The sequence below is a fragment of the Triticum urartu genome, chromosome 5 (genome assembly GCF_003073215.2).
Source record: "Triticum urartu cultivar G1812 chromosome 5, Tu2.1, whole genome shotgun sequence".
NCBI classification, from domain to species: Eukaryota; Viridiplantae; Streptophyta; class Magnoliopsida; order Poales; family Poaceae; genus Triticum; species Triticum urartu.
The window spans coordinates 598050759-598122847 of NC_053026.1; the positions used below are offsets into that span (position 1 = coordinate 598050759).

The window sequence follows — 72089 nt, forward strand, 5'->3', positions numbered from 1 at the left end:
CAACTAGTTCTAATTTTTTTTTCTGCGTTGAAAAGTCCACACTCTCCCATGGCATGCGATGCGAGTGTCAAGCAGTGCCCCGTCACGCACTGGCGGAGCTACATGTAATGAAAATGGGCTATGGCCCGCCCATTCCAAAGCTAATACAGTGTAGGATTAAAGTAAACTGAGCCACGAGAAAAAAAATAGTGATCTTTCTTCATATTGGCCCGCCCAGCTTTGGTTGGGTAGCTCCGCCACGGCCGTCACGTCACCTTATTACTTGCCCCGTATTTCTTCCTGCATGCCTCCTTGATCGTGACAACAACCTTCAATGGTTTCCTCTTTTCCAACCCCACCCCGCCAACAACCACAACCGCACGCACGAATATCTCATCTCATCTCACCCGAATGAAAAATACTACGTAACAGATTTTTCTTTTATTAGTACTATTGGAATTAGAATTAGAAAGCGAAAAATGCAGATATGATTTTCTCGCCAACAAAACTGGAATAAGGTAACATACCGGGCGAATATTCCCCTCGAGAGTTGAACAAAAACAACTGCCAGCCGGTTCGAGTCGCCAGTAAAATCGTAACTGCACGAGGTTTATTCCCAGCGATCCCACGAAAATACCTTTGATCCCAGCGTTCCCTCACGGCAGTCAACAACCGAGCCCAAGAGTCCCGGGGGGAAGCCCTTCAAAAAAAAAAAAAAAGAGTCCCGGGGAAGCAGGAGCCGCGCTATTTATCTCCCCCCACCCGACCCCCTTCCCCCACCCCACCCTAAAATCTCCAATCTTCTCATCTTTGATCGATCTTCTCTCCACAGAGGAAACGGCAGCGATCCCCGGCGAGAGACCGAGGGAGGAGGGCTCGCGGCCATGGCGCGCGAGCAGCTGGAGGTGCTCACGGCGCTGGACGCCGCCAAGACGCAGTGGTACCACTTCACGGCCATCGTCATCGCCGGCATGGGCTTCTTCACCGACGCCTACGACCTCTTCTGCATCTCCCTCGTCACCAAGCTGCTCGGCCGCATCTACTACTACCGGGAAGGGGCGGACGCGCCCGGCTCGCTGCCGCCCAACGTCGCCGCCGCCGTCAACGGCGTCGCCTTCTGCGGCACGCTCTCCGGCCAGCTCTTCTTCGGCTGGCTCGGCGACCGCATGGGCCGCAAGCGCGTCTACGGCATGACGCTCATGTGCATGGTGCTCTGCTCCATCGCCTCGGGCCTCTCCTTCGGGTCCACCCCCGGCTCCGTCATGGCCACGCTGTGCTTCTTCCGCTTCTGGCTTGGATTCGGCATCGGCGGCGACTACCCGCTCTCCGCCACCATCATGTCCGAGTACGCCAACAAGAAGACGAGGGGCGCCTTCATCGCCGCCGTGTTTGCGATGCAGGGCTTCGGCATCCTCACCGGCGGCGTCGTCACGCTCATCGTCTCCGCCGCCTTCCGCGCCGCCTTCCCCACCCAGGCCTACCAGGACGCCCCCCTCGCCTCCACGCCGGCGCAGGCCGACTTCGTGTGGCGCTTCATCCTCATGTTCGGCGCCGTCCCGGCCCTCATGACCTACTACTGGCGGATGAAGATGCCCGAGACGGCGCGCTACACGGCGCTCGTCGCCAAGAACGCCAAGCAGGCGGCCGCGGACATGTCCAAGGTGCTCCAGGTGGACATCGGCGCCGAGGAAGAGGACCCCAAGGCGAACGACGGCGTTGGAGCCGCCGACGACCGCAACTCGTTCGGGCTCTTCTCCGGCGAGTTCCTGCGCCGGCACGGGCTGCACCTCCTCGGCACGGCCACCTGCTGGTTCCTCCTCGACATCGCCTTCTACTCGCAGAACCTGTTCCAGAAGGACATCTTCACGGCGATCAACTGGATCCCCAAGGCCAAGACGATGAGCGCCCTCGAGGAGGTGCACCGCATCGCGCGCGCGCAGACGCTCATCGCGCTCTGCGGCACGGTGCCGGGCTACTGGTTCACGGTGGCGCTGATCGACCGGATCGGGCGGTTCTGGATCCAGCTCGGCGGCTTCTTCTTCATGGCCGTGTTCATGCTGGGGCTCGCCTTCCCGTATCACCACTGGACGACGCCGGGGAACCACATCGGGTTCGTGGTGCTGTACGCGCTCACCTTCTTCTTCGCCAACTTCGGGCCCAACTCCACCACCTTCATCGTGCCAGCGGAGATCTTCCCGGCGAGGCTCCGGTCGACGTGCCACGGCATCTCGGCGGCGGCGGGGAAGCTGGGGGCCATCGTGGGGTCGTTCGGGTTCCTGTACCTGGCGCAGAACAAGGACCCGGCCAAGGTGGACCACGGGTACAAGGCCGGCATCGGGGTGCGGAACTCGCTCTTCATCCTCGCCGCCTGCAACTTCCTCGGCATGGGCTTCACCTTCTGCGCGCCCGAGTCCAACGGCATCTCGCTCGAGGAGCTCTCCGGCGAGAACGACGACGGCGAGGCGGCCGCGCCGGCGCACGCCAGGACGGTGCCCGTGTGAGACGGACGTCGTCGGACACTAGTGGTGGTATACTATGCAGGTGTTGGACGGACGGGTGTGTGGATGCTTTTCATGGTTTGGACCGTGAAACGCGGCGACGAGTGCAACAAATAATCGTGTGTTCGTGTGATGGGTCGAGTTGTCCAGGTTAATTCATCAGAGTTGCTGGTCGAGTTAGCAGTAGTAAAATAGGGAGTGATACAAGTCGGGTCGAGTGGTAGTGCATCAAAGAGGCACGCATATGTACGCGATATGATGGAAAACTTTCATGCATTTTGGCGTGTGTGGACTGGACAATATATTATACAGTACGTACTAAATTCTAGTATTGCTAGTTCCGTACCTACCTTGAAAATTCATTCTCTATTTATTTATTTATTTATTTTTCACACAATAGTATATGAGTTGACTGAATTTGCAATTATGCCGCATTCGCTAAATACAAGGCCACTGAAAAAAGATTTGGATCGGTCGAATTCAGAGAGCAGAGGAGAAGAACACTGAAACTTAATTTGTTTTTCAGATGATTAGCGGTGTCAGGTTTGCCTTTCTTGGGCTGGAAAAGGTAGCGGCACATGTTAACGGATCACAAGTTTCCGATGATCTCCCTCCCAAAAAAGGAAAACAAGTTTCAGAAGATGACGATCGATCACGCACGCACGGCGCACGGGCACGGGATGCCCGAGAGGTGCTGCAAACAAGAATCTGGATGGATCGGAGCAGCTTTCCTTGCTTGCTTCATGTCCACACTTGGATCGACTTGTGACGGCGATGTTAGGCTGTTTGATGACAAGTACTGGTTGGCCATGCGGAGACTTGAGGGTCGTACGTAGTACCATGTGAGACTACGAGAGGAGAGGCGAGAGCGACGTGCATGTGATGTGCCGCTGGGTTCCGGCTGATCCGTCACCTTCTTCTGCAGTTCTTCTCGGTTTCTCACAGGGGCCAGGCCAGACGGGCCTACCAAGGTTGAACGGCTTGATCGCTCCGCCGCGCTAGGCACCAAGGTACATCGGCGATCGTCTGATCTGATCGATGTGGATGCGGCCGGTCAGACTCGTTGCCTGTACCGATACCGTGCGTTGCTTTCATTACCCTTGTCATTTGTCAAGCTGAGCTGGGTTGATGGATGCATGCGTACATGGCTGACTGACTGACCGTAGTATAGTTCACTCGCTGGTTGCTGCAGCTGCAGCTCGGCTACAAGTTCACTCTTCCATGTCCATCAACAGGTGTGAACTAGTGTGAGCTGCAACATCGAAAGAAAAACAAGTGTGAGCTGCACGGAGCAACTAGCACTAGCACTGCTGCTACTGTAGTACACGCATAGAATAGGGAGTGCACAAGAGAACCAGCTGCGGTCGACTTGCCAGACCTGTACCGTACAGGTCAACTCCACGCTTATTACTCTCGTTTCCACGCACCGCATGCACCTACTACTACTACTACTTGTTTCTACGACGAGTAATTTAGAACGAAAGAAGTACTTCAGTTCAACCAGACCCACCGCATCTTACCACGACTTTTCATCTGCTTCTTTGCTCTTACAAAAAAAATACAAAACATATTCTGCTGTACAATGAAGAAAAAAAGGATTTAAAGAAATTATAAAAAAAGGATTTTACTACAAATCGGACATCATATAGTTTTAGCATGCAAAATCAAACGTTTTTCAGGCAAATCATGTTGTCAGGATGATGACAGTTTTCTTTAGCAGGCACATCAAATTTTGAAGAAAAAAAACCTGAACATGGCAAGTGCTCTCTCCGTGAAAAAATATAAGAGCATTTTAGATCACTAAAGTAGTGATCTAAACGCTCTTATATTTTTTTCACGGAGGGAGTATTTGCCACAGAAAAAAGCGTTTGATTTGCCATGGTTAAAAATCTGACATCAGAAAGTGGGTCTGGTTATCTGGTTTCATAAAAAGAAAAGAAAATAAATGCATTGATTTTAACAGTGCCTTCATATGTATTGGTAATGACAATTATTTCAAGTTAATGCACTCTAGTATAACGTCAACAAGTCGCACTTAATAATGTCTCTTCCACAGAAACAGAGGAATCTGTTGCTGAGCAAGATGGCGGACTGTGCTCACATCCATCTCTACATGCCAAATACAGAAGATTCTAGTACTGTATATGAGTATTATCAGGGGAGCCTTTGTCCAAAGCATATATATGATCCCAGGATGCAAAGTTCAACAACATTCCTCTAACACATCGCCTCACAATTTTTACAGGCACAGCCGCACAAAACAGCTCCCCGGGTAATTTGGTTGCAGACAAGAAAAAACTGATGGTTGTATTTGGCCTCTGAAGCAAGGCGCAGACTCTCGAGTGCTGGATAGGAGTCATACCACTGGTAAAAACAATCTAAGAGAAAAAGAACAAAACAATTGGGGCTGAAGCAGCCGAGCGGGGCGGTTTCTCTCTAGACTGAATGAATCAATTGGCAGTTCAGCGACCCATTCTCATGGCGTTGAAGTCTAAAAATATCACCGATGTGTTGTCCTTCGTCCGCAGATTCCTGGCTTCACTAAGCACATGGTCTGCTACTCCGTCCGCTGAGATTTCTTGGCCCATGTTCCTCTCCTTATACTGCGAACACGGGGCAAAATAAAACTAGCATCACGTGACTACAAAAGAAATATGAGACTAATATGAACAAATGCCGATTGATATCTCACATCGAGGACAAGCTGTGCTGCCTTTTTCGCGGTAATGACATCCCATAAGCCATCGCTGCAGTGGCACAAAGCATGTCAGGCAATGGATGCATCGCATCAGTGAGAATGAGCATTAGCAGATATGGGAATTTGTGTTACCTAGCGATAAGCGCAAAAGCTGAGCATGATTTCGAGATCTGAACTACTGGGCTCACATATGGTTCCTTACTGAACCTTGGATCTTGCTCTTTGAGAAACTTGTCTCCAAGCATCCTGCAAAGATTCAGTCCTGCAGAAATAAAGACAGTAATTTGAGATCATTGTTGGTCAAGTCAGCATCACAATACAAGTAAAGGTAACATACCACATATACGGCTTTCGCCATCTTTCAGGGGATTCCCTAATTTCGCTATCCTCGCTCGTTCTGTGGTACTGACTACTCGATGATCCTCTGTCATCGCAATTGGTTTCCCGTCGACACTGACAGAGAGGTATACATATGATTATAGTGATACAGAGCTTGAGAAATAAAGACACAAGCATGGCCCATGTATGTTTATGCTATCAATTCCTTAAAATAGAATGGAGGCATTAGTTGATTTTGAATTATAAAGGGTAGGGAAATGCAAGTTTCCCACATAACAAGAGAATACTGATTTACTACTTCAAGGAAAATGCTGAAATATTTTTTAGAGATGAATAGATGTTATTACTTCATAATACATGCCGAGTCACCGAGATTAGCGCACTGGGCAAAGCAATCTTTGTTCTGATCAAACCAAATAAGAAGGACAGTTGCTGTACAACCCTGTAAAACATAGACAGACATGAGCCATAAAAGTTCATTGCATCAGATTCCCTAAATAAGGGGTAATTCAAGAAATGGTGAAGTGTATTTCTATGCCTTGTATGTATGTTCACTAATTAAAAAGCCCATTTAGAGCCTAGACATTGCCAACCAAAGTGTTTTAGTCAGATATTTGAAACCCGTGAAATTGGTAAATCTACCCAGGGTCCAAGACTTTCTGAACCAAAGTGTATTTCTGCTACTGATTTACTACTCAAGGGGCACACCAAGGACTTCCAGACCCAAAGTTGCTTTTTTGGTAGATATAGAGAACCAATATGAACATCAAAGGAAGGTTAAAAGATGGAAAACTAGATAACATAATCAGATTGGTAAGATAGGCTCACAAGACATTTAGGATTCCTGAAAGTTTCATCAACCAATTACACCAAACAAATGTGTGGATAAACCTTGACTTGATGTTTTGCATCACATTCATAGACTAGCGAGCAATATGATTAATAGGAACATTGAAAATACTAAAATGCGGGCAAGAAAGCCAGATTAAAAGAAAAACCTCATACTGATGATTGAGTGCAGCTTCCGTCAAGTCAAATGCACACTTAAGAACATCAGAAGCATTGCCGCATGTGAGAACTCTTTCTATTGTTTCCTTCTGAGAAAGAATTTTCGCAACATTCTCTGGAAGAATCCTACACAACAAAGGCAGTCATCAGTTCAACATACAGGTCATCGTATCACCCCAAGTCAAGCATATGATAAAGTAACTCGTACAGGAAAAAAATATATATGATGTGGACTTCAACAAACGGATAGGCACAAAAAATTTACCTGCTGGCAGCTTTTGCAGCCCCATCCCCTCCATGGCCATCAAAAATGGCAAACAGCCCAAACTGTAAAAAAATTGGAATCAGAATGAATCCAACTCTTTCGAAAATTTATGGCATTATTTCCATACCTGTTGAGCACCAGTAAGAGGATACTGGTAGCAGCTGACATCCTCCATGGGAAGTTTCTTTCCAGTTCGACGGGTTATCATTGCATCAGATACCATACCAACTCCTACTGGCACTTGTTGATTTTGTAGTGAAATTTGAACCTAGCGAGGTAGCATTATTAGAAGATTATTTTCTGTACGAACATGGATTCGGCTAAATAGTCCAATAAATAAAAGAATGATTTGCTTAAATGATAGAGTTCAAATATGATGAAGATTTTTTTTTTCATCTATAGGTTTCAAAATGTTATAAGTTTATAATAGGTAGGCAAGCTTTTTCAACTGAATTGGTAACAAGAAATATAACTGAGCACGCTGACATATCTGTGTATCTGTATACCGTGCCATTTTGAACAGGATATAGTTTGATTTATATGTGCACAAATGCACAGGAGATTCCTATTGAGCAGAAGGATACAGTTTGAATGCTTTGTACACCAAAATATTGGAAGCCTGAACCACCATATGATTAAAATTGTGGGCCCATATGGCCACTTGGCCAGTCAACGATTTTTCATGCTAATGATAACAAAAAAAGCAGCCAAGACTTACAGATACTTTTGATGAACTCCCAAGTGTTATAATATCACCATCAGCAAGTTCGGCAGGCGCACTCCAACGCCTAGAACCAACATCAGGATGGGCAACTGCCTGGGAATTCAAGAAGGTTCCATTCAAACTGCCCATATCCACAAGTTCCCATCTGAGTGTCTGCAATATAAGAGTAATGATTTACTGAATGGGGATGGAAGAAGGCTAGCTATATTCACATGTACATATGCATTGTAATGATATGAATTGAATATACTGTGATTTATGAACCAAAGACACCCACTATAATCTGTGATATTCCTTTGTATAATGTGAAATCTGAAAGTGCCCCACGAAATCATATTTACAGCCAACAGAAATGCCCTACATATGTACTGCAGCATCAAGCTAAGAAGAATAGCATCATAACTGACAAGAGAAATGGCAGCTGCAAACTCCACAAACAGGTAGCAGAAAATGAAAATTAGAAGCACTAAGAGTTCCAGCAGAAGCAAGCAGACACTCCGGCAATTACATCCACAGATATCTCAATTTTCGAAATAACCTAGGGTTCAATACAGTAGCATGCTGAATGAAGGTGAAAAAGATTGGAAAGTATGTGAAACTTACATTTGGATTCCAGTCAATCCGTGCATGCTTTCCTGACACCTCAGAATCCTTTAACACCAAATCGCTTTGAGGAATCCTTCCAAGAGTCATTGGGAGCATGGACGTATTACCTGACTGCAGGTAGCGGTTTATTCCATGAGATGGGCCAGCTATGACCTCCAAGGCTAGGTGGCTTCCTGCACTCCTAGCAAATGATTATACATCATGAGCATATGCATGTATAATATTTGCAACATATGGGCCACTAGGACATCCAGCTAATGAAAGGACGTTTTACCAACTGTAATATCCTTCACAGGAATGCCGCCATTATTATTCTCTCCAGAAGCCCTTCTTGTGTGCTTCGCCTCAGATGCTCGCACACTTGCTTCCGCTGTACGCTTCAGCGTACTTCCTAGATGGAGCTCTTCCGGTGTACCATTTGTAACATCAATCACATGAACTTCTCCTACAAATTTAAATATATATTTACAAATTTATGATGATGGTTAATAGAGAAGCTGAGTACTCCAAAAAACAGCACACAAAATCAAATGTGCTGCTGCTGTATGATACAATGATGAAAGACCGAGTGTAAATATACGCACCTTCAATAGGATGAGATTCAGTGGGATGAGTATGCGTCCTTGGTGAAGTGGTACTCCTATTTGTCCACATTGTAGACTCACCAGCATTATTGCTACCAAGGTTATTGCTTGGGCCCGAGTAGTCATCCAACTTGTCTGATATTAGAGGCCTGTTGATATCGTCGTCCTGCAAGCAAACAGCAATCAGACATACAACCTCCACCTTCCATCTGTGAAAACAAAAATATATTTGCTTTTTCCTGTCCATTACACCCGCTCTGATAATATATGCATATAGGGCCTGTTTGGATTAAGCCCCATTCAGCCGTACCAAATTGTTGGCATGAACAAACGAAAGGCATGACCAAAATATTGATAAGCTGTGGCTGTTTGGTTTGTAGACCATAGTACTTGTCAATTTTTTGGCAAACCATTGATCATTTGGTTTTAAGCCAAATGGCTTGCCAAATATTTGGCAATTTTGATTGGCTTGTGTTTGGTTGGTCCATAATTTGGAATTTGCATGCCAGCCAATAAAACAACATATAGGCACAAACCAACACCGATACAACTTGATTATTTTCTAGTTCAGACTAAACAAAAAAGGCATGATCTTAAAGAGTATAAAGACACCATAAGTTGCATGGAGTAACTTTGGTCTCCAGCAACATCATGCTAAACGTTGTGGAATATAAATAGCTAGCATCAATGATCAGCTACTCGACAGAACAGAACACATGTTTGCACCAGACAAAAGATATTCCACAAAATGTTGCTTACTACAAAAAATAAAATAGCCCAGTCATGTTCATATTAGCTACTCCATAGAATCAGATCTGTGTGAACTACAAACACATAAGACATTGATTTGTTAAACACACACCACATCTAGTATTAGTTACGCACAAGTGCATCTACAGCTAAACGGACAAGAGTGAGGAAAATCACACCATTGGAAAAGGCAATCTGTATAGGGTTGAGGAGGATTCGGGTGCTGGGCTTTGGATGCAATGTGATTCCATTGATTGAGGGTGGGGGGAGGAAGGCCTTCGGAGCAGAGCAGGTCGACACCGGACCACTATGGCCGGTGGGACCTGCAGATCTGACAATGGTTTTCTGCTTGGGGCTTGTGGTGTGCGGGCGAGAAGAGGAAGTGGAAAATGACCGTATAAGAGAGGAGACAGTGCGGAGGATTTGGCTGCCAAATCTTTGACGGACAATGTCCACGTCCTCGCTTCGCCCGTGGTTTGGCGAAAATCAGGAGGGGCGCACCTGGTTTGAGCCAAAATTGACGTGGATCCAAACAACCTCCAAAATACGCCAATTTTGGCTCACCCTGGTATTGGTGTCCATCCAAACATACCCATAGTTGCATTACCACAGCCAAAGTTTTTTTCTTCAAGTAAATAAACATCATGTAGGATTAAATGAGAACATAATATCCCATGCTCTTCACAAGAAAGCAAGATAATGGGTTTTTTATAACCCTAGTACAAGTTGTTTGAGTGGATCAAAAGCTAGTTGTACTCATGCCCGACCATATGAGATGCAATGTATCATTCAAATGAACACGAAAATAATTCCATAAAGCATTTAGCTTACTGAGGTAGAAGTGGCTGGTGACAAAAAAGGTCTACAGAAGTAAACAGAATATGACAACAACAAAAAGGTCTACTGAGGGTAAGTAAAGGCCAATAATAATGCATTGCGTTGAGAAGCATTCAGTAATGAACATAGTTATAAATGGCGTGCCTAGGCTCTAGGCAATAGCAAAATGCGTAGCACTTAATCTGCGCATAAGCGTGCGATTTAAGCACAAGGCAGTGGCCAACCGCACAATTAACGCCTAGCGCTTTTTAAATAACTACGGTAATGGCTGGTAAGCTTAGAGATGCAAGATGATCATAGTTTGCCCAATTGTCTCCGTTGTACCGAAGTGCGTGGCAGCTGAGCCAATAAACACATCAGCGTGTTAGGTCGATAATCCCAATGGCAAAGGCTAATGATCCAATCAAACCTCAAAGTTGCTCAAATACCATGTCCTCCGAGTCACCACGGGCCAGTCTAGCGCGGGGAACAGGCATGTTATTGCAGTACCAACATCGCCCCTCGTCCGCTGCAACCAATCTTGCCGAAATGTTCGACGCGACGCAACACCAAGAACGCCCCGCTATCCCAAATCCCTCGAAACCAAATCGCCGACCTAGCGGAGCCCCCCTCGAACTAACCGCGCCATCGAGATTCCCCGCGCGCCCCGGAAACGACGGGGGCAGCCGGCCGCGCGGCCGCCCCCCGCGGCAGATCCGCGCCGTGATCGAGGGGGGGCGGAAGGAACCGAAGGGAGATTTCCAGGGGTGGTGGGGGGCTGACCTGGGAGGACGAGGCAGGCGGGGGCGCGGCGGGGGGCGCGCCCCGGCACCAGCGGCGGCAGGCGTAGACGGCGAGGCCGAGGACGGCGAGCGTGGCGACGGCGGCCCCGCTGACGACGAGGGGGGAAATGGCCATGGGCGGGCGGGGGAGGCCGGTGGCGGTGGCCGCGGACGGGGGCTCTTTTTTTCTTTTCTTTCAATGTTTGCCCCCTTTTCACACGCAGGGGCCGCCTCTGTTTCCTTCCCGCGAGTTGCATCGGTTTTTATGGTCTTTTTCACATGTTTTGCGTTTCGTGTCGACGGCGGGGGATTCACCAGAGATTATCTGATGGTGATGGTGATGTCATTTCTGCCAAAAATCAGCGGCAGATTCATTCTTGTGCCGTTATAATCGTGTACTCATAAACATCGTATCTAAAACGTCTTAGTATAAAAGTTTATTATAGAGAGAGTATATCATGTTAGATTTTATATTGCACCGTTATAAACGTGTGGTAAACATAGTATCTAAAACGTCTTATAAAAGTTTATGAAGGGAGTATATCGTGCTAGATTTCATATTTATGTGTGGTGTCGATGTGTAATCTTTTTTTTAAACAATGACAATATGTAATCTTTGTTATACATGAAATTAATAACATGATAGTCTAGTTGATAGAACAGTAAAGTCTCTATCCCTACTTCTCCGTCTCTTCTCTACTACCTATAAACTGGACATTCCCCTCGATGGTCATCGACATGAGCGCATGGTCGCGGCCCAACCAACGTTCACTTGCCAACTTCAACGAGGGTGTCCCCCATCGATCTATTCTTCCTTGCACATTCGCACAACGGCTTCCTAAAGGCCATTCACGAAACAAAATCGGCGGCACGCATGGCTACTAGCGACAAAAACGCATCTAAGGAAAACAATATCAAACCCCAAATCAAACGTTGTGTGTGGCAATCAACGTTTGTGCATGGCAAAATAGCCCCTAAAATGAAAACATGAAAATTTATGAAAAAAATGTTATAAATTGAAGCAACTTTATGTAAATGTACGTGCAAAATTCTGAATATATGCTAGCATTGCAAATTATAGAAACAAAATTTGGTATAACATGGAAAATTAGGAAATTTGGTTCCATAGAACATGACAAATTTTGAAAATGTTTATAATGATCAAATGGAAAACTTAGAAAATTTTGTTTGCTACATCATGGGGAAAAAATAGAAAACCTGTAATTGTCATATGGCAAATTTATGAAAAAATGTTCTCTAGAACATGGAAAATTTAGAAATGCTTGGACCGATCACATGGTAAATTCAGAAAAGTTGTTCCATACATCATGGAAAAATTTAGAACAATCTTAGTAGTCACATGGCAAATTTATGGAAAAAAAATTATAGAACATGGCAAATTGTAAAATGTTTGGACTAGTCACATGTCAATTTTAGGGAAATTATGTTCACTAGAACATGCATCTTAAGTTGTTGCTATGCTATCACTTATGCATGGTCACTTATCCATGAGATCATGGCCACTGGATCTATAGTAATCATGGCAAATTTGTGTTAACTTTCTAGGCTGGCAACTTTGTGTTTATCTTAATTCACATCAAAAAAATTGTAACATTTATTTTGATTTTAGTATATGTGGGAGGGAAGGAAGGTTTTAATTTAGTTAAAGATTTTGGTAAGACTGATTTCATTGAGTTAATGTAGAACATGGTTTTGGTAAAGTATCGATTTCGTTTAATTATTTCAAGTTACTATATTTATGTTGGTTAATATTTCGCGAGGCATCGGTTGGGGTTACCAAAAAAATTGGGAACCAAAGGGGGGGGACTCGGGTAGGAAAAACTGAGAAAGAAGGCGTGACAAGGGAAGCAACTCCTCATTAATAGTAGAGATTTTTATTTTGTGCGGCATCGGTTGGGGTTAAAAAAATATGACACCAAATGAGGGAGGGGAACACGGGGAGGAAAATACTCGTAAGGAGGGGAGGCGACGGAACCAATTCCACTTTAATACCAGAGATATATTCCAGGAAAAATGAAAACATGGCAACTTATGAATAAAAATGCTATAAATTAAGACAACTATATGTAAATGTATGTGCTAAATCCTGAAATATGATAGTGCTGCAAATTATAGAAAAATATTAGTATAACATGGAGAATTAAGAAATTTGACTCTCTATTTTGAAGATGTTCATACTAATCAAATGGAAAATTTAGAAAATGTTTGTTTACTACATCATGGGAAAATTTGGAAATCTGTATTTGTCACATGGAAATTTTATGAAAAAATGTTCTCTCCAACATGGAAAAAATTGAAATGTTTGGACTGGTCACATGGTCAATTTAGAAAAGTTTCTTTCATACGTCATGGGAAATTTTGAAAAAAAATATGTAATAGTCACATGGCAAATTGATGGAAAATTGTTTTACAAAACGTGGCAAATTGTGAAATGTTTGGGCTAGTCATATGGCAATTTTAGGTAAATTTTGTTCACTAGAACATGGACCTTAAGTTGTCACTATGCTATCACTTATGCATGGTCACTTATCCATGAGATCGTGGCCACTGGATCTATAGTAATCACGGGGAATTTGTGTTAACTTTTAGGCTGGCAACTTCGTATTTATCTTAATTCACGTCAATTTTTTTGTGCATCAACTATATGTGTACATATGGCAAATCTTGCAAATGTGGTAGGTTTTATTCATAGGCAATGGCAAGTTTGTATTGGAAGCCATACGACAAGCAGAAAGTATGTGCCATTTCCAAAAATAAAGGTTGGCAGACTTAGTTGACAACTCTGTTTTTAGGATGCATTATTATTATAATATGTTGGCTTAAATTATACCAGGTTACCATGTTTAAGGACAAAGGTTTGCCATGTGATAAAGTTAAATAAAGAAACCAGAAGTCATGTTCCAAAAAAGGGTTTGCCATGTGATAAGAAAAGTTTTTTGGAAATATTTTCCGTGCTACTTTTGCTTACTATACTTAACTAGATGTCATTTCTTAAATTCACTAGATTATCGTGACGATTCAAAAGACCTGGCATGTGGCAAAGCAGGAGAAAGAAAAGTAATTTTCACCTTAATTGTACCAACTGCAGTGATGATTCAAAAAAATATACTTGCCATGTGTTATTTACAGAAGTCATGGGGCTGATAACTCACAGGCGTCCTGGGCGTGCAGTTTTAACTAGCTACCTAGCCGGATCAAAGCACGGTTAATAGTATAACCAACTGCTAGCTATAACATGTTTTCATCTATAGCAAATGTAATAGCCAACAGGTATACTAGTTAGCTAGTTAGGTACAAGAAAATACTACTCATCCGTCCCATAATATAAGATTTTTTTTCAAGCTATGTTAGCTTGAAAAATCATATTATATCATGGGATGGAGGGAGTACTTTATTGGTGTATGACTCACCTTTCATTCTCACAGAGCTTCTTGGAGCCCATGCTACAACCGATTGTAACTCTGCAGCACACTTCTCTTCTCTCTCTTCTAACTCAACAACAATATAATATTTAAATCCTTATAGCTCACTTACATCACCTTACTATACTTGCTCTTATGCAATGCATTAGAAGTCTTTCTACCTTTTCAACTAATCCTAATTACCATGCATGCAAAGTGTGAGTCCCATGCATCCAGCTTCTTGCCCCCGGTGGAATCAACAGGGCCACAATTAAATCAGAGGGGAGAGGAATTAATTATTGGGCCCCACGGTTAATTGGGAGGGAGGGAGACTGGACCCCACAATTGAATGGGGAGATTAATTATCGGGCCCATGGCTGCAAATGGGGTCGCGGGATTTTTGGGGTTTGGTCCCCAAAAGGGTTGCGCCTTGCAATGCATGCTCGCATAAGAGTCGTTCGAATCTTAGGAGTTATTGTATAATATGACAAATAGAGAAAATCTATGGAAAACACAAACTTGCCATCCTTGTAACAACAACTAACCATTGCAGTTTTGGGGATGTTGGCAACAACAAAAATTCCATTCAAATATGTGGATCATAGTAGGGGCAAAAATACTAACCGAAGAGCGAAATTGCCAAGCATCCATCTCCCCCATCCTTGCTTGCTCCTCCTCCCAGCTTCGCATGTTCTCCGCCTCACAAGCTTGATTCCCTGCCGGAGACGACATTAATGGCCCCATTGAAGGAGCAAGGTCAAAGCGTTGCCAAAAAAGAGTAAACATAATCAGAGCATGTAATATAATTTGTTCACGGCAACAAGATCTCTCGACTCCCGGAAAATTCCCAAGTCCATGCCCCACCGATCTTTTCGTTCCATTAAGAAAAAGCAAAATTGCACGTGTTGGCACCGGAAATCAAAATGCACCGTGCCCCCACGACCCACCGACCCCTCTTTTCCTTCATCAAAGCAAAAACATATGTGTGGTGGCTAGAGAAATGGCTTGCCCTGCTGCTAAATTCAGGTCGCCATTTGGACACCCTTTGGTGGAAAATCGAACGAACGCCCCAGAGAACGTGTCGATTATGCTAGAATGTAACACATGTAGCAGTGAGGCAACCGAACCCCAACCCCCCCCCCCCCCCCCTTGCTTGAACCAAAATGTGTGCTCGTCTTCAAATTGCCGAACCCCTAAAAAATGCGAACCATAAATCCATCGTGATTAGGTGAGGAAGAGGAGGAACGATGACCATACCTTACCCAAAGGAGCGCGTCGACAGATTTCAGGGAGGGCGTCGGTGTATCCTCTAGATGCTCACAGAGGGGCGTTGGCACAACGAGCAAATGTGGTTGGATGCGATGTTGGGGATATACTAATGGGATGAGGCGATGGAGATATAGCGGTGAGCGAGAGAGAAGAAGTCAGAGTATGAGAAATAAATGCAAGGGTGTAGACTCTTTGACCCACGACGCCAGCTTCATGATTTGTGCTACCAAATGGACGTTGATCTTTGCGTCGCACGAACACGTGCTGGAGCGAACGGTGAGTCACTGCACCGCACTGAGTGGTGCCACGCTGGCAATGCACGAAGACTCGGGTGAGGTGTCATGCTGAGAGGTCAGCGTCGTGTCATGCTAGAAATCAGTTGGTTACCTTTTTCGTCTTTCCAGCTAGTTTTTCCAACCCCCTTCGTTCACCATCGTGCTTGTATGTCCTCCCCATTTCCCTCCTTTAGCAATTTTTTTGCCGTCCAGCCCCCATTCCACCATTTTCCATCCCTCAATTGGTTTCTTCTCATCCCTTTGTTTTTTAGATCAAAAGACGCAAGGAGCACCCATATTTAAATTAATAAAGTGAACAAATACCATCATACACAAACGGTAATATCATTACAAGCAAACTGAGCACAAGAGAAAATATTACATGCCATCTCATGACAAGAAGCAAGAGCAAGAAACTAGGAGGTCATGCACCCCTTTGTCTGAGTGTTTCACTTGCCCTCATTCATCCCCTCCCGAGTGGTGGAGCCAGAAATTTCCTCCTCGGTATTACTCCTATAAAGGATGGTGGCGTACCCACCTTCCCAAGCTGCTTGTTGGAGGACAGAGCCTCATGGCCATCTCCGAGGCATATTTCTCCCTTAGTGGTTTTGGTGATTGATGACAATGCATTTGCGGACTAATCGTGTGCATTGAGAATTTCAGATAATCTATCTTATGGCACAAGAAGATTTGAACCCCTTTGGATATTTATGAAGATGGTGTTTTCGTGCGTTTCTTTTTCGGTGGACTTGAGTCGTTGGAACACCGTACTATTAAGAGGGGATCTGCTTCAGAAAGGTTTGGGTGGAATCAACACATACACTATATCTGTGCACCCTCGTTCTTTCCCGGCAATTGAGCTTGTCCCTCCTTAGTGTTTGAACCTTGCCAGAATGGGCTAAGCGGTAGTACCACTCTGCTCAATGATAGTACTACTCCAGCGGTACTGCCGCTGTGTAGTACAGCTCCCCGCTTAATTTGTTGGTTCTGTAAACAGGCAATAGTAGAGCGGTAGTTCGCCGCGATAGTACCGCTCCTGTGGTACTACGGGGCTAACAGCCTCTCAACTACCGTAGGTTTACTAGACACCTACAGGCTAAGCGGAAGTACCGTTGCTAGCTATGGAGTACGCTCCAGCGGAACTACCGCCACTACAAAAAAAAGACACATCCGTGGCATTTTGGGCCGAACAAAAAAAATTGTCATACTTATGACACTTCTATGACGATAATTGTGACAAAACCCGGTATCATCATAGATGTGGTGGGCTCCTACTTATATGACAAAAAATCATGACAAAAATGGACTTTTCGTCCTGGGCGGGCCGGAGATGCAGCTGCATTAAATTCTTTGGGCCGTCCATGACGGAGAAAACCGTGGTAGAAGTGAGGGCGAGGAAAATATTGGGGTGTTCCCAGTTACGGTGGGTGGTCGGGGCCGAGCGATGCACGGAGGTTTGTGCGTTTCTCTCGTACACGCACGCGCGTGGGTGAGAGGCATTGGGCTCTAACTTAACCCGAGCGAGGCGTTCACCTACTGAACCCGAGCAATTGCACTGCAGGCTACACGTTACTGAACCCGAGCGATCGATCGATGGCTGTTAACTGAACCCGATCGAGCGACTCCTTTGCTACTGCTGCTAACTAAAGCCGATCGATGATGCCTCTGGATGAACAGTGAGCGCTGCTAGGGGGGTTGGATGAACAATTCCCGGTGGGGGTGGATGAACAGGACCCCGTGGTGTTGCCTATGGATGAACAGGACCCCGATCGATCGAGCCGGTTGGGGCTGGATGAACAAGACCCCGTGAAGGACTGGATGAACAATAGACGGTGGAGGGCTAGATGAACAGTAGCCCGTGGAGGGGTGGTTGAACAGGAGCCCGTGGAGAGGGTTAGTTGAACGGTAGCCGGTGGAGTAGCGCACGGTGGAGGCTGGATGAACAGGAGCCCGTGGATGAACACTCGCAGGTGGAGGCTGGAGGAGGTCGACGGTGGATGAATAGTAGCCCGTGGAGGCTGGAGGGGGTCGACGGTGGAGATGAACAGTGTCCCATGGAGTCCCGTTTTGCGGTATGCCACACTCCTCCCGATGAATAGGACCCCCGTTTCGACCGTAGCGCTCCAACACAAGTCCGTTTCCTCCGTTTTGCGGTTCGCCACACCCCTCCCGTTCAACAGGACCCCGTTTCGACCGTAGGAGATCCGTTTTCTCCGTTTTGCAGTACGCCAGACCCCTCCCGATGAACAAGATCCCGTTTCAAATGTGGTCGGTCGAACACAAGGTCGTTTCCTCCTTTGTGCGGTACGCCAGGCCTCGTTTCCATCGGCTGTTCCATCCAAAATGGTTGGCTCCCACGTGTTCCATTGCCTCCCGATGAACACAACGCGTTCTGTTGCCTCCCCATCAACACGACGACGACGCAGTTTCTCCTTTCCGACCCAGCCATGTACACGAGCCCTGGCCGTACGTATGCGTGAGTAGGCATTCGAGACCCCCCCTGTATGTACGTACGTGATCGTATTTTCTTTCTTGCACACTGGCTGCTGTACGTACGTGTACATGCTACGTGCGTGCCTCTACTACGACACGTGCACGCCTCTACATCGACCAGTATGTACGTACACGTTCGCGACCAGAATGACAACGCTACGTACGCTTCGACCAGGTGGGTCCCGACTGTCAGGCACTTCCTTGCGTGCGAAGATGTAGCTGGTGGGTCCCAGCAGTCAAGGGGGCGAATCGATTTTTTTGCCCGGACGCACTTCCTTGCGTGCGAAGATGTAGCTGGTGGGTCCCAGCAGTCAGGGGGAAACATTTTTTTCGCGAAATATGATGGCCCGTCCGGTGGGTCTCCGCTGTCAGGTAGAGGAATAATTATTTTGCGCGTAATAAGGAGGCACTTCCTTGCTACGACTGTGGACCCAGTTGTCAGCCTCTCCATGTACAGTCCACGTCCGATGGAAGCCGTTCCTTGACCACGTTGACCACGCCGCGCCGAGAGCACCAGGGCGGTGGACGACGGCGAGGCCTAGAAAGGGGACGACGCGGAGCAAGGGAAGATGCGGCAGTGGATGCCCACGCGTGGAGGAGTATGAGGGTTCACTGGTTCACTTTGGTGTGAGGCTGCCGTCGCCGTAGAATAACAGGGGGTGTGGGTGAGTAGAGGGATGCCTGGCCAGCGGTGGGAGTAGTAGGGGGCGGTGAGGCATCCGCCGCATCGCAGCCGGCCACGGGAGGCAGGAGCACGAGGCATGACCGGCGCTGGTTTGGGCGGCTGGAGCAAGAATACCAGAGGTTGAAGAGGCACTACGGCCGTTGGATGGACATCGTACGGTCACTGGAGCTAGAATCGTGCATATTGACTAAGTTGACAAAGCCCTCCGTCCTCATCAACTTAGTAGGCCCACAAGTCAGCCTGCCACTATACTGGGTCCCAGCTAGCAGGAGAGTATTCATTTTTTTGTGCGTAATAAGGAGGCACTTCCTTGCGTGCGAAGATATAGCTGGTGGGCCCGAGTTGTCAGCGGCGGTAACGTTTTTTTCATGAAATACAGAGGCTCTTTCGGTGGGTTCTAGATGTCAGGTGGAGGAATCATTATTTTGCGCGTAATAAGGAGGCATTTCCTTGCGTGCGGTCGTGGACCCAGCTGTCAGCCTCTCCACGTACGGTCCACTTCAGATGCATGTTGGTCGTTGACCATGTTGACCAGGCCGCGCTGAGAGCACCAGGGTGGTGCACGACGGCGAGGCCTAGGAGGGGAACGACACGGAGCCAGGGAAGACTTGGCAGTTGTTTCCCACGCGGAGGGGAGTACGACTATACGAGGGTTTACTGGTTCATCTGTCGTCACCGGAGAATAACAGCAGGTATGGATGATGGCTAGGCCAGCGATGGGAGTATGATGGGGCGGTGAGGCCTGCGCGGCAGCACAGCCGGCCGCGGAGAGGAGGGAGCAGGCAGTCCCGCCGGCGCTTGTTTGAGCGGTTGGAGCAGGAAGAGCAGAGATTGAAGAAGCACGACGACCGTTGGATGTACATCCAACAGTCACTGCTTGTGCGTCAACCTTTTTTTAGAAAGCCTCAAATCTGTGGAAAACAGCATACAACCCATCTGCCATTATTTCTAATTATTTACAACCCATTTGCTAATTCTTAAGGTTTTTTGAGCCCATATTCTTTTTGTTAGCATTACAGCCCATATTGTGGCCACAGTTAAAAAATTATACGAAAATTTGCATATTTAGGTGCGGTCCGAACTGTTTTTAATCCCGAAATTTCGAGTCACATTCAAACTGATTTTAAAAATAAATGTATGTCAATATAAAATCCAACAAATTGTCCACGCATAAAAATCAATGCAATTTAAAATCTCGAAATAAAAAAAATTGAAACTAATTGCCGGTTTGATGTGTTTTAAAAATGTACAGCCCATTTCTCATTACTAATAGGCCATTCTCTCAGCCAGCCGAATGAAACTCTCCTTGTCTTGAAACATTTGCAGCCCAACAAACCTGACAAAGCGACTTACTTGGCAAATCACAAAAAACTGGGTTTTGGCCGCGGACCCAGCTGTCAGCCTCTCCACGTACAGTACTCTTTCGATGGAAGTCGGTCATTGACCACACTGACCACGCCATGCCGAGAGCACCAAGGTGGTGGACGACGATGAGGCCTAGGAAGGGGACGACGCGGAGCCGGGAAGACGTGACAGTGGGTGCCCACGCGGAGAGGAGTACGAGGGTTCACTGGTTCGGTTGCGGTGTGAGGCTGCCGTCACCGCAGAATAACATGGCCAAAGAAAGCTATCCCTACAAAATCATATAGTCTGGCTATGCTCCATCTTCACCACACAAAATATTTAAATCATGCACAACCCCGATGACAAGCCAAGCAATTGTTTCATACTTTTGATGTTCTCAAACTTTTTCAATCTTCACGCAATACATGAGCGTGAGCCATGGACATAGCACTATAGGTGGAATAGAATGGTGGTTGTGGAGAAGACAAAAAGGGAGAAGATAGTCTCACATCAACTAGGCATATCAACGGGCTTTGGAGATGCCCATCAATAGATATCAATGTGAGTGAGTAGGGATTGCCATGGAACGGATGCACTAGAGTTATAAGTGTATGAAAGCTCAACAAAACAAACTAGTGGGTGTGCATCCAACTCGCTTGCTCATGAAGACCTAGGGCATTTTGTGGAAGCCCATCATTGGAATATACAAGCCAAGTTTCATAATGAAAGATTCCCACTAGTATATGAAAGTGACAACATAGGAGACTCTCTATCATGAAGATCATGGTGCTACTTTGAAGCACAAGTGTGGTAAAAGGATAGTAGTATTGCCCCTTCTCTCTTTTTCTCTCATTTTTTTTGGGCCTTATCTTTTTTTATGGCCTCTTTTCTCTTTTTTTTATTTGGGCTTCTTTGGCCTCTTTTATTTATTTATTTTCATCCGGAGTCTCATCCCGACTTATGGGGGAATCATAGTCTCCATCATCCCGACAATGCTCTAATAATGATGATCATCACACTTTTATTTTTCTTACAACTCAAGAATTACAACTCGATACTTAGAACAAGATATGACTCTATATGAATGTCTCCGGCGGTGTACCGAGATGTGCAATGATGCATGAGTGACATGTATGAAAGAATTATGAACGGTGGCCTTGCCACAAATACGATGTCAACTACATGATCATGCAAAGCAATATGACAATGATGAAGCGTGTCATAATAATGGAATGGTGGAAAGTTGCATGGCAATATATCTCGGAATGGCTATGGAAATGCCATAATAGGTAGGTATGGTGGCTGTTTTGAGGAAGGTGTATGGTGGGTTTATGGTACCGGCGAAAGTTGCGCGGTACTAGAGAGGCTAGCAATGGTGGAAGGGTGAGAGTGCGTATAATTCATGGACTCAACATTAGTCATAAAGAACTCACATACTTATTACAAAAATCTATTAGTTATCGAAACAAAGTATTACGCGCATGCTCCTAGGGGGATAGATTGGTAGGAAAAGACCATCGCTCGTCCCCGACCGCCACTCATAAGGAAGGCAATCAATAAATAAATCATGCTCCGACTTCATCACATAACGGTTCACCATACGTGCATGCTACGGGAATCACAAACTTCAACACAAGTATTTCTCAAATTCACAACTACTCAACTAGCATGACTCTAATATTACCATCCTCATATCTCAAAACAATCATCAAGTATCAAACTTCTCTTAGTATTCAACACACTCATAAGAGAATTTTATTATTCTTGAATACCTAGCATATTAGGATTTTAAGCAAATTACCATGCTATTAAGACTCTTAAAAAAATCTAAGTGAAGCATGAGAGTTCATATATTTATTAAAAATAAAACTACCACCATGCTCTAAAAGATATAAGTGAAGCACTAGAGCAAATGACAAACTACTCCAAAAGATTTAAGTGAAGATCAATGAGTAGTCGAATAATTATGCAACTATGTGAAGACTCTCTAACATTTAATAATTTCAGATCTTGGTATTTTATTCAAACAGCAAGCAAAGAAAAATAAATGACATTCTAAGAATGGCAAACATCATGTGAAGAAGCAAAAACTTAGGATCAACCGAAACTAACCGATAGTTGTTGAAGAAGAAAGGTGGGATGCCAACCGGGGCATCCCCAAGCTTAGATGCTTGAGACTTCTTGAAATCTTGGGGTGCCTTGGGCATCCCCAAGATTGAGCTTTTGTGTCTCCTTAATTCCTCTCATATCACGATCTCCCTAAATCTCAAAAGCTTCATCCACACAAAACTCAACAAGGACTCGTGAGATAAGTTAGTATAAACCATTGCAAAAACCTTATCATACTCTACTGTAGCGAATCACTAAAATTATTATTCAACATTTCATACTGAATGCCTCTACATATTTAATAGTCCTATCCTCAAGTAGAATCATTAAAGAAGCAAACATATGCAAACATAACAGCAATCTGCCTAAACAGGATAGTCTGTAAAGAATGCAGCAACATCCATACTTCCCTAACTCCAAAAATTATGAAAGAAAATTCCCACTGTAGTAAATTTATCAGAGCTTAATATGCAAAAGGTTTCAACATTTTATCACATTATGAATTTTCTAGGGAATTATTGCAACAGCGGTAAACTTTCTGTTTTCAAACAGCAACATGTGGACTTCTCAAATAGGCATAGTAAAGGCTATCAATGCTACTTTTATTGAAATAAAAGATGCAAAACATTGTTCTAAATAACAGAAAGCAAATCCTAACAAAATAAATTGACGCTCCAAGCAAAACACATATCATGTGGCGAATAAAAATATAGCTCCAAGTAAAGTTACCGATGAACGAAGTCGAAAGAGGGGATGCCTTCCGGGGCATCCCCAAGCTTAGGCTCTTGGTTGTCCTTGAATATTAACTTGGGGTGCCTTGGGCATCCCCAAGCTTAGGCTCTTTCCACTCCTTATTCCATAGTCCATCAAATCCTTACCCAAAACTTCAAAAACTTCACAACACAAAACTTGAAGTAGAAAACTCGTAAGCTCCATTAGTATAAGAAAATAAAACAACACTTCAAGGTACTGTAATGAAATCATTCTTTATTTATATTGGTGTTTATAAACTATTTTACTAGCCATAGATTCATCAAAATAAGTAAACAACACATGAAAAACAGAATCTGTCAAAAACAGAACAGTCTGTAGTAATCTGGATCAAACGTATACTTCTGGAACTCATAAAATTCTCAAATAAATTGCTGGACCTGAGGAATTTATCTATTAATCATCTGCAAAAATAATTAACTAAATATCACTTTCCAAATAAAAATGTCAGTAATTCTCGTGAGCGCTAAAGTTTCTGTTTTTTTTACAGCATGATCAACAAGACTTCTCCCAAGTCTTCCCAAAGGTTCTACTTGGCACAAACACTAATTAAAAGAATAAAACCACATCTAAACAGAGGCTAGATGAATTATTTATTACTAAACAGGAACAAAAATCAAGAAACAAAAATAAAATTGGGTTGCCTCCCAACAAGCGCTATCGTTTAACGCCCCTAGCTAGGCTTGATGATTTCAATGATGCTCACATAAGGGATAAGAATTGAAACATAAAGAGAGCATCATGAAGAATATGACTAGCACATTTAAGTCTAACCCACTTCCTATGCATAGGGATATTGTGAGCAAACAACTTGTGGGAACAATAATCAACTAGCATAGGAGGGCAAAACAAGCATAACTTCAAAACTTTAAGCACATAGAGAGGAAACTTGATATTATTGCAATTCCTACAAGCATATGTTCCTCCCTAATAATAATTTTCAGTAGCATAATGAATGAATTCAACAATATAACCAGCACCTAAAGCATTCTTTTCATGATCTACAAGCATAGAAAATTTACTACTCTCCACACAAGCAAAATTCTTCTCATGAATAATAGTGGGAGCAAACTCAACAAAGTAACTATCATGGGATTGAAAATTGAAATCAAGATGACAAATTTCATTGTTATAATTATTCTTTAAAGCATACATGTCATCACAATAATCATCATAAATAGGAGGCATGCTTTCATCATAATAAATTTGCTCATCAAAACTTGGGGGACAAAAAATATCATCTTCATCAAACATAGCTTCCCCAAGCTTGTGGCTTTGCATATCATTAGCATCATGGATATTCAAGGAATTCATACTAACAACATTGAAATCATGCTCATTATTCAAATATTTAGTGCCAAACATTTTATGGATTTCTTCTTCTAGCGCTTGAGCACAATTATCCTTTCCATCATACTCACGAAAGATATTAAAAAGATGAAGCGTATGAGACAAACTCTATTCCATTTTTTGTAATTTTCTTTTATAAACTAAACTAGTGATAAAACAAGAAACTAAAAGACTCGATTGCAAGATCTAAAGATATACCTTCAAGCACTCACCTCCCCGGCAACGGCGCCAGAAAAGAGCTTGATGTCTACTACACAACCTTCTTCTTGTAAACGTTGTTGGGCCTCCAAGTGCAGAGGTTTGTAGGACAGTAGCAAATTTCCCTCAAGTGGATGACCTAAGGTTTATCAATCCGTAGGAGGCGTAGGATGAAGATGGTCTCTCTCAAGCAACCCTGCAACCAAATAACAAAGAGTCTCTTGTGTCCCCAACACACCCAATACAATGGTAAATTGTATAGGTGCACTAGTTCGGCGAAGAGATGGTGATACAAGTGGTATATGGATAGTAGATAAAGGTTTTTGTAATCTGAAAATATAAAAACAGTAAGGTAACTAATGATAAAAGTGAGCGTAAACGGTATTGCAATGATGGTAAACAAGGCCTAGGGTTCATACTTTCGCTAGTGCAAGTTCCCTCAACAATAATAACATAATTGGATCATATAACTATCCCTCAACATGCAACAAAAACCACCTCAAAGTTATTCTTTCCAATCAATCCGTTGGGCTATTCCTATAAGTGTCACAAACAGCCCTAGAGTTCGTACTAGAATAACACCTTAAGACACAAATCAACCAAAACCCTAATGTCACCTAGATACTCCAATGTCACCTCAAGTATCCGTGGGTATGATTATACGATATGCATCACACAATCTCAGATTCATCTATTCAACCAACACATAGAACCTCAAAGAGTGCCCCAAAGTTCTACCGGAGAATCACGATGAAAACGTGTGCCAACCCCTATGCATAGGTTCATGGGCGGAACCCGCAAGTTGATCACCAAAACATACATCAAGTGAATCACGTGATATCCCATTGTCACCACAGATACGCACGGCAAGACATACATCAAGTGTTCTCAAATCTTTAAAGACTCAATCCGATAAGATAACTTCAAAGGGAAAACTCAATCCATTACAAGAGAGTAGAGGGGGAGGAGAAACATAAGATCCAACTATAATAGCAAAGCTCGCGATACATCAAGATCGTGCCAAATCAAGAACACGAAGAGAGAGAGAGAGATCAAACACATAGCTACTGGTACATACCCTCAGCCCCGAGGGGAAGAACTACTCCTCCTCGTCATTGAGAGAAAGGCAACGGGGAATTCAAATGCAACGACGGTGCAACTAGGGTGAGGGTCTCCCCCCCTCACGGCAAGGGCGGTGCCGGAAGAACAAGGGCTTCGAATTGAAAAACCTTTTTGGTTGGCTACAGAAGGGTGCGGCGGCGGAAAAACTAACCAGCAATTTAATCTTCCCTGTTTCCGGAAGTTTTAATAATACGTGGGTCATAATAAACGAAAATGGCTGGAGAGGGAAGTGTTACCGTCGATGGCACCCGAAAGGGAGTTGGGGCCCAACGAGGCAGGGGCGCCTCCCAGTGGTGGTGGGCCGCGACCCCTACCCTTGTGAGACTCCCTTTCAATCTTCCTTGACGTTAGTGGGTCCAAGCTACGCCGGAGTGGTTTCCTCTATTCCAAAAAATTAGACTTCTCCCCAGTTGAATTTATCGTTCCCCCGTTTGTTGACTCCGATTTGTGGAAAAATATTTCCCTTTTTTTTCGCTCGAAAACATGAATGGCATAAAGCAATCAAAAATTATAGATACGTTGGAGACGTATCAGTAAACTCCATGATCGGCGCCCAATCAGATTCGATAGGCACGGGCGCAGGCGGTTCGGAGTCCGTGGCTGGGGAGGAATCCGGTAGTTCGGCGTCACGGCTCTCGTGGAGGGTAAGGTCGATACTCGGCTCGATCGCCGATGAGAGTGCGGCCTCCATGGCGGGGTCTATCCACCCGTCCATGGATGGCGAAGCTGGTTCCGAATTGAGGGTCGGAGTGGTTGCTGGTGCGATCTCCTAAACACTGTCTGATGGTAGAGCTAAATCATGTGGCGCACAAGGCAGGGGCTCAAATCCGTCGAAGTTCAAGTCTCCACGGATATCGACCGTGTAGTTCAAGCTTCCAAACCTGACCTGGTGGCCAGGGGTGTAACTCTCGATCTGTTCCAGATGGCCAAGCGAGTTGGCCCGCAGTGCGAAGCCGCCGAACACAAAGATCTGTCCGGGGAGAAAATTCTCACCCTGGACTGCATCGCTATTGATGATCGAAGGAGCCATCAAGCCTAACGGCGACGACACAGAGGAACTCTCAATGAAAGCACCAATGTCGGTGTCAAAACCGGCGGATCTCGGGTAGGGGGTCCCGAACTGTGCGTCTAAGGCGGATGGTAACAGGAGGCAGGGGACACGATGTTTTACCCAGGTTCGGGCCCTCTTGATGGAGGTAAAACACTACGTCCTGCTTGATTATTCTTGATAATATGAGTAGTACAAGAGTTGATCTACCACGAGATCGGAGAGGCTAAACCCTAGAAGCTAGCCTATGGTATGATTGTATGTTGTCCTACGGACTAAAACCTTCCGGTTTATATAGACACTGAGGGGGCTAGTGTTACACAAGGTCGGTTACAAAGGAGGAGATATACATATCCGTATTGCCTAGCTTGCCTTCCACGCCAAGTAGAGTCCCATACAGACACGGGACGAAGTCTTCAATCTTATGTCTTCATAGTCCAACAGTCCGGCCAAAGGATATAGTCCGGCTGTCTAGAGACCCCCTAATCCAGGACTCCCTCACTCAGGTTTAAATACCTAGCCGCTCCAACCAGATGTACAACTGAGACAGCAGTTGGAACAGGTCTACCAAATCATTGTCTTCACCAAGCTCACTGGTTCTATTTCCTCAACTCTTTCATTTCCTCATAACTATGTTGAGTGCTTGTTCGTATCTGTGTTTGAAGACTTTGACCGAAGACTTTCTCAATTTCCTCAGTTCAATTTCTTCAGCATGTTTGTCTTCATCCTGTGTTATCATGTGTTTACGCTTTCTGTACTCTGTGCTTGTCTTCATTTCATCATGATGACTATGCTTGTGTTCTGTTATGTTTACTTTTGAGTACTTATTCCACTGCTAGTAGTTCTTCGCTAAGGAATTTCCTCACCTGCAAATTCCTCAGTGAAAAATTCATAAAAATCGCCTATTCACCCCCCTCTAGTCGATATAACGCACTTTCAATTGGTATCAGAGCAAGGTACTCCCTTGTTCTGTGTGATTTTGGTTTAACCGCCTGGACTTTTAGTTATGTCGACCACAGGAATGAAGACTGTGTCATGCCCCATCTTTGACAGTCACGAGTATCCCAAGTGGAAGGCCATGATGAAGAAGCGCCTCATGGCGATGAACAGCGAGCTGTGGACCGTCACTGAGATTGGTCTGACCGCTCTGTGCAAGATGGCGGAAGCTGATGACATTCGCAAGTACACTCTTCTCAACCTCATAGCGAAGGATGTCATCTGCTCCTGTCTGTCTCAAAATCAGTTCAGGAATATCATGCATCTCGATCATGCGAAGCTTATCTGGGGCCGTCTCTCTGTGGTCTATGAAGGTCATCGAACCCGTCATGATCCTTGGTTTGAGGACTTCAAGGAATCTCTCAAAGCAATGACATTCAAACCAGAATCATCATCTTCTGCATCATGCCTTATGGCAAAAGATGCTAAGGTAACTGAATGCTATCTATCTGAATCCAGTGATGATGAATCTGGTGATGAATTTGGACCCAGCTATGTCAAACTTGCTTCCCTTGCCACTAAACAACAAAGAGCTTTGGAAAAAGTTCAATACATGCTAAATAAGAGTGATGATATGTTGGGAGAAGAAATGGATCAGTCCAAAACTTTGGCTGAGAGTCTTCAGAGGCTTCAGTCTAAGTTTGACACCCTTCAAGGTCATCATAACACTCTCTTATCTAATCATGAGAAGCTTTTATATGAATTTCTTCAAAGAAAGCAAGATCTTGAAAAGCTAAGAGTGGGTTATGAAGATCTTCAGAAGGAGCGTGATTCATTACTTGCTCAATAAATCAGCGCTTCTCAGGAAGAATTTGTTCCTCCATGCTTGAAGTGCATTGAACGTGAATATGCTAATTCTTCACCTAAATGTTCAAATACTGCTAATGTTTCAAATTCTTCACCTGCCTCTGCTATCACTAATTCCTCATCTAAGGACATTTCTAGTATCACTGAAGATGCAGGGATGAAGGAATTGTACATGACAGGCATGTACAAAAGCCTCAAAGGGCATCAGACTCTTTGTGATGTGCTTAAAAAGCAGATCCTCAACAGGAACCCTAGGAAAGAGGGTATTGCCTTTGAGAGGAAACTCAATGCTGATGGTACATATTGGAAGCGTGAGCAGTACCCCAAAACCTCATGGGTTGCTGCAAAGGGACCTCTAGTTGATCCATCTAACTTATTTGGCTTTGCATGTGAATCTCCTTGTTCTGATGATGAGTCATTTGACTCCGACTATAAACTGTTCAAAAATCAGAATGGTGAAATATTTGCTAGACATGTTGGCACTAACTGCAGGAACGGTCCTCCTATGAAGAAAATCTGGGTTCCCAAAAGGTGCCTTGAAAGTCTTCACGTGAATGTTCTCAGGACACCATCTGTGAAGAATAGGAACCCCAGATCAATTTCTTCATATGGACCAAATTCCTCAAAAGGATCAAAGTCCTCATATGAATATCATCGTGCTAACAACTCTGTTTCGCAGGGAAGAGCTAAGGGCTATAAATATGAGCATTATTCTTCTAATCATTATGTTCATAAGTCCTCGAAGAATTTCTCTGCTTATTCATATGCTTATCCTAACCCCTCTTATGTGAAACGAAATGGACTGGCTTCTATGCCACCTTTCTCGTATGGAGCTCGCAGAGTGATGAACTATTTGCCACCCCTTCAGATGTGGGTGGTGAAGAAAAAGAACTAATCTCTTCTGTAGGGTCAGGTCTCCAGACATACGTAATCGTCTGAAGAATTTGCTGGAGACCTGAATGTGCCTGAAAGGACGCAGGCTAATCATGAAGAAATGAACTTTCATTTCTCACATCCTCATACTGCTTTATCTGTTCTCTTGCTTGATGAAATTGATCTGATGAATTGATATCATATTCTTCACTGATGAAGTATATGAGTTTGTAAGTTGCACTAATTCATCTGCAGGATGATCAACCCAAAGCCACCGAGTGGGTCCTCGATAGTGGATGTACGAATCACATGACTGGTGACAAGAATCTATTGATGGATGCTCCCTTATCACCATCGCATCTGAAGCATATCATCTTCGCTGACAAAGGCAAAAGTCAGGTATTGGGTCTAGGTAAGGTTGCGATCACAAAGGATCGACACATGGACAAAGTCATGCTTGTCGAGTCCTTAGGATACAACCTCATGTCTGTCTCAATGCTTTGTGATCTTGATATGGTTGTTGTCTTTGGCAAGTACCGTTGTGTTGTGGTTATGGAAGCTGACAATTCCAAAGTCTTTGAAGGCTTTAGGAGAGGAGACCTGTATATTGTTGATTTCTCTATAGGACCGCAACCGGCCGTGTGTCTACTTGCAAAAGCTTCAGAAGGCTGGCTCTGGCATCGACGACTTGGTCATGCAGGCATGAGGAATTTGCACATGCTTGCGAAGAAGAAGCATGTCATTGGCATCGATAATGTCAAATTCCTCAAGGATCACTTATGCGGAGCCTATGAAGCTGGGAAGATGACAAAGGCTAAACATCTAGCGAAGACTATCATGATCACCACTCGTCCATTTGAATTGCTTCACATGGATCTCTTCGGTCCTAACCATTATTCTGCAGTCTCAAATGATGCATCTCAATATGGCTTTGTTATTGTTGATGATTACTCTCGATACACATGGGTACACATTGTTACTTACAAACATGAAGTGCAGGAAGTCTTCAAACGATTTTCCTCGAGGGCTTCAACCAACTTTGGTGTGAAGATCAAGCACATCAGAAGTGACAATGGAACTGAGTTCAAGAATTCTGGTCTTGATGACTATCTTGATGAACTTGGTATTACTCATGAGTTATCTGCTCCTTATACTCCTCAGCAGAATGGCGTCGTGGAGCGCAAGAACAAGACTCTTGCTAAGATGGCTCGCAATATGCTTGATGAATAAAAAACGCCTCGTCGTTTCTGGATTGAGGCAATTGATACTGCGTGCCACATCATCAACAGAGTATATCTTCAAAAATTCTTCAAGAAGACTGCCTATGAACTCCTCACTGATAAGAAACCCAATGTAAGTTATTTCAAAGTAGTGCTAAATGTTGGATTAGAGATCCTCATCACAACTCAAAATTTGCACCCAAAGCACATGAAGGTTTTATGCTTGGTTACGGAAAGGACTCGCACACCTACAGAGTTTTCAACGACGTTCTTCACAAGGTTGTTGAAACTGTAGATGTGCGGTTTGATGAAACTAATGGCTCGCAAAGAGAGCACCTACCTTCTGTGATAGATGAACCAACACCTGAGGAAACTATCAAGTTCAAGGCTACTGAGGATGTCATTCCTACTGAGGATCTGCTGAAGAATTCATTCCAGAACATGAAGAATGTCGAGCTAATGCACCTGAAGAAAATACTGAAGAAAATGGTGCTGAAGAAAATGCTGATCAAATTCCTCAACGACAACCCGCTCATCCTCGTGTTGCAAAAGATGTGCAAGTTGAAAAGATCATCAATGACATTAAAGCGCCAGGTCCTCTCACACGCTCAAAAGCTTCACATTTATTTAACTTTTGTGGGCACTATGCTTTTGTCTCTATCATAGAGCCCACTGCTAAGGTAGATGAAGCATTTCTGGAGCTTGAGTGGATTCAGGCCATGCAAGAAGAATTACATTAGTTTGAGCTCAACAACGTTTGGGAACTGGTTAAACGTCCAGATCCTCGCAAGCACAATATCATTGGCACAAAATGGATCTATCGCAACAAGTAAGACGAAAATGGCCTTGTGGTAAGGAATAAGGCACGGCTTGTAGCTCAAGGCTACACACAGGTTGAAGGAATTGATTCCGATGAAACTTTTGCACCTGCTGCTAGACTTGAGGCTATTCGCATATTACTTGCTTATGCTAACCATCATGATATCACTCTATATCAAATGGATGTGAAAAGTGCATTCCTCAATGGTAAGCTTGAGGAAGAAGTATATGTTGCTCAACCCCCAGGTTTTGAAGATCCAAAGCATCCTGACAAAGTCTTCAGACTCAATAAGGCCCTCTATGGCCTCAAGCAGGCCCCACGGGCGTGGTATGATACTTTGAAGGAATTCCTTATGAAGAAAGGCTTCAAACCCGGTTCACTCGACCCTACTATTTTCACTAAATCTTATGATGGTGAATTGTTTGTGTGCCAAATATATGTTGATGATATTATCTTTGGCTGTACTGACCAATGTTATAGTGATGAATTTGCCTATATGATGAGTGAAGAATATCAAATGTCTATGATGGGAGAATTGAAATTCTTCTTAGGTCTTCAAATTCGCCAACAACGCAATGTCATATTCATATCTCAGGAGAAATACCTCAAGGATGTACTGAGGAAATTCGGCATGCAAGATTGCAAAGGCGTCAAAATTCCTATGCCCACAAATGGCCATCTGTGCACTGATGAAAATGGTATCGACTTTGATCATAAGGTATACCGCTCCATGATTGGTTCTTTATTGTACTTATGTGCATCTAGGCCAGATATTATGCTTAGTGTTTACATGTGTGCCCGATTTCAAGCTACAGCGAAGGAATCACACCATAAGGCTATGAAGCATATTCTTCGATATCTAGCTCACACACCAACACTTGGATTATGGTACCCCAAGGGCTCGGCTTTTGATCTCATTGGATATTCTGACTCTGACTATGCTGGTGATCGTGTGGACCGCAAATCAACATCTGGTACATGTCATTTCCTCGAACGATCTTTGGTCTGTTGGTCCTCGAAGAAACAGAACTGCGTATCACTATCTATTGCTGAAGCTGAGTACATTGCCGCTGGTTCTTGCTGTGCTCAATTGCTATGGATGAAGCAAACTCTCAAGGACTATGGCGTCAACATGAAGAATGTGCCTCTCTTCCGTGACAATGAGAGTGCCATCAAGATTGCTCACAACCCAGTTCAGCACTCGAAGACAAAGCACATTCAGATTCGTCATCATTTTCTTCGTGATCATGTGTTGAAGGGCAACATTTCTATTGAGCATGTGAAGACTGAAGAACAGCTAGCCGATATCTTCACAAAGCCCTTGAATGAGAAGATATTTAGCAAGTTGCGGTGTGAGCTAAATATCTTAGAATCTTTGAATGTTCTTTGAAAAGGACACTCATCCTAACACCGAATTTTTTATTAATAGTAAATGATAATTCTATAATTCCGAAACTGGTAAAGGGCTGGTGAAAATTATAAAAATAGGAAGGACGCCAGGAATAATAGCGTCCAGGATGGACTCTATTACTAACTGCGTCCAGGTCTGGACGCTAGTACGGATGGCGTCCAGTCATTGCCCTTTCGTTGGTGCTCTGATTAGGCTCAACCGAGTCGTTTTACTTTGATAGATATAGATTTCATGACCTATATACTCTAATACACCTGCACCCATCGCTTCTTACCTTGCTTGGTGGTAAGCAAGCTCTAGCACGGACATCATCAATCATCACAGGAGCAACATCATCTCACAAGCTGCTTGTCATTAGGATCATTCTCTCATCATTAGGATCATCCATTAGACCTATGGTTGGAGCATGTGAGTTGTTCCATGGCCTCGTTGAATCTTCTTTGTCTGGTCTTGTGTATAATTTATTCAATGGTTACAAACATACATTATATATTTGGCTAGGTTGTTACTTTTGGGCAATACAATTGGTAACTGCTAGTTTATGATAATAGATAAGTTGATCTTGAGTCGGCTGTCGTGCTTTTGCCTCTACGTGTCAGTGCACCACTGCCAGCACTTCTGGAAGCATGGTGTGCCAGTGTCGTAGCCCAACGTGTACCTGCCGCATGGGTGGCACCTCAACCTCGATAGGGTTCTGGTGCCGACCGTGCCGGACTCAGGCCGCACGCAGCTGATGGAGATCCACCATCGTCGTGTCTACTCTTGGACGACCTTTGCCGCAACCCAGCGTCCACAATGGATTCGCAGAACTAGGACACGTAGTTCGCCACTGAGCACGACCAGCATTGTCGGTCGTGCTACAAGGATGCGTCCTGTGCACCATCCACCATCACCGTCGGTCATGGTGAAGGGGGGAGGATTATGAGGCCTACATTGTGGCCCTCGAGGAGGCCACAAGGAGGTCCATTGACGAGGCCGAGCGCAAGGAGCTCGCCAAGTGGCCTAGCCTTGCACACGCACTGGTTGAATCGGCGGCTAGAGTGGAGGCTAACATGCCCCCACCGCCCCTAGCACCGCTTGCGCCCAAGCCTATGGAGGAGGAGCCATGGCCACGGCTTGGGCAATCATGGTCGTGGACGAACACGTTGCCATCGTATATCGTGCATGCCCGTGTGGATGGGCACCATAGACGAGGAGGCCGAGTGGTAGGCTGTAGAGCAGGCGATGAAGGCCGAGCGGCAGAAGAAGCATCAGCTGGTGGTGCAGCAAGTGGCTACGTTGCCAGCCATCCAGCAGGCGTTCCCGTGGATGGAGACGCCGGTCTACGTCGACCTGGCCAAGGAGGAGGAAGAAAATGTTGATGATCTACTGCCCGCCGCTAACTGTTTCTTTTATCTTTTCATTTAATATTTTTTTAGTTTTAATTACTGTAAATTGGATTCTGCTGGCTGTTTTGTAAAAAATTCGAAATCCAGCGCAAATGTGAAATATGTTTGTCCGAGCATCTTCGGACCGGCGGACAAAAGCGGAAATTGACGTCCGGTTGACCGATCCAAATGAACAAAGAACGAACAAAATCTGTATCAGTTTAGGTTGCCGCGTTGGAGTTGCCCTTAGGTCGGACGAAGGCGAGGACTTTTCTAGGCTAGGTTGAACCAAGCATTGGACGCTGCTAAGAATAGCGTCCAGGTGTGGACGTGGTTTGCAACAGCGACCAGGTCTGGACGCTACTATTGATGGTGTCCTTCCTATTTCTTGAAATTCTAACTTATCATTACTAGTTTCGGAATTACAGCATTATTATTTATTATTAATAAAAAAATTGGTCCTAACACTTATGCAAAATTGATGACTTAGATATGCAACACATGAATAAACGTTTTTCTTCAATCAATGAAGAATAACACTCTAAGTGTGAAGAAATTAACGAAGAATTTGATTCTCAGAACCCTATGACAATTATACGCAGTGTCTGAAATCATCATTCTTATATGGTGGGTCACGCCACCACCAAAAGTTGAAAATCCTCAATTTGAGTTTTTTTTGTGTTGAAATTCCTCAGTTGTTCAAATTCTTCAACTTTGCATTGTCTTCAGTGTTATATATATATATATATATATATATATATATATATATAGACGGTCTATTCTGCTAATATTAGCAGAATAACTATTTTGCACACCACTTCGGCACTGCACGCTCAACAGAAGCGTACTGCATCATTTTGACGACGAGCACTGCAATAGAGACTAGTGAACTTTTCGTCGGAAAAAACTGCACGCGTTATTTTTTTGGTACTGTTTTCACTCTAATTTTTTAACCGTTTATCGGAATGAGGCGTGTAATATACCATTGAAAAGCTATGGATTAGGCGCAACTTCGACATGTTGAACACTTTTTGAGATTCCACACGGTTTAAGAGCAGCTTTGAAAATAGTGCGGTGGATGACGAGTGGCAGCGAGCGTTTTTTCGTGTTTTTTCTAAACCGCTTGTTGGAATGAAGCAAATGATACGCCGTTGGATAGATATCATCGAGACGCATCTTTTTCATATATAAATCTTTCTCTAATTCATTACGGTTTAAGAGCAGTTTCAAATTTACTAAATTGCGGAACTCTGTTTTTCAAAAAATTTGAAATTTTCGGTACTGTTTTTGCTCCAGTTTTTGAACCGTTTGTCGAAACGAGGCGTGTAATATGTCGTTGGAAAGCTATGGACAAGGCGCAACTTTCATATGTAGAAATGGTTTTGAGATTACTTATAGTTTTAAGTTAATTTTGAAAATCGTGCGGTGGACGACGAGAGGCAGCGGTCGTTTTTCGCAAAATTTTACAAACCGTTTGTCGAAATGATTCAAATGATATGCCGTTGGAAAGATATCGACGAGACGCAACTTTTTCATGTAGAACACTCTCTAATTCCTTACGGTTTAAGAGCAGTTTTAAATTTACCGAAATGCGGGCACTCTGTTTTTTGCGACACCCAAATCGACGTGGGTACTGTATCAGACAGAAAAGCGCACTGCTTCAGACTAAAAACCGCACTTCATCAGACAAACAAGTGCACTGCATGGTTTCTTTTTTGTGGGACGCAAATTTTCCAAAATGAGGTGGAGTGCACTGCTTCAGACTAAAAACCACACTTTAGCGGACAGACAAGTGCATTGCATGATTTCTTTTTTGTGGAACGCAAATTTTTCCAAACGAGATGGAGTGCACTTCATGCTAAGTGTTGATGAACCGCAATACTATAAAAAGTGAACCTCGAGACTACCGTAAACAGGTCGTGACACTATCGAAAATGAACTGCTTGAGCTTTTTCCAAACTCAATATTTTTTACATGCGTAGACCGGGCAAGTGGACCGCAGGGACTGAGCAAGTGAACCACATGTAATGAGAAGTGAGCTGCTTTCCGAGGTCATAGTTAGTGAACCCATAAAGACTAAAGAACTGCTTCGTTGGTGAGAGTAAACCCTGCGACAGAAACTAGTGAACTACATCTAAAAGGGAATGGACTTCTTTGTGATGTTTTTTAATTGCCATTTTACAAAGGAAACCACAGGAGTGCACTGCACGCATACAGACAACCGCATTGCAAGCATATACACAAGTGAAACTGCCACGTATGACAATACAAATTGTTTTCTCAAAAAACATGAAGTGATGGGGTGCACTACACACATACACACAATGCATTGCAAGCATACACAAAAGGAACTGCACGCGCATGATGCTCGGGGTCGTTATCTTTGTCGGCGAGTGGTGTTTAATTTTCCTTCTTTTTTCCCACACAAGTGAAAAAAAATCCCTGCAACACAGAACAGAAGTAAACCACCGTTGCACACCGTTCAAGTGAAACATAGCAAGAAAAAAAGTGCACTACAGGGGAAAATAAGTGGATTTCTTGTGTATTTTTTTAGAAATTGAACCACATTGCTTCAGAGTTATCTGCAGTGCACTAGGGAAGAAATGGATCGCAGCAGCCTCAGGAATTTCCTATCCACGCATGGAAACTGCACGCCGCGCCCTACCAACTGCTCGACGCCGCGCCAGGAAATTTGGTCAATTTTTCATTTGACAGCGAACTACAAAACAAGATTCAGTGAGCTTCAACACAAAAATCAAATTAACTGCAACAATTGGAGGAGAGGCGGATAGGGCTCTGCCTTGTGCCATGAGCAGCAGCAGCAACCTTCAGCGGCGGAGCAAGGAGCACCCGTGCCGTGGGGTAGGTGGATCCGGTTGCCGTAGACGTGGATCTCGGGCAGCGCAAGGACGGATGCGTAGGAGCCGAGGAGGTTACTCCTCGCCGCAACCCTCACTGGTGGAAGGAGAGATGCAGGGATCCGGTGATGATGAGGGGAGGGACGCGATGGAGGAGATCCGGCCGGGCCTCCACGGGAACCGGCGCGGGGGCTCAACAAGGATGGGCCGATGTGGGGTGGGAGGAGGTAGGTGGAGGAGGATCCCGCCGGATCCGGTGGCCGCGGGAGGAGCCTGAAGATGGGAAAGCCACGGCGGGGGCGGTATGCCCGGATCAACGCCGGCAGTTGCGCTGGGCACCTGGGAGGAGGGAGGTGGCCGGCTCAGGAGGTCGCATCCGGGTAGGTGGCCGGACGGGGGTGGGAGGAGGGAGGTGGAGGAGGATCCCGCCGGATCCGGTGGCCGCAGGGCGGTGGTGGGAGGAGGCACCACCGGATCCGGTGGCTACAGGTCCGGGGGTCGGTGGCTGGACGTGCGGAGCGGTGGCTCTGTGCGGCAGTGGTGACACGTGGGGGGGGGGGGGGGGGGGGGCGCCGAGGGTCATGCCGGGGCGGTGGCTTCTGGGCGAGTGGTGCGCGTGGGTGGAGGTGGGTGGTGGGCGGGCGTACGGGTGTTATCAGAATAAGAGAAGAAGTGTTATTAGAATAAGTAGTCTTAAGGGAGTTATATTAGAATAGACCCACCATATATATATATATATATATATATATTATATATATTATATATGAGTTTATATCATCTACAGCATTCATTTATGGCTATTTTTTCAAGTTGATTTTTTTGCTAAGTGAATGTGATTGGACCCTTCCCCCTCTATGCTATACTCAACCCAATCTGTTCACAAATTCTTCATGCGCGTTTTATTTGAAACTCGTTCAAAATCTTCACTGTGTCCTTGTCAGCTGAAGAAATTGCGAACGGAACTTTAAAATCTATCTTATCTAAATTTTCGGCTTTGCCGCTCAAACCGTTCCGCATCCCACGATATACTTATCTATTCACCCACGACCGCACACGATCTCCACTTCTCAGTATGTGGGTGACACATGTCAAGCGAATGAGAAGGGTCAGGGGCACGTTCGTCCAAATTCTTCAGGCGAACAGTTTTTCACCGTGGCTATAAATACCCCCTTCCCCTTCCTCACTTCCTTTACTCCGCTCTACCTCTCTCCAGCTCGAGCTTCTCAAATAGCGCCGCCGCTACATCATCATCGCCGGTGAGGAAAAGCTTCACTGCCTCGACCTCATCGCTGTCATACTCGCGCGGGCCACGGAAATCTTCACTCCGCCGCCGTCGTAGCTGTCTTCCTCCGCCAAGTTAGGGCGTGGAAGATCTGCACTGATGAACTTCACATCTCCACATACCAGTTCGTCGTGTTCTTCGTCCAGGGTAATTAAAAGTTACTTTTACTGCCCTCTTTGATTCAAATGATTTCTACAAAATCCTCAAAGGTGTTTTTCTTCATATCTTCACACACTAAAACACCTCACATGTCATCTTTTCTTGATTCGTTTCTCTAAGCTATGTTTTTCTTCAAGATTCCTCAAATGTGTGGATTTTCGATCTATACATCTCTGGAACCTAAGAGAAAGAACACTTAGTGAAATTCTTCAAGACTCATCTGGTCAAATTCCTCAAACTTGATCTTTATAAAAAACCTTCTAAGAACGCATATGACCTCTCCAAATTCCTTGCAACTATACTCTGTTCACAGGTACTCATGTCAGCTGATGAATCACTAGGTTCTCATCAACTTAACTCATTTGCAGCGTTCCTCGAAGAAAAGTTGCATACCTCTTCAGAGAATTCAATTGTTCAAATTCCTCAACTGAAGAAAATGGTTGATGATAAGAAGCCACATAAAGGAGGAAAGAGGCCTGAGGTCAACACTGCCTTTGAAATACCTGAGGACATCTATGCTGGGTATTGCACACCCCCTGAAGAAGATAAAAATTAGCGCAAGGTGCGCATTCAAAAGATTGAGAGGAGATGGGCAAGAGAGTGGAGGGAGTACATATATGTCACTCCCAAATATATGAAGAAATTTGCACTAAATCCTCCATGCCCAAGACCTCCATTGGTACATGGTCAAATAGCTGATCCCACCAGCCTCAAGCGTGGTGAGGATTATCCTGATGAATGGGCCAAGCGCCATGCCAAGTTGTCCAAACAAGCAAAAGATGCAATGAGGAAATTCAACGAAGACTCTGCTACCGCTGCTGCTGTTGAGGCCTCTGTAAAGCCGAAGAAGGCCATGCCAAAGAAGCCTGCTCACAAGCCCAGTGCTTCACCAGCAATGCCGTCACGACCAAGTTCCTCAGCTATGCCCTCACGGCAAGATTCCTTAAAGCCCTCACGACCAATTCCTCACGCTGCTCCTACTTCTACAAAATCCTCAGCTCCTCCTCCAAAATCTTCGGCTACTCCGACCAAATCCTCAGCACCTGTGCATCTCGCCACGTGCCAAAGAACCACAGGCATATCTATTGCCTCAGGAGCCTCTACAAGTTCCTCAGCTTCTCCCACTCTTCTGAAGAAGAAGACCTCTGCTGGATGAGGTCCTCGACCAAGTCCTCACAAGAAACAAGTTGCTTTCCAAGTGCCCTCTGATGATGATGAGGCTGATGATGAAGAACTTGCTGAAATCATCAGGGACATGCAACTCAGGGCCGCTAGAGCCAAAGGCAGTAATGTGCCATTAATGCTGGATCTGAAGTTGATCCTAGACTTAATTGACTTGTGGCACAAGGACCCCAACACACCTCTGCCTGAGCTGAACCTCGCTCCTAGTCAAAGTCATGTACTGACTCACTTCATTGATGAAGAGAAGTGGAAATTTGAACAGGGAAGGAGGATGAAGAAAGCGCAGTACAAGAAAGAGAGCTTTCTGAAGCAAAACGTTCTGAAGCTTTCACCTGAAGAACTTGTCGCTCTTCAATCTGAAATCAAGAAACTGAGTGATGAATTTGATCGCTATTATGCTGACTGGCTAGGAGCCAAAGTCAGATTTGTAAAGATAACTGAACAGTTCACTTCCAATGTTGTAGCCCCAACGCAATAGGAAATTCCTCAGTCCCCAGTAACTACTGTAAAAATGGGATCTGATGAACCACATGCCACACCATCTGTCCATGAAGAAATTCCAGCCACTAGTGCTGAAGATCATGTAAATGAAGAATTGAAGTCCCAGGCTGCCACTGAAGCAGCACATGAAATTCCTCAGCCTATGGAACCTGAGATCGAGATCCTGGAGGTTGTGATGCAATTGACTGACACTCCTCACCCCAAGCCAAAGGATCCATTCTCAAAGAAGCAGAAATTCAAGGCTAATGATTTCTTCGGCGAGCACGTGTTCTTCACTAACTACAATCCTTATGACTCTGCTCGTTTAAGGAGGAAGCGTTTCTGGACTGCAAGCCAGGCCAACTTCTATTCTTCACTGCTTTTCAACAAAGACAAAATCTTCTACCATGAGCATATTCCTCACGTGGACATGGAATCATTACCTTGCTTCTCTCCTGTGCTCAGTGTTCTTCATGATGCAGGCCTCCTCAACTTTTGCTCTGACATTGTTGATTGGAATGAAGAGCTTATTCTTGAGTTCTACGCTACATTGCATATCATAGGTGATCCTGAAGATATCAACACCTGGGTCTTGGACTGGATGACCGAAAATACTCACTATAAGGCACCGGCCTCTGAATTGCTTCATGCCCTGCCCATCAGTCCACCTAGTGAAGGAGCTCGCTGCCTGTATCATGAACCAGAACTCACAGCTCATTACATGCAAGTGTTAATGAAGCCTTTGAAGCCCGGTCAAGCCCCAAGGACCAAATTCCTCGTGAAGGATTTACTCTATGTGCCCAGAACCGTCTATCGCATTCTGACGAGGACAATGAGTTGTAAGTGCATCTAGTGCCCCTTAGTGATTTTGGTGTATTGAAGACTTATAGGTTAAGGGACTAATGCGTGTGTGAGTGTACACAGGTCTATAAGTCTATGAGGAGTTTGATATTTACAGGAAAAGTCGACCCCTAAAAATGAATATCTTCGACTGAAGATATTGGTATTTCTGAAAACTTTCATGAAGACTTTGAAAGTGAAGAAATTGGTCTGTCCGTGAAGACTTGATATTCATGCGAGAAATATGAAGCTTGAAGACTTTCATTTTCATAGTTTTGTTTTTCTCTTTCTTGAGGCATAGGAAACACCGTACTGTTAAAGGGGGTCGAGGAAATACTAAGGAAAAATTTCCATGTGATGCTCAACTCAAAATCCTACACCTACCAATCCCTTCGAGTGAAGCCATTGAAAATCTCATACAGTTCAGTCAATTTCTTCAGTGATAGAGACGAAGTTCTTCTGGTCTCTGAGGAATTTGTCCTGACTGAGGAGTTAGGAATTCGCCAGTGCGGATTGCCTACACAGTGAGGAACATGATAGCCCTGAGGATTTTGGTACTCAAAATTCCGACCGTTGCTGTGCTATGCGCCAGCTGTTCCAAAATATCTATCCACCTAACGGTCATATCATTGAAGGGCATTTATGTCTTATCATGTCGGGATGCTCCCTAGGCTATAAATAGCTGCCCCCTACAACCACTAGCTGGTTGAGGCTACTCCGAGAGGAACTGACACTTGTCATTTGAGAGCAACCCATCCTCCGAGGACTTTGAGCGAAAATCATCAAGTGAGGAAAAACCAAAAATCCAAAACCCAAACACCTACAAACCCCAAGTGATTGAGCATCACTGAAGAGATTGATCCTGAGTGGATCTGATGCTTGTTACCTTTGAAGACTGTGCTTCTTCCAGACGGTTAGGCGTCATGGTCTAGAGCATCCAAGAGGAATTGTGGATCGCCGAGTGACCTAGTTTGTGAAGGTTTGGAAGTCGCTTGAAGACTTACCACGAGTGATTGGACGAGGTCTGTGTGACCTTAGTTCAAGGAGAATACGGTGAGGACTGGGTGTCTTGGACTAAGTGTCCTGGACTAGGTGTCCAGGACTAGGTGTCCAGGACTGTGTGTCCTCGAGTTTAAATACTCAGCCGCTCCAACCAGACGTATAACTGAGACAGCAGTTGGAACTGGTCTACCAAATCATTGTCTTCACCGAGCTTACTGGTTCTATTTCCTCAACCTTTTCATTTCATCATAACTGTGTTGTATGTTTGTTCATATCTGTGTTTGAAGACTTTGACTGAAGACTTTCTCAATTTCCTCAGTTCAATTTCTTCAGTCTGTTTGTCTTCATCCTGTGTTATCCTGTGATTACGCTTCCTGTACTCTGTGCCTGTCTTCATTTCATCATGATGACTACGCTTGTATTCTGTTGTGTTTACTTTTGAGTACTTATTCCGCTGCTAGTAGTTCTTCGCTAAGGAATTTCCTCACCGGCAAATTCCTCAGTGAAGAATTTCATAAAAATCGCCTATTCACCCCCCCTCTAGTTGATATAACGCACTTTCATGAGTCCCATCAAAGGCCATGACTCATCTGATGAGGAAGTAGTTGGCATCATGAAGAATCTGCTATTCAACATCATTCATAGCATTCCTATCAACTATCACGATTTCTTCATGAGGACTCTGGCAAATGCTACACTTTCTCAGTTTGAGCTGAAACCTTATGCACCTTGGATTATGAGATTCCTCAGGACAAGGTCTTCACACAACTACAAGGCTGATTTTCAGAATCACCTTAGCTATGTACCCCCGATTGAAGTCCTCAAGCAGCCTTTTACTTCAACTGATGAAAAGGGCAAGGCTCCTGCAGTCATTGGTGAAGGCATTCATCCATTGGATGGTCAGTTTTGCAAAGCTGCATCTTATTCCACCAATGATGACTCTGCCACGCATGACTCTGCTGCCAATGCACCCAGGTCTACTCCTCAAGCCACTGCTCCTCGTGTGATGACTGACCGTGAGCTTCTGCTTAGTCTTCACCAGAAGGTGGATCGGAACCATAAATGGGTTAAGCGTTAGTTTGGTTCATTTCTTCACAACATGACTGCTACACACAATGTAGTGAAGAAAAACCATTACTACCTCCATGAAGTCTTCGGTCGCACCTGGGCCATTCTATCACATCTGTATGGTGAAGAAGATCTCAAGAAAATGGGTGAGGGAGTCTTGGATTAGGGGGTGTTCAGGTAGCCGGACTATACCTTCAGCCGGACTCCTGGACTATGAAGATACAAGATTGAAGACTTCGTCCCGTGTCCGGATGGGACTTTCCTTGGCATGGAAGGCAAGCTTGGCGATGCGGATATTCAAGATCTCCTACCATTGTAACCGACTCTGTGTAACCCTAACCCTATCCGGTGTCTATATAAACCGGAGGGTGGTAGTCCGTAGGACATCAAATCCATATACAACAATCATACCATAGGCTAGCTTCTAGGGTTCAGCCTCCTTGATCTCGTGGTAGATCCACTCTTGTACTACCCATATCATCAATATTAATCAAGCAGGATGTAGGGTTTTACCTCCATCGAGAGGGCCCGAACCTGGGTAAAACATCGTGTTCCCTGCCTCCTGTTACCATCCGGCCTAGACGCACAGTTCGGGACCCACTACCCGAGATCCGCAGGTTTTGACACCGACATTGGTGCTTTCATTGAGAGTTCCTCTGTGCCGTCGCAATCAGGAAGGATGCCTCCTCCCGTCTTTAAAGACGGCACCGTTGCTAAGGGAGCCTTGGCTGTCGGCCAAACTCTCCGGCTAGGTGGTTTCCTCATGACCGCCTGTTCGGCTGTTGCGCCAACGGTGACCTCTCGGGTCATCAAAAGCAACCTACACATCGGCTCGGAGCTCATCTAGCAGCTAGATCCAATGGATCTCTCTTCCGTAAACGAGCTCTTGGATCGCATCGCCGCCCTGGGGGTCGCTACGGATTAAACCCGATCTAAGAGAAATTAACTCTCCCCAAGTCACCCACCACGTTGCCATGGTAGAGGCGCAGTGCGGTGACCCTTCATCTATTTTAAGGACTAGCTACGTCCGAATTCCCGACTCCTCCAAGCCGGATACCCGCGGAGAGGAGGATGTAACTCAAGACCTGAGCTTAGGATCAGGCAACGGGCTAGATTCGTTGGACAACATCCAAGAATCCGAACTTCAGAGTTCGGAAACTCTTCGGCCTCCGAATCTTGGATTGGGTGAGGTTTCAGATTCAACGACACCCGCCCACCCGAACATAAGCGATCTCTCCCAAATCAGGAAGAGGCCCGAGGAAATAGTACATCATTACTGGGCCTGATTCCTCCTGGTTATGAACAGGATAAAGGATTGCCGCGAGGGAGACGCAATCTCAATTTTCCGCAGTAATTGCACGGACGAGGGAATCCTTAACGCCGTAAGTCGTCGTGATATTACACGCTTCGCTGACTTGGCGTCCATGGTACAAAAATACTGTGCGATGGAAAGCGCCTGGAAAACCGAAATAAAATTTTGGGATAATCCGGCCTTGAATAGTAATCCCGTCCGAACTAAGAGGGTGCGTCATCATAGGACACCCGGGATAAACACCAAAAAGCCAAAACCCTCTACAGGGCATGGAACCGTACTGGAAAGGTGGCTTGATGGACCCTGTAGAATCCACAGTACAGAGGACGCCACACCAACTCACAGCCTTAGAGCATGTTGGATACTCCGGCAGGTGGCCAAAATTGGCGAGGACCTCTTAATTCTGGAGGCTGCAGAAAGCCAGCCCGAGGACACCAGTACCATTCTCACAGTCTTCGAGACTTTCGCATCAAAAAGTATGCGAAAAAGAACACTCCGCAGCCTCGCCGAAGTCTATCAAGTTGCAACAATAAATCCATGGAGCGACACTGCTATTACCTTCAACGCAAGTGATGAACCTAGATTCCAAACAGCCCGAGCACCAGCCGCATTGGTCATCAGTCCCATAGTGGACGGCTTTCGCCTCACCAAGGTGCTCATGGATGGAGGCAGCGGACTGAACCTCATTTATGAGGAAACCCTTCAAAAAATGGAAATAGACTGGAACCGCATCGAGCGAAGCAGCACAACCTTTAGAGGGAATAATCCCCAGTCGGGAAGCGCGCTGCACAGGAAAAATCACACTAGATGTGGTGTTCGGCACGCCGGATAATTACAGGTCCGAAGAAGTCACGTTTCAGGTGACCCCGTTCAAAAGCGGATATCACGCTTTACTGGGACGGGAAGCATTCTCAATCTTCCAAGCAATACCCAATTACGGGCACATGAAGCTTAAGATGCCCGGGCCGAACGGAATTATCACTCTAGGTAGTGATCCGGACGTAGCACTCCGCGCCGAAAACAAGACGGCTGCATTAGCCCTTGAGGCACTATCCAAAGCCTTAGCGGCCGAGGAACTGACTGCGCTGCGCTCCACGGTTAACAGGGATGATGTGATACTCGATAAGAGATCCAAATCCACATCCTTCAAGCCAGCTGATGAAATAGTCAAATTCCAGGTCCATCCAACGGACCCCAATAAAACAGCTTCCATCGGGGCACGACTGAACCCTGATGTAGACGCCGCACTACGAGAGTTCCTACGAGAGAACTGGGACATTTTCGCCTGGCACCCTTCAGACATGCCAGGGATCCCACGCAGGCTGGCCGAACACAGCTTAAATATCCTAAAAGGATTCAAACCTGTTAAACAAGCCCTTCGGCGTTTTTCCGAACCCAAGAGACAGGCTATGGGAGAGGAGCTAGCCAAGCTATTGGAGGCCGGATTCATTAGAGACATAAAATATCCGGACTGGCTAGCAAACTTGGTGATGGTACCAAAGAAGCACCTCAACAAGGCTTGCCCAAAGGATCCCTTCCCCCTCCCCCGTATCGATCAAATTATCGATGCCACCGCAGGACACGACTCGTTGTGTTTTGTCGACGCATACTCCGGATACCATCAAATCAAGATGGCAGAATCAGACCAAGCCGCAACAACATTCATCACACCATACGACCCATTCTGCTTCAACACAATGCCCTTCGGGCTGAAAAACGCCGGTGCAACAAATCAACGCATGATCCAGACATGTCTGGCAAATCAGATCGGCAAAACAGTGGAGGCGTATGTTGATGATGTGGTCGTCAAATCAAGACATGTCGAATCTCTAGTAGACGACTTGAGGCTTACATTCGATAACCTCCAAAAATATGACATCAAGCTCAACCCGGAAAAATGCGTCTTTGGCGTTCCAGCCGGAAAGCTCTTGGGCTTCATTGTATCCGGTAGAGGAATTGAAGCAAATCCAGCCAAGATCTGAACTTTGTCACAATTGGATATCCCAAAGGACCTCAAACAAATACAAAAATTAACCGGATGCGTGCCGGCTTTAAGCCGCTTCATCTCCCGCTTGGGAGAAAAGGCACTACCCCTCTATCGCTTCCTTCGGCGCACCGAACACTTCGAGTGGACAGAGGCCGCCACGGCCGGACTTGATGAAATAAAAGCCAAATTGGCAACAAACCCAGTCCTGGCTGCACCGAACACCGGCGAACCAATGTTATTGTACATTGCAGCAACACATCAAGTTGTCAGCGCAGTGCTCGTTGTCGAGCGGGAAACGGATGGACACAAATTCCCCCTTCAAAGGCCGGTCTACTACGTATCCACTGTCCTCACTCCATGCAAATCACGGTACCCGCATTATCAAAAGATTGCATACGCGGTATTCATGGCATCCCGGAAGCTACGACACTACTTTCAAGAGTGTTCCATAATAGTAGCCTCGGAAGTACCACTCAATGATATTATCAACAACCGCGACGCAACAGGCCGGATTGCAAAATGGGCCATCGAGCTTCTCCCGTTCGATATAACCTATAAGCCACGGCGAGCTATTAAATCACAAGTTTTGGCCGACTTCGTCGCAGAATGGATGGAGGCCGAGCTCCCTAACGAGTACGACACATATTCAAACTGGATTATGCATTTCGATGGCTCCAAAATGTTGGCCGGACTGGGGGCTGGCGTCGTCCTGACGTCCCCCACAGGAGACACAGTCCAATATGTGCTCCAAATCATGTACATGGATTCCAACAATGCAGCCGAATATGAGGCCCTCCTACACGGTCTCCGGATAGCAGTATCCATGGGTATCTAGCGCCTAGAGGTACGCGGGGATTCAAACCTTGCGATATCCCAAATAAATGGAGACTTTGATGCCAAGGACCCCAAAATGGCAGCTTACCGCAACGCCGTCCTAAAAATGTCAGCTCGGTTTGAAGGGCTGGAGTTTCACCATATAGCCCGAGAAAACAATCAAGCAGCAGACGTCCTGGCACGCATCGGAGCAAAACGCGATGCAGTCCCCCCAACATCTTTTTGGAAAGATTGTTCAAGCCATCCGTAGCATGGGAGGGGGAACCCGCAAATAATAGCCCGGACCCAGCCGCACCACTCGACGCCGAACAATCTGACACAATTGGAGGCTCTGCCAATGAAATTACACCTTCAGCCCACGTAATAATGGCGGTCATCGCCCCGTGGACAGAACCATTCCTAGCCTACCTTACTAGGCAGGAACTCCCAGAGGACCAAAACGAGGCCCGCTACATAGTGCGGTGATCTAAAGCCTATAGAGTCCATGAGGGAGAGCTTTATAAGAAAAGCACTACCGGAGTCCTTCAAAGGTGCATCTCCGAAGAGGAAGGGCGGAACCTTCTGGCTGAAATTCATGCCGGACTCGGTGGTCACCACGCCGCTGCTCGGTCCCTTGTTAGCAAGGCTTTCCATACAGGCTTTTATTGGCCGACGGCCCGGGCAGACGCTCAGGACCTAGTCCAACGATGCGCTGGTTGCCAACTTTTTGCCAACCAAAGCCATATGCCACCCACCGCACTCCAAACTATACCCATGACCTGGCCTTTTGCGGTCTGGGGGCTTGACATGGTCGGACCCCTTAAAAGTAGGACCGATAGGAAAAAATACTTACTGGTCATGGTGGATAAATTCACCAAATGGATAGAAGCCAAGCCTGTTAAAACGGCCGAATCCGGACCTGTGATAGACTTCACATCCGGGGTTGTACACTGTTATGGCGTCCCCCACAGCATCATAACCGATAATGGTACAAACTTTACCACCGATGAGGTAAAACTCTGGTGCAAAAACATGGGCATCAAGCTCGATTATGCTTCCGTCTATCACCCACAAACCAACGGCCAGGTCGAACGTGCAAATGGTCTTATCATGAGCGGCATTAAACCCAGACTGGTGCGGTCCCTCAAGGAGTCTAACACGCACTGGGTAGAGGAGCTCGACTCCGTGCTATGGGGGCTGCGGACCACGCCAAATCGCACCACCAGATACACACCATTTTTTATGGTGTACGGCGCAGAGGCAAGTCTGCCCTGCGACATAATTCATGACTCACCTAGAGTGCGCATGTACGAAGAAAGAGAAGCCGAACTCGATCGGCAGGACAACTTGGACGCCCTGGAGGAGGAGCGTGACGTGGCAAAAGCCCGTTCCGCATTTTATCAACAGCAGGCCCGAAGATATCAAAGCAGAGAAGTACGGGCCAAAAATTACAATGTTGGCGAACTAGTTCTACGCCTGCCGGATAAGAAAAAGAACAAACTCAAGCCCAAGTGGGAAGGTCCATTCATAATCTACCAAGTCCTGACTGGCGGGGCGTACCGCCTGCGAGATGCGTCGGATAACCGACTCGAGCCGAACCCGTGGAACGCCACCCGTCTCCGAAGATTCTATGCCTAGCGCCGGACTCTGTGTTCGTCTCCTTCCTCTGTCCATTTTTTGCATCTTTCTGTCTTACATTTCTCTCCTTCCCCTCTTTTCTTTTATAGCCCTTAAAGGCTCATCTAGTGACGCGCCACTTGCGCTCATTAAACCTGGGGGCTTCTTTAACAGAAGCTTATTTATACGGGCTTCACGCCCAACACATGCGTCAAACTTCCGCATGTACCTTTTTCTTCACCATTATATGCATCGATATGACTTATGTTTTGGCCAAGCTGGGTTGCCTGGCTCCTGTGCTTACCCCTACGTTCCCGATTATTCGGCTAGGCGGTAAAGGGAGCACCTCTGCGATTGTTACTGCCGGGTCAGCCGGATGTGTACCTCAGACTGGGTGAAGCCGAAAGCTAGCGTTCTTAAGGGAATATTCGGTCGGTGAGATAAAAGATGATCTTTTTACTCATTTTATGCGCCCCCAGATGCTTTTTCTGCGTCTTTTTACGCAGTCCGGACATGCACTTTAGGGCATGCCTCCCTGCGAAAGGAACCCCTAACAGAACTATTCTCTCTGGAAGATGTTTCTTACTAACCATGTAATATAACATAACTAGTTGGGCACTTGTCTGATAAAGCACTAATGACCCCTACGCCTGGTCTCCACGCATACCACGGTTCTTATATAACCGCTATGGTATTCGGACACACTCCGGACCGTCAGGTCCCGAGGTTGAAGCGAAAAGGTCGGCAACGACAAACGATCTACAATCCGGCTAGAAGGCATTACACATGTTAATTAAAAATTACATAGTCATTCTGACTGATTGTATTCCTCTTCTATACCATCTAACAGGCTGTCTAATTTATAGTCCTGCTGGGAATACTTCGCGGCCAACTCTACTTGGCCGTATACTAAGCTCACAGGGATCTCCTTCCCGTCAGGCCCCACTGGTCCGACCTCGGCCATGTGGTTTGGGTCAGACTTCGTAAAACGGGTCTTCACCATGGCCCAGGCTTCCCTAGCGCCTTGTCGGCAGGCCGATATCTTCCACAACCGGAAGCGCCGCCGAGCTCCCTTCAGCTTCTCCGCAAGCTCTCCAAGGCCCTCGGGCACGGAGTGGGCAGGCCATAAGGCTTGGGCAACACCTCGCATCGCCTGCCGAATTCACTCGTGCAGTTGCATGAGTTCAGGAAGAAGGTCTCCCGTAGAACCGGGCATCTCCTCTGCAGGACGACTTGTGAGCATACCTACAGACATTACTCTGTTAGTCGACTTCCTCGCCGAACTCTTTTTTTTTCAAAGTTCGTTCAAGCACTTACTGAATATGCCACGTCGAAGCCGCTGATTCTCCCTCGTGGAGTCCGACAGCTGGCCACGAACATCTTTAAGTTCGACGTCCAGCCTGGTGTTGGCATCCTGAAGATCATTCTTCTCTCGCCTCACCTTTGTCAACGTACTCTCACCGGCCTTTAGCCGGCGTAAGAGTTGTTGCTTTTCCGGGTCGAGTCCGGCGCCATCTGCAACATGATTTGTCAGATTTGCACCCACACCGCACAATACTAATCTTTCGAAGCATATCTTACCTGAGGGGGTCTCTTTGGGCTCCCCTGCTGCGGCTAGTGCGGCCTCTAGTTGGGCCTTGCACTTTTCTAGCTCCTGGGACAGTACGGTATTCTTCTCTGTAAGAACCTGCTTATTAAATGATCCTTAAATCAGTTGCTCTAACTGTTTCAAGTCTCGGGGGCTACTGGTATATCTATATTTGACCAAAATTTTCTTACCCGTATGTCTTTTACATACTGCTCAGTGGCTCTGGCTAAACCATTTTGAGCGGCACGGAGGTACGCATCTCCCGAATTAAAGGCATCTAAAGCCTCTTGGGAGAAACAAGCGTCGCGTAGAACTGTCCGGCGACGCCTGTGGTTCATGGCACTCTCCACTTCAGAATTTGTGGCAGACAGCCTGTCCGCATCCTCTGTCGGAGGAGCGTCCGGTGCGCGCCTTGTGCTCGCCTCCGCTTCCTGGCCAGACGTTGGAGCCTGGCTGGTGGGGGCGCGATTGACAACCTCTCCGGATGTAGTCCGGCGAGGTCTCTTCGTTCTGAAGATAGCACGAACGTTAATATGCCCTAACAGAATAACACCAGGGAAACAGAGGGTGCGCTATACCTTTGCGCCGGCACCTCAGTCCGGACTGCATTCCTTTTTTCCCCACGGGGTCCTGCGGCCCCTCGTTGGCTAGCCGCCGCAGGTTCGGCCTCCTGCCTCGGAAATCTCCCCTACAAAACACGGTTGTCGTTAGAAACACCGGAATACGTGAGAGTGGAATCTCTCTCAAGGGAATGAGACTCCGGTTTCTGTCACCTGGGAGGCCGGGATTAACCCTGGGTAATCAGCCGTGATGGCTACCAAGGTATTGTCCTTGCTTAGCTGATGGAACACCCCGTCGAGAAGCTCCACCGATATGTCCGGGTCCTCTTCGGAGTCCGGATCGAGGGACCGTTCTGGGTCCTCGGGCTGTGGAGGGCGACTGTTTATATCCTTTACCTCCTGTCGCAGTTCCTGCACTGAAGTCGTTAGACTACATATCTAACCGTGGGAGTATAAAACAGACGGGCAAGCGCAATTATTCGCTTACCCAACTTGGAGGATCGTACATAGTAAATCCGGCCTGCGGATTGACGCGGAGGAATTCCTCCTTTTCTCCCTTGTACAGAGAGGATAAGATCCTTACTAGGGCGGCAGCTGAGGCCGGCCCCTTACGACCGTAACGGGTGGTGTCATCCTCCCCGTTGAAATCCCACATGGGGTGGCCTCTATATTGAAGCGGCTGCACCCCTCGCATAATGCATGCGGCCATGACTCCAATCATGGTTAGTCCGGAATGAGCCAACAGTCTTATCCGGCCCATCAGGTAAAGGACGTCTCTGTCGCTTTCTTTCTGAGAGCTCCGCGGACGCCAGCTCAAGCGTTTCTTCAATGGGGAACTGTTGAACTCAGGGAGACCGACCCGGATAGGGTCCGGTAGCGGGACGTCATCTATGTAAAACCATTCCGAAGGCCAGTCCTCGGACGCCTTCTTTGGGGTTTCGGATAGGTATCCGGTCCCGGCGATGCGCCATACTTCGGCTCCGCCCACTTGGTATATAGACCCCTGTCGAGAACGGGGCACCAGGCAGAATAACCTCTTCCACAACGCGAAATGAGCCTCAACGCCTAAAAATAGCTCGCAAAGGGCGACGAAACCTGCAATATGTAATACGGAGGCGGGCATGAGATTGTGCAGCTGGAGGCCGTAGAACTCTAGAAGCCCGCGGAGAAATGGATGAATTGGAAACCCCAGTCCCCTTATTAGATAGGGGACGAGGCACACCCGCTCTCCTTTAGAAGGATTGGGGGTGCTCTCCGCTTGTTTTCCGCCATTATAGGTGGCGAGACCGGCTCGGACCGGGACCATGTATGCCTGAGGGAGAAATCCCTTGGCCTGAAGCGACACTAACTCGCTATGCGGGATGGTGCAACTCTCCCAGTCCCCGGGTTTGGGACCGGAGGGGCGAGGGGAGGAGCTGCGACGGCTGGTCATGTTGGAATGGACCTTTGCCGGAAGCGCTCTGATGATAACTCGCGGAGAGGAGAAGATGTGGTTTGGACCTAAATCCCCATCCCGTTAAATAGGCGGCTCGTTTATACGGCTAGGGGCATGGATGTAAAAACACCCTGGCTTTTCGCATTCGTTTGACACGTGGAAGACGGCCATTATTGGGCGTGGGAGTCGAGGAGCGCTACATTACAAAAATCGAACATTATTCCTACAGGTACACAGGATTTGGAGAAGAACCCGCCTTGCAATGCCGAACAATCTGCGCGCCGGACTCATCGTCATTGAAGCCTGGTTCGGGGGCTACTGAGGGAGTCCTGGATTAGGGGGTTTTCGGGTAGCCAGACTATACCTTCAGCCGGACTCCTGGACTATGAAGATACAAGATTGAAGACTTCGTCCCGTGTCCGGATGGGACTTTCCTTGGCATGGAAGTCAAGCTTGGCGATGCGTATATTCAAGATCTCCTACCATTGTAACCGACTCTGTGTAACCCTAACCCTATCCGGTGTCTATATAAACCAGAGGGTGGTAGTCCGTAGGACATCAACTCCATATACAACAATCATACCATAGGCTAGCTTCTAGGGTTTAGCCTCCTTGATCTCGTGGTAGATCCACTCTTGTACTACCCATATCATCAATATTAATCAAGCAGGACGTAGGGTTTTACCTCCATTGAGAGGGCCCGAACCTGGGTAAAACATCGTGCTCCCTGCCTCCTGTTACCATCCGGCCTAGACTCACAGTTCGGGACCCACTACCCGAGATCCGCCGGTTTTGACACCGACAAAGGGTCTCAAGGAAGATTTTGACTGGTCTGCACCTCCACCGAAGAAATTCAAGAAGGTCGAGGTCCCTTCCTTGGTGGCCAGCTCTTATTCTTCATCGCGCGACACCGATGAGCATGAAGACTTGGACGACACTGCGGCAGGCCCTTCGACGATAAACGACCCCAACAACGCTGGCGCTCCTTCATCAACTTGATATTCTTCAGGGGCGTTAGTCCTCATTTTCGATCCTTTTGGTCATTCAATGACAAAGGGGGAGAATTTTGAGTTAGTCTTCAAGCAGGTCTGTCTATATGGGCATTTTTTTTGCTAAGTTACAACTCTCATTCTTCTGAAACTTTATTGGATCGAGTTGTAAACTTAAACCCGATGGTGCTCTGATACGTTTGATGTGTTTTTCTGCATGCTTATTCCTCATATATGTTAATGCACGCATGCTGAATTACATCAGTCACCATATTTCATCATGCATTTCAAATTCCTCGTTATGATATGTCAAATGCATGTATGAATTACAAGATATAGGGGGAGATCTCCATGATTCTATTCTTCAAAGTGTGCAATGCTTCAAAAGCAAATTCCTCACTATGCACATCTTCAGGGGGAGTTCTTCTATATCTTGCAATCAAATTCCTCAATATCAGTATTTACACTTCATATGTTTATCCCCATTGAAAACTTAACCTATATTGTCATCAATCACCAAAAAGGGGGAGATTGTAAGTGCATCTAGTGCCCCTTAGTGATTTTGGTGTATTGAAGACTTATAGGTTAAGGGACTAATGTGTTTTTGAGTGTACACAGGTCTATAAGTCTATGAGGAGTTTGATATTTACAGAGAAAGTCGACCCCTAAAAATGAGGTTCTTTGACTGAAGACTTTGGATCTCTGAAGACTTTCTGAAGACTTTGAAAGTGAAGAAATTGGTGCAATCCTTAAGACTTGGTATTCATTCGAGGAACATGAAGGATGAAGACTCTTGTTTTCGTAGTTTCATTTTCTCTTTATTGAGTCATAGGAAACACCGTACTATTAAAGGGGGTCGAGGAAATACTAAGGAAAAAATTTCCATGTGATGCTCAACTCAAAATCCTACACCTACCAATCCCTTCGAGTGAAGCCATTGGAAATCTCATACAGTTCAGTCATATTCTTCAGTGATAGAGACAAAGTTCTTTTGGTCTCTGAGGAATTTGTTCTGACTGAGGAGTTAGGAATTCGCCAGTGCGGATTGCCTACACAGTGAGGAACATGATAGCCCTGAGGATTTTGGTACTCAAATTTCCGACCATTGTTGTGCTTTGTGCCAGCTGTCCCAAAATATCTACCCGCCTAACGGTCATATCATTGAAGGCCATTTATGTCATATCATGTCGGGCTGCTCCCTAGGCTATAAATAGCCGCCCCCTACAACCACTAGCTGGTTGGCTGCTCCGATAGAAACTGACACTTGTCATTTGAGAGCATCCCATCCTCCGAGGACTTTGAGCGAAAATTATCAAGTGAGGAAAACCCAAACCCAAACACCTACAAACCCCAAGTGATTGAGCATCACTAAAGAGATTGATCATGCGTGGATCTGACACTTGTTACCTTTGAAGACTGTGCTTATTCCAGATGGTTAGGCGTCAAGGTCTAGAGCATCCAAGAGGAATTGTGGATCGCCAAGTGACCAAGTTTGTGAAGGTTTGGAAGTCACCTGAAGACTTACCACGAGTGATTGGGTGAGGTCTGTGTGACCTTAGCTCAAGGATAATATGGTGAGGACTGTGTGTCCGGGACTGTGTGTCCTCAGGTTTAAATACCTAGCCGCTCCAACCAGATGTACAACTGAGACAACAGTTGGAACTGGTCTACCAAATCATTGTCTTCACCAAGCTCACTGGTTCTATTTCCTCAACTCTTTCATTTCCTCATAACTGTGTTGAGTGCTTGTTCGTATCTGTGTTTGAAGACTTTGACTGAAGACTTTCTCAATTTCCTCAGTTCAATTTCTTCAGTCTGTTTGTTTTCATCCTGTGTTATCCTGTGTTTACGCTTTCTATACTCTGTGCTTGTCTTCATTTCATCATGATGACTATGCTTGTGTTCTGTTATGTTTACTTTTGAGTACTTATTCCGCTGCTAGTAGTTATTCGCTAAGGAATTTCCTCACCTGCAAGTTCCTCAGTGAAGAATTCATAAAAATCGCCTATTCACCCCCTCTAGTCGATAATGCACTTTCAGTGACGTTTGGTAGCACACAAAGTGTTCCTCCGATAAATGGGAGTTGCATAATCTCATAGTCATAGGAACATGTATAAGTCATGAAGAAAGCAATAGCAACATACTAAATGATCAAGTGCTAAGCTAACAGAATGGGTCAAGTCAATCACATCATTCTCCTAATTATGTGATCCCGTTAATCAAATGACAACTCATGTCTATGGCTAGGAAACATAACCATCTTTAATCAATGAGCTAGTCAAGTAGAGGCATACTAGTGACACTTTGTTTGTCTATGTATTCACACATGTATCAAGTTTCCAGTTAATACAACTCTAGCATGAATGATAAACATTTATCATGAAATAAGGAAATAAGTAATAAATTTATTATTGCCTCTAGGGCATATTTCGTTCACCTAGCCCAAACCGAATTGGACTAGGGGGCCAGCCCCCCTTTCCTCCTTTCCCCCCTCTCCTTCCTTCTCCCCTTCCCCCTTCCTTTCCTCCTCCTAGTAGGAGTAGGAAAGGGGGGTCCTACTCCTACTAGGAGGACTCCTCCTCCTGGTGCACCCTACAGGGGCCGGCCGGCCTCCCCCTTGCTCCTTTATATACAGGGGCAGGGGGCACCCCAGACACACAAGTTGATCATTGATCCCTTAGCCGTGTGTGGTGCCCCCTCCACCATAATCCACCTCGATCATATCGTAGCGGTGCTTAGGCGAAGGCCTGCGTCGGTAGCAACATCATCACCGTCATCACGCCGTCGTGCTGACAGAACTCTCCCACGAATCTCTGCTGGATCAGAGTTCATGGGACGTCATCGAGCTGAACGTGTGCTGAACTCGGAGGTGCCATGCGTTCGGTACTTGGATCGGTCGAATCATGAAGACGTTCGACTACATCAACCGCGTTCTCATAACGCTTCCGCATACGGTCTACAAGGGTATGTGGATGATACTCTCCCCTCTCGTTGCTATGCATCACCATGATCTTGCGTGTGCGTAGGAAAATTTTAGAAATTACTACGTTCCCCAACACTTCACACCTAACACTACTTCCGAAGCAGTGCTGACACAACAGGACTTGGCAAGATCAGATGAACCTCATGAGCATCAACACCAAGATGGTACGTGACCGAGTCAAGTTGCAGTTGCATGCTCCTTTATATGTACGCTCACAGTTTGATGTACACTAACACTTTCCATATTCGTTGTTGAACTAGCACCACGATGCAAGCGGAAACAGACATCAGGGATAATGCCTGACAGATTAACAAAATATTGATGAAAGTGATGATGAAGATTCTTCCCCTCACAGTTTGATGTACACTAATACTTCTATGCTTGATACTACTGCGCTACTTGGTGAATTTCTTGATTAAAAACTTGTTAGGGCTAGAGAGAATGAAATTATTGAAACTGATAATATTGATGAAAGTGATGATGAAGATTCTTCCCCTAGATATGAATTGCCCGTTGTTCCTGAGGGTTATGTTATGGATGAAGAAACTGCTAGAGACTTTCTTGCCTGCAATGATAGAAGTGATCTTAAGAAATTATTAGCTAAGCTTAAAGAGAAAACTCTGAATGCTAGAATGAAATATGATCCTGCTTATGCTACTTCACCTATCTTTATTACTGATAAGGATTATGATTTCTTTGTTTATCCTGAGTTAATTACTTTGGTTGAATCTGATCCTTTTTATGGCTATGAATCTGAAACTGTTGTGGCACATCTTACTAAATTAAATGATATAGCTACCCTGTTCACTAATGATGAGAAAACTCGCTACTATTATATCCTTAAATTATTTCCGTTCTCATTAAGGGGTGATGCTAAGATATGGTTTAATTCTCTTGATCTTGGTTGTGTGCGTAGTCCCCAGGATATGATTTACTACTTCTCTGCTAAATATTTCCCCGCTCATAAGAAACAAGCTGCTTTAAGGGAAATATATAATTTTGTGCAAATTGAAGAAGAGAGGCTCCCACAAGCTTGGGGGAGGCTTCTCCAATTACTTAATGCTTTGCCTGATCACCCTCTCAAGAAAAATGAAATACTTGATATCTTTTATAATGGACCAACCGATGCTTCCAGAGATTACCTGGATAGTTGTGCTGGTTGTGTTTTCAGGGAAAGAACTGTTGATCAAGATGAAATTCTATTGAATAATATGTTGATTAATGAAAATAATTGGACACTTCCTGAACCAACTCCTAAGCCAACACCGAAGAAAAGGGGTATTCTATTTCTCAGTCCTGAAGATATGCAAGAGGCAAAGAAATCTATGAAAGGAAAAGGTATAAAAGCTGAAGATGTTAATAATTTACCGTCTGTTGAAGAAATACATGGTCTTAATTCATCACCTATTAAAGAAACACACAGTCTCGATAACCTGACACAGGTAGTAAAGGTAAATTCTCCCTATAGATATGATAAAGCTGAAATCCCTCCTGCTAAGTTTGCTAGCCAATGTTTGGATGAATTTGATAACTTTATGGTTAAGCAAGAAGATTTTAATGCTTACGTTGGTAGACAATTGAAACATAATGCTTACATGATTGAACACTTGAGTGATTATATGGCTAATGTTAAAGGTGAACTTCAAATTATTAGTAAACATGCTTCTATGGTTACCACTCAAGTAGAACAAGTACTTAAAGCTCAGAATGATTTGCTCAATGAATTGAATAGTAAAAATAACGACTTTGCTGTTAGAGTTGCAACTGGAGGAGGTAAAGTGACTCAGGAACCTTTGTATCCTGAGGGCCACCCTAAGAGAATTGAGCAAGATTCTCAAAGAATTAATATTGATGCACGTAGTCCTTCCAAGAGGAAGAAAAAGAAAAATGATAGGACTTTGCATGCTTCTAGTGAACCTGTTATTGACACACCTGAGAATCCCAATGATACTTCTATTTCTGATGTTGAAACACAATCTGGTAATGAACATGAACCTAGTGATAATGTTAATGATGATGTTCATGTTGATGCTCAACCTAGCAATGATAATGATGTAGAGATTGAACCTGCTGTTGATCTTGATAACCCACAATCAAAGAATCAAAGTTATGATAAGAGAGATTTTGTTGCTAGGAAGAACGGTAAAGAAAGAGAACCATGGGTTCAGAAACCCATGCCCTTTCCTCCTAAACCATCCAAGAAAAAAAATGATGAGGATTTTGAGCGCTTTGCTGAAATGATTAGACCTATCTTTTTGCGTATGCGTTTGACCGATATGCTTAAAATGAATCCTTATGCTAAATATATGGAGGAAATTGTTACTAATAAAATAAAGATACCGGAAGCTGAAATTTCTAGCATGCTTGCTAATTATACTTTTAAGGGTGGAATACCAAAGAAACTTGGAGATCCAGGAGTATCAACTATACCATGCTCCATTAAAAGAAACTATGTTAAAACTGCTTTATGTGATCTTGGAGCCGATGTTAGTGTTATGCCTCTTTCTTTATATCGTAGAGTTGATTTGAATAAGTTGACACCTACTGAAATATCTTTGTAAATGGCTGACAAATCAACTGCTATACCTGTCGGTATTTGTGAGGATGTGCCTGTTGTGGTTGCAAACGTTACTATTTTAACGGACTTTGTTATTCTTGATATTCCCGAGGACGATAGTATGTCTATTATTCTTGGAAGACCCTTTTTGAATATTGTAGGGGTTGTTATTGATTGCACCAAAGGCAATGTCACTTTTCATGTTAATGGTAATGAGCATACGGTACACTTTCCGAGGAAACAACCTCAGGTCCACGGTATCAATTCTATTGGAAAAATTTCAACAATTACTATTGGAGGTTTTGAATTTCCTCTTCCTACTGTCAAGAAGAAATATGACATTCTTATTGTTGGGGACATGCATATCCCCGTTGAGGTAACCTAGTGTTATTCGAAAATTCTCTGGTTTCATGTTATTCGAAATGAGTTTGTTAACAAGACCTGATCAACCTTGTTAGTGTATTCCTTTTGATGAGCATGAGATGGATGAATTTAGAAAACACAACTCTCTGTACCATCTTTTTACTCTATGTTATTTATATTAAATAAAGCAAAAATAGTATTTTTCTGTCTATTTTCTGAATTATCAATGCAATAAAAAATACCCCGAAAATAAAAGTTCTCCAAATGCCCTGAAAATTAAATATGATTTTTCTAAAATATTTTGGAATATCTGGCACTGAAAACATAGCAGGGGGAGCAGCCACGTGCCCACGAGGGTGGAGGGTGCGCCCTACCCCCCTGGGCGCGCCCCCTGCCTCGTGGGCCCATGGTGGCTCCCCTCCACTTATTCCAGCTACCACACACTCCTTCTTGAAGGGGAACACAGTAATTTCAAAAAATTTCCTACACACACGCAAGATCATGTGATGCATAGCAATGAGAGGGGAGAGTGTTGTCTACGTACCCACGCAGACTGACTGCGGAAGCGTTGACGCAACGTAGAGGAAGTAGTCGTACGTCTTCGCGATCCAACCGATCAAGTACCGAAACTACGGCACCTCCGAGTTCGAGCACAGTTCAGCTCGATGACGATCCCCGGGATCCGATCCAGCAAAGTGTTGGGGAAGAGTTCCGTCAGCACGACGGCATGGTGACGATCTTGATGCACTACAGCAGCAGGGCTTCGCCTAAACTCCGCTACAGTATTATCGAGGAATATGGTGGCTGGGGGCACCGCACACGGCTAAGGAATAGATCACGTGGATCAACTTGTGTGTTCTAGGGTGCCTCTACCTCAGTATATAAAGGACTAGAGGGGGGAGGCTGGCCGGCCACAGGAGGCGCGCTAGGAGAGTCCTACTCCCTCTGGGAGTAGGATTCCCCCCCCAATCCTAGTTGGAATAGGACTCCTTGAGGGGGGAAAGAGAGAGAGGGGGCCGGCCACCTCTCCTAGTCCTAATAGGACTAGGGGAAGGGGGGAGGCGCACAACCACCTTGGGCTGCCCCTTTCTCCTTTCCACTAAAGCCCACTAAGGCCCATATAGCTCCCGGGGGGTTCCGGTAACCTCCCGGTACTCCGGTAAAATCCCGATTTCACCCGGAACACTTCCGATATCCAAACATAGGCTTCCAATATATCAATCTTTATGTCTCGACCATTTCGAGACTCCTCGTCATGTCCGTGATCACATCCGGGACTCCGAAAAACCTTCGGTACATCAAAATGCATAAACTCATAATATAACTGTCATCGTAACCTTAAGCGTGCGGACCCTACGGGTTCGAGAACAATGTAGACATGACCGAGACACGTCTCCGGTCAATAACCAATAGCGGGACCTGGATGCCCATATTGGCTCCTACATATTCTACGAAGATCTTTATCGGTCAGACTGCATAACAATATACGTTGTTCCCTTTGTCATCGGTATGTTACTTACCCGAGATTCGATCGTCGGTATTCCAATACCTAGTTCAATCTCGTTACCGGCAAGTCTCTTTACTCGTTCTGTAATACATCATCTCGCAACTACCTCATTAGTTGCAATGCTTGCAAGGCTTATGTGATGTGCATTACCGAGGGGGCCCAGAGATACCTCTCCGACAATCGGAGTGACAAATCCTAATCTCGAAATACGCCAACCCAACATCTACCTTTGGAGACACCTGTAGTACTCCTTTATAATCACCCAGTTACGTTGTGACATTTGGTAGCACCCAAAGTGTTCCTCCGGCAAACGGGAGTTGCATAATCTCATAGTCATAGGAACATGTATATGTCATGAAGAAAGCAATAGCAACATACTAAACGATCGGGTGCTAAGCTAATGGAATGGGTCATGTCAATCACATCATTCTCCTAATGATGTGATCCCGTTAATCAAATAACAACTCTTTTGTTTATGGTTAGGAAACATAACCATCTTCGATTAACGAGCTAGTCAAGTAGAGGCATACTAGTGACACTTTGTTTGTCTATGTATTCACACAAGTATTATGTTTCCGGTTAATACAATTCTAGCATGAATAATAAACATTTATCATGATATAAGGAAATAAATAATAACTTTATTATTGCCTCTAGGGCATATTTCCTTCAGTCTCCCACTTGCACTAGAGTCAATAATCTAGTTCACATCGCCATGTGATTTAACAGTAATAGTTCACATCACCATGTGATTAACACCCATAGTTCACATCGATATGTGATCAACACCCAAAGGGTTTACTAGAGTCAGTAATCTAGTTCACATCGCTATGTGATTAACACCCAAAGAGTACTAAGGTGTGATCATGTTTTGCTTGTGAGATAATTTTAGTCAACGGGTCTGTTACATTCAGATCCGTAAGTATTTTGCGAATTTCTATGTCAACAATGCTCTGCACGGAGCTACTCTAGCTTATTGCTCCCACTTTCAATATGTATCTAGATCGAGACTTAGAGTCATCCAGATCTGTGTCAAAACTTGCATCGACGTAACTTTTTATGACGAACCTTTTTGTCACCTCCATAATTGAGAAATATTTCCTTATTCCACTAAGGATAATTTTGACCGCTGTCCAGTGATCTACTCTTAGATCACTATTGTACTCCCTTGCTTAACACAGTGTAGGGTATACAATAGATCTGGTACACAGCATGGCATACTTTATAGAACCTATGACTGAGGCATAGGGAATGACTTCCATTCTATTTCTATCTTCTGCCGTGGTCGGGCTTTGAGTCTTACTCAATTTCACACCTTGTAACACAGGCAAGAACCCTTTCTTTGCTTGATCCATTTTGAACTTCTGCAAAATCTTGTCAAGGTATGTGCTTTGTGAAAGTCCAATTAAGCGTCTTGATCTATCTCTATAGATCTTTATGCCTAATATGTAAGCAGCTTCACCAAGGTCTTTCATTGAAAAACTCTTATTCAAGTATCCCTTTATGCTATCCAGAAATTCTATATCATTTCCAATCAGTAATATGTCATCCACATATAATATCAGAAATGCTACAGAGCTCCCACTCACTTTCTTGTAAATACAGGCTTCACCAAAAGTCTGTATAAAACCAAATGTTTTGATCACACTATCAAAGCATTTATTCCAACTCCGAGAGGCTTGCACCAGTCCTTAGATGGATCGCTGGAGCTTGCACACTTTGTTAGCTCCCTTTGGATTGACAAAACCTTCTGGTTGCATCATATACAACTCTTCTTCCAGAAATCCATTCAGGAATGCAGTTTTGACATCCATCTGCCAAATTTCATAATCATAAAACGCGGCAATTGCTAACATGACTCGGACAGACTTAAGCATCGCTACGGGTGAGAAGGTCTCATCATAGTCAACCCCTTGAACTTGTCGAAAACCTTTTGCGACAAGTCGAGCTTTGTAGATAGTAACACTACTATCAGCGTCCGTCTTCCTCTTGAAGATCCATTTATTTTCTATGGCTTGCCGATCATCGGGCAAATCCATCAAAGTCCATACTTTGTTCTCATACATGGATCATATCTCAGATTTCATGGCCTCAAACCATTTCGCGGAATTTGGGCTCATCATCGCTTCCTCATAGTTCGCAAGTTCGTCATGGTCTAGTAACATGACTTCCAGAACAGGATTACTGTACCACTCTGGTGCGGATCTCACTCTGGTTTACCTACGAGATTTGGTAGTAACTTGATCTGAAGTTACATGATCATCATCATTAGCTTCCTCACTAATTGGTGTAGTAGTCACAGGAACAGATTTCTGTGATGAACTACTTTCCAATAAGGGAGCAGGTACAGTTACCTCATCAAGTTCTACTTTCCTCCCACTCACTTCTTTCGAGAGAAACTCCTTCTCTAGAAAAATTCCGAATTTAGCAACAAAAGTCTTGCCTTCGGATTTGTGATAGAAGGTGTACCCAACAGTCTCCTTTGGGTATCCTATGAAGACATATTTCTCCGATTTGGGTTTGAGATTATTAGGATGAAACTTTTTCATATAAGCATCACAACCCCAAACTTTAAGAAACGACAACTTTGGTTTCTTGCCAAACCACAGTTGAGATTGTGTCATCTCAACGGACTTAGATGGTGCCCTATTTAACGTGAATGTAGCTGTCTCTAATGCATAACCCCAAAACGATAGTGGTAGATCGGTAAGAGACATCATAGATCACACTATATCTAATAAAGTACGGTTATGATGTTCGGACACACCATTACACTATGGTGTTCCAGGTGGCGTGAGTAGTGAAACTATTTCACATTGTTTTAATTGAAGACCAAACTCGTAACTCAAATATTTTACCTCTGCGATCATATCGTAGAAACTTTTATTTTCTTGTCACGATGATTTTCCACTTCACTCTGAAATTCTTTGAACTTTTCAAATGTTTCAGACCTTTGTTTCATCAAGTAGATATACTCATATCTGCTCTAATCATCTGTGAAGATCAGAAAATAATGATACCTATCGCGAGCCTCAATATTCATCGGACCACATACATCAGTATGTATGATTTCCAACAAATCTGTTGCTCGCTCCATTGTTCCGAAGAACAGAGTCTTAGTCATCTTGCCCATGAGGCATGGTTCGCAAGCATCAACTGATTCATAATCAAGTGATTCCAAAAGGCCATCAGCATGGAGTTTCTTCATGCGCTTTACACCAATATGACCTAAACGGCAGGGCTACAAATAAGTTGCACTATCATTATCTTTTGGTTTTAATATTATGATTATGTGTATCACTACGATCGAGATCCAACGAACTATTTTCATTGGGTGTGTAACCATATAAGGTTTTATTCATGTAAACAGAACAAAAATTTATTATCTTACTTAAATGAATAACCGTATTACAATAAACATGATCAAATCATATTCATGCTCAATGTAAACACCGAATAACACTTATTTAGGTTTTAACACTAATCCCGAACTTATAGGGAGTGTGCGATGATGATCATATCAATCTTGGAACCACTTCCAACACACATCGTCACTTCACCCTTAACTAGTCTCTGTTTATTCTGCAACTCCCGTTTCGAGTTACTAATCTTAGCAACTGAACTAGCATCAAATACTGAGGGGTTGCTATAAACACTAGTAAAGTACACATCAATAACATGTATATCAAATATACTTATGTTCACTTTGCCATCCTTCTTATCTGCCAATCACTTGGGGTAGTTCCGCTTCCAGTGACCAGTCCCTTTGCAGTAGAAACACTTAGTCTCAGGCTTAGGACCAGACTTGGGCTTCTTCACTTGAGCAGCAACTTGCTTGCTGTTCTTCTTGAAGTTCCCCTTCTTCCCTCTGCCCTTTTCTTGAAACTAGTGGTCTTGTCTACCATCAACACTTGATGTTTTTCTTGATTTCTACCTTCGTCAATTTCCGCATTACGAAGAGCTTGGGAATCGTTTTCGTTATCCCTTGCATATCATAGTTCATCACGAAGTTCTACTAAATTGGTGATGGTGACTAGAGAATTCTGTCAATCACTATCTTATCTGGAAGATAAACTCCCACTTGATTCAAACGATTGTAGTACTCAGACAATCTGGGCACATGCTCACTAGTTGAGCGATTCTCCTCCATCTTTTAGCTATAGAACTTGTTGGAGACTTCATATTTCTCAACTCGGGTATTTGCTTGAAATATTAGCTTCAATTCCTGGAACATCTCATATGGTCCATGACGTTCAAAACGTCTTTGAAGTCCCGATTCTAAGCCATTAAGCATGGTGCACTAAACTATCAAGTAGTCATCATATTGAGCTAGCCAAACGTTCATAATGTCTGCATCTGCTCGTGCAATAGGTCTGTCACCTAGCGGTGCATCAAGGACATAATTCTTCTGTGCAGCAATGAGGATAAACCTCAGATCACGGATCCAATCCGCATCATTGCTACTAACATCTTTCAACACAATTTTTCTCTAGGAACATATCAAAATAAACATATGAAAGCAATAATGCGAGCTATTGATCTACAACATAATTTGCAAAATACTACCAGGACTAAGTTCATGATAAATTTAAGTTCAATTAATCATATTACTTAAGAACTCCCACTTAGATAGACATCCCTCTAATCCTCTAAGTGATCACGTGATCCAAATCAACTAAACCATAACCGATCATCACGTGAAATGGAGTAGTTTTCAATGGTGAACATCGTTATGTTGATCATATCTACTATATGATTCACGCTCGACCTTTCGGTCTTCGTGTTCCGAGGCCATATCTGCATATGCTAGGCTCGTCAAGTTTAACCTGAGTATTCTGCGTGTGCAAAACTGGCTTGCACCCGTTGTAGATGGACGTAGAGCTTATCACACCCGATCATCATGTGGTGTCTGGGCACGACGAACTTTGGCAACGGTGCATACTCAGGGAGAACACTTCTTGATAATTTAGTGAGAGATCATCTTATAATGCTACCGTCAATCAAAGCAAGATAAGATGCATAAAAAGATAAACATCACATGCAATCAATATAAGTGATATGATATGGCCATCATCATCTTGTGCTTGTGATCTCCATCTTCGAAGCACCGTCATGATCACCATCGTCACTGGCGCGACACCTTGATCTCCATCGTAGCATCGTTGTCGTCTCGCCAATCTTATGCTTCCATGACTATCGCTACCGCTTCGTGATAAAGTAAAGCATTACATCACGATTGCATTGCATACAATAAAGCGACAACCATATGGCTCCTGCCAGTTGCCGATAACTCGGTTACAAAACATGATCATCTCATACAATAAAATCATGCCTTGACCATATCACATCACAACATGCCCTGCAAAAACAAGTTAGACGTCCTCTACTTTGTTGTTGCAAGTTTTACGTGGCTGCTACGGGCTTAAGCAAGAACCAATCTCACCTACGCATCAAAACCACAACGATAGTTTGTCAAATAGAGTCCGTTTTAACCTTCGCAAGGACCGGGCGTAGCCACACTTGGTTCAACTAAAGTTGGAGAGACTGTCGCCCGCAAGCCACCTATGTGCAAAGCACGTCGGGAGAACCGGTCTCGCGTAAGCGTACGCGTAATGTCGGTCCGGGTCGTCTCGTCCAACAATAGCGCCGAACCAAAGTATGACATGCTGGTAGGCAGTATGACTTATATCGCCCACAACTGACTTGTGTTCTACTCGTGCATATAACATCAAACCATAAAACCTAGGCTTGGATGCCACTGAAGGGGAACGCAATAATTTCAAAAAAATTCCTACGCACACGCAAGATCATGTGATGCATAGCAACGAGAGGGGAGAGTGTTGTCTACGTACCCACGCAGACCGACTGCGGAAGCGTTGACGCAACGTAGAGGAAGTAGTCGTACGTCTTCGCGATCCAACCGATCAAGTACCGAAACTACGGCACCTCCGAGTTCGAGCACACGTTCAGCTCGATGACGATCCCCGGGCTCCGATCCAGCAAAGTGTCAGGGAAGAGTTCCGTCAGCACGACGACGTGGTGACGATCTTGATGCACTACAGCAGCAGGGCTTCGCCTAAACTCCGCTACAGTATTATCGAGGAATATGGTGGCTGGGGGCACCGCACACGGCTAAGGAATAGATCACGTGGATCAACTTGTGTGTTCTAGGGTGCCTCTACCTCAGTATATAAAGGACTAGAGGGGGGGAGGCTGGCCGGCCACAGGAGGCGCGCCAGGAGAGTCCTACTCCCTCTGGGAGTAGGATTCCCCCCCCCCCCAATCCTAGTTGGAATAGGACTCCTTGAGGGGGGAAAGAGAGAGAGGGGGCCGGCCACCTCTCCTAGTCCTAATAGGACTAGGGGAAGGGGGGAGGTGCACAGCCACCTTGGGCTGCCCCTTTCTCCTTTCCACTAAAGCCCACTAAGGCCCATATAGCTCCCGGGGGGTTCCGGTAACCTCCCGGTACTCCGGTAAAATCCCGATTTCACCCGGAACACTTCCGATATCCAAACATAGGCTTCCAATATATCAATCTTTATGTCTCGACATTTCGAGACTCCTCGTCATGTCCGTGATCACATCCGGGACTCCGAACAACCTTCGGTACATCAAAATGCATAAACTCATATAACTGTCATCGTAACTAAGCGTGCGGACCCTACGGGTTCGAGAACAATGTAGACATGACCGAGACATCGTCTCCGGTCAATAACCAATAGCGGGACCTGGATGCCCATATTGGCTCCTACATATTCTACGAAGATCTTTATCGGTCAGACCGCATAACAACATACGTTGTTCCCTTTGTCATCGGTATGTTACTTGCCCGAGATTCGATCGTCGGTATCTCAATACCTAGTTCAATCTCGTTACCGGCAAGTCTCTTTACTCGTTCCGTAATACATCATCGCAACTAACTCATTAGTTGCAATGCTTGCAAGGCTTATGTGATGTGCATTACCGAGAGGGCCCAGAGATACCTCTCCGACAATCGGAGTGACAAATCCTAATCTCGAAATACGCCAACCCAACATTACCTTTGGAGACACCTGTAGAGCTCCTTTATAATCACCCAGTTACGTTGTGACGTTTGGTAGCACACAAAGTGTTCCTCCGGCAAACGGGAGTTGCATAATCTCATAGTCATAGGAACATGTATATGTCATGAAGAAAGCAATAGCAACATACTAAACGATCGGGTGCTAAGCTAATGGAATGGGTCATGTCAATCACATCATTCTCCTAATGATGTGATCCCGTTAATCAAATAAACAACTCTTTTGTTTATGGTTAGGAAACATAACCATCTTCGATTAACGAGCTAGTCAAGTAGAGGCATACTAGTGACACTTTGTTTGTCTATGTATTCACACAAGTATTATGTTTCCGGTTAATACAATTCTAGCATGAATAATAAACATTTATCATGATATAAGGAAATAAATAATAACTTTATTATTGCCTCTAGGGCATATTTCCTTCACTTCTTCCTCCCACAAAAATCACCAACCAGCTCAAACCCGAGTTCAAGCTCATCTTGCTGCCATTTTCGATCTCCTAGCTCAAAGCTCCATTCACAAAACTGCTTTGGGGGATTGTTCTTTGGTATGTGACTCCTCCAATGGTCCAATTAGTTTTTGTTCTAGTGCTTTATTCATTGCAATTTTTTGCTGCTTAGGTGACCCTGTTCTTGAGCTTGCATGTCAAATTTATATGGTCAAAAGTAGTTTTAATGCATGATATTGCCTCTAGGCACTTGTAGGAGTAGTTGCTATCAATATTGTTGAGTTTGGTTCACTTTTATTTTGAAGTTACTAAAAATTTCAGAAATTTTTCAGAGGAAGAAATATGTTTAGGAAAATGTACCAAGGTGGTTCTTCAAGGAAGCAAGGACCCATGCCCGCAATACGCGATGCGGACGAGGAACCACCAAGAGACACTCAAGTGCGGCCCTGTGAATGGACGTCAGAGGATTTCATGATCCGAGCAGGAATTAAAGAGGAATTTGATGCATATGTGCGTAATGCTGATCTGGAGAGCTTCGAGGCAGATAAGTGCCGTCAATACCTCTATTTAACTGATTCATTTGTGAGAAGGTTTAAATTTTCTTCATCACGCAATTCTTAAACTGTCATGTTTAACCTTTATGATAAATCTTATACCATGGACTTATAAGATTCTAACATTGCTTGTAAACTCCCACAGTGGGGTAATGTTAGTGAACCTCGCAAATATGAATTTAGAGATTTTCTTGCTAGTATTACAGTGGGGGAATCTAGAGATGTAACACAAGCCACCATAGGGAGCATTCATTTTCCTGCTATACATTATTTTGCTCTCTTCAAAGGTAGATGCATAAATGTTAAAGATGAGGCATGTCACATGTGTTTACCTGATCTTAGCATTCTCAGGAGCGCTGTTTTAGGAGATAAACAATACAACTTGGGGGCTATTGTTGCACGTAGGTTGCATAATAATCGTATTCATGGAGATTTCTTTGGTGGAATTTATGCAACTCGTATAGCTAACTTTCTTGAGATACCCATACGTGGAGATGATATTGAGTTGCCTCCTTCTTATCTAGATTATGATGCTATGGTTCGCCATCAGTTTGTTGAGAGGAACGATCAGTCCCTCCAGTACCGACTAATCTTTGATAGACGACGCACCTATCACGTCGATATCCCTGCTCCTACTTTCTTTGACTTTCAGGCAAAGGTGAGATATGTTATAACCAGGGAGGAGGCGACCGAGTACGAGAGGAGGGCGGAGACAGCTCGCCTCCAAGCTGCAGCTCATTAGGCAATTGCCGCTGCATCTCAGTACGACCCTAGCTACAACTTTGGATATCCGCCAGGACAGCCGTGGCCATAGACCAACTTAGGCCAAAAGCCTAAGCTTGGGGGAGTACGTATTTCCACACACTCATGCTAGTTGTCGGTGCTCATACTTTTTCATTGTAATATCCATGCTAGTTTATTCTCCTTTTTATGCTTTCTTCTTGTGTGTTTGATAAACCTTAGAAAAAAATTAGTTGTAGCTTTTAGCTAGTTTACTTTTCATGTTGTAGTAGTAGTAATTAAAAAGAAAACCCAAAAATATTTCTCGTTCTTGTTTTTGCTTGTTGGGAGCTTTCCTGTGTAAATAGTTTTACTTCTTTTCTTGTTCTTTGGGGGTCGAGAGGAGAAGACCATAATGAAAATGTTGAGTGGCTCTCATATGCATTATTGTTGATGTAACAAAGAGCCCATATTACCTTGTCTTCTCTCTTGAATTGAATGCTTGCAGATTCTAGCTTAGTCCAATGCACGTGCACTATTATTATTATCCACACTATTCGGTCGTGCAAGTGAAAGGCAATAATGATGATATATGATGAACCGATTGAGATGAGAGAAGCCGGTATGAACTCGACGTCTCTTGTTTTTATAAATATGATTAGTTCATCGTTCCTGATTCAGCCTACTATGAAAGAAACATATTTGCAATGACAATTAGAGATTCTAGTTGCTTATGCCATGCTTAATTAGCTAGGAGTTTATAATGGTTTACCTTGCGTGCCAACATGCTATTAAAATGGTTGTGATGTGGTATGATAGGGTGGTATCCTCCTTTGAATGACTCGAGTGGCTTGACTTGACACATGTTCACGCATGTAGTTGAAACAAAATCAACATAGCCTCTACGATATTTATGTTCATGGTGCATTATATCCTACTCATGCTTGCATTCGGTGTTGATTAATTTTAATGCATGTTCATGACTGTTGTCGCTCTCTAGCTGGACGCTTCCCAGTCTTTTTCTAGCCTTCACTTGTACTAAGCGGGAATACTGCTTGTGCATCCAACTCCATAAACCCCAAAGTTATTCCATATGAGTCCACCATACCTACCTATATACGGTATCTACCTGCCGTTCCAAGTAAATTTGTATGTGCCAAACTCTAAACCTTCAAATAAACATTCTGTTTTGTATGCTCGAATAGCTCATGTATCAACTAGGCCTGTCTGTATCTTCCATGCTAGGCAGGTTATTCTCAAGAGGAGTGGACTCCGCTCCTCACTTACGAGAAAATGGCTGGTCACAGGGATGCCCAGTCCCATGCTTTATGCAAATTAAATCAAAATAACTGCAAACAAAACTCCCCCGGGACTCTTGTTAGTTGGACACACTCGTTGTTTCGAGCAAGCCATGGATTGATGCTTGTTGGTGGAGGGGGAGTATAAACTTTACCATTTTGTTTGGGAACCGCCTATAATGTGTGTAGCATGGAAGATATCAAGATCTCTCGGTTGTTATGTTGAGAATGAAAGTATACCGCTCAAAAATATTATTCATATCTATTTCAAAACCAAGCTCTGGCACCTCTACAAATCCCTGATTCCCTATGCGAAGGGCCTATCCATTTACTTTTATGTTGAGTCATCATCCTCTTATTAAAAAGCACCAGTTGGAGACAACTGCTGTCATTTGCATCCATTACTATTAGTTTACATTGAGTATGACTTGACTGGATCTCTTTTACCATGAATTACAATGTCTAATCAGTCCTTGATCTTTAAAGGTGCTCTGCATTTATGTTTTGCCGTCTCAGAAAGGGCTAGCGAGATACCATCTTGCCATATCATATTATGATTGTTTTGAGAAAGTGTTGTCATCCGAGATTTATTATTATTGCTCGCTAGTTGATTATGTCATTGATATGAGTAAACATGAGACCTAAGTGTTATTGTGAATATGGTTAGTTCATAATCTTTGCTGAAAACTTGAATGCTGGCTTTACATATTTACAACAACAAGAGCAAACATAGTTTGTAAAAGTTTTTATTTATCACTTTCACTTTATCAACTGAATTGCTTGAGGACAAGCAAAGG

General features: G+C 44.8%; 2 protein-coding genes and 1 long non-coding RNA gene across 3 annotated transcripts; 1 reads left to right on the forward strand and 2 right to left on the reverse strand.

The window, feature by feature from the left end:
* Positions 1 to 732: 732 nt before the first annotated feature.
* Positions 733 to 2753, forward strand: LOC125511082 (probable inorganic phosphate transporter 1-8). Its single transcript, XM_048676362.1, has one exon. It carries the CDS (start codon positions 864 to 866, stop codon positions 2478 to 2480), a length of 1617 nt encoding a protein of 538 aa, XP_048532319.1. The 5' UTR covers positions 733 to 863; the 3' UTR covers positions 2481 to 2753.
* Positions 2754 to 4600: 1847 nt separating this feature from the next.
* Positions 4601 to 11256, reverse strand: LOC125511083 (protein phosphatase 2C 70). Its single transcript, XM_048676363.1, has 13 exons — positions 11051 to 11256; positions 8702 to 8867; positions 8392 to 8562; positions 8115 to 8290; positions 7506 to 7664; positions 6915 to 7055; positions 6788 to 6849; positions 6513 to 6648; positions 5862 to 5956; positions 5513 to 5628; positions 5308 to 5437; positions 5170 to 5224; positions 4601 to 5080 (listed from the first exon to the last, which is right to left on the reverse strand). The coding sequence occupies exons 1-13, from the start codon at positions 11183 to 11185 to the stop codon at positions 4940 to 4942; spliced, it is 1683 nt and encodes a 560-aa protein (XP_048532320.1). The 5' UTR covers positions 11186 to 11256; the 3' UTR covers positions 4601 to 4939.
* A 25502-nt stretch (positions 11257 to 36758) lies between these two features.
* LOC125506219 lies at positions 36759 to 38043 on the reverse strand. Its single transcript, XR_007282607.1, has 2 exons — positions 37456 to 38043; positions 36759 to 37348 (listed from the first exon to the last, which is right to left on the reverse strand). It is a non-coding gene; the product is annotated as an uncharacterized LOC125506219 (long non-coding RNA).
* Positions 38044 to 72089: the final 34046 nt, after the last annotated feature.

What these genes read in the sequence shown, in the direction of transcription:
- LOC125511082 (XM_048676362.1), top strand. Translation starts at nt 864, where the DNA reads ATGGCGCGCGAGCAGCTGGAGGTGCTCACGGCGCTGGACGCCGCCAAG.
- LOC125511083 (XM_048676363.1), bottom strand. Translation starts at nt 11,185, where the DNA reads ATGGCCATTTCCCCCCTCGTCGTCAGCGGGGCCGCCGTCGCCACGCTC. An exon ending in CGCCTGCCTCGTCCTCCCAG is followed by an intron (nt 8,868 to 11,050) that starts GTCAGCCCCCCA and finishes GTTTGCTTGCAG; the next exon opens with GACGACGATATCAACAGGCC. An exon ending in CACTCAATCATCAGTATGAG is followed by an intron (nt 5,957 to 6,512) that starts GTTTTTCTTTTA and finishes TATGTTTTACAG; the next exon opens with GGTTGTACAGCAACTGTCCT.